General features: G+C 41.4%; 2 protein-coding genes across 2 annotated transcripts; both read left to right on the top strand.

Moving 5' to 3' along the window:
- Window positions 1–41,405: 41,405 nt before the first annotated feature.
- On the top strand, window positions 41,406–55,845 carry LOC311187013 (calcium homeostasis modulator protein 6-like; the record flags this gene model as incomplete). The annotated part of the gene is made up of 4 exons (XM_084258211.1): window positions 41,406–41,957; window positions 43,595–43,765; window positions 55,089–55,172; window positions 55,816–55,845. 4 exons carry the CDS (start codon window positions 41,406–41,408, stop codon window positions 55,843–55,845), a joined length of 837 nt encoding a protein of 278 aa, XP_084114337.1.
- Window positions 55,846–64,417: 8,572 nt separating this feature from the next.
- On the top strand, window positions 64,418–66,353 carry LOC311187003 (calcium homeostasis modulator protein 6-like; the record flags this gene model as incomplete). Its single annotated transcript, XM_084258201.1, has 2 exons — window positions 64,418–64,999; window positions 65,982–66,353. The coding sequence occupies 2 exons, from the start codon at window positions 64,418–64,420 to the stop codon at window positions 66,351–66,353; spliced, it is 954 nt and encodes a 317-aa protein (XP_084114327.1).
- Between the last annotated feature and the right edge of the window lie 5,736 nt (window positions 66,354–72,089).

Genomic DNA, 72,089 nt, shown 5'->3' with positions numbered 1-72,089 from the left:
TTAGGACTCTTTTTTTTTTTTTAAAGATTTATTTATTCATTTATACAAGCACTGGGTACAGTGAGAAGCACGGGAGTGTGCGAGAATTCACCAGAGCGGGGAGCAGAACAGGCAGAAGGACGGAAGTACACTGTGAGGGGAGCAGCGGGCAGCAGGAGAGTTCTGCGCACCATGCGGGACCCTCCTCCAATGGCCAGGGAGCAGCCAGGGTTTGAACCAGCGCTGCAGAGGTTGCGGGCAGATTCACAACCCAGCGCTCAACCGCTGCGCCACCGGGGAGGCCCTGGACTCTTGATAAATTATTTTCCTTATAGGAAAATGCTCAAACACATTTGACCAATCTAGAAAGGTTAAAACTTCATAAAAAAAAAATTGTCATTGAGTGAAAAAGTTATACCTTTTCAGCATATATAAAAATTGATTAAAGTGTTCTTAAATATATGCAATTTTTAAAACCTAGTATGTTCTGGTATAATATTATTGGATGATTCTGATTATACTGAAATATATATGTGTATGTATGTCACAAAATTGAGCAAACATCCTTGTCTTTTACCTTAAACCATGATTTTAGGTATGGTCATTTTCAAGTTTTTTTTCTTTCTAAAGTTTATTTGCTGAGCTTTGTCTTTAGAAAACCCACAAAAAGCTCACAAAAAGAGATTGACAATATAGATATGTTTTGCAACTGAAAAGACCTACTGAGGGTATAACAAATTGGATTTATGAAAATTACCAACAGAAGATGGAGACTTAATAAATGGAAAAGTACACTGAGGAAGATTTGTATAACATTTCATGACTTTAAAAAAAATATTAGTTTTTAATGTTTTTTTCTTTTTTGTCTCTAGAAACGTGTCTTTAAGGTGGGCTATGATCTTAGCAGTGGCAATTTGCATCTTTTTAAGAGCAAACTGAAACATTTGCTTTTCTCTTGTCTCATCCCAAAAATTTATAGGCAATATTTGTACTTCTCAGGACAATGTATATCTTTGCATAATCTCAATAGGGAATTTTATTTATTTCTCCTTTAAGCTGGTAAATTAAACATGTTTTGTTACAAGGCTTTGATTGAAATTCTTCTGGGAGTAAAATTTGAGCTGAGCTGAAAAGAGCGAGCCAAGAAGAGCCTGTCACCTTGCTAACTGGGTTCCAGAGACCTCCGTGAAAGGCGAGGAAGCTTGCTTCCATTGGCAGGACTGAGGAAAACCCTGGAAAAAGTCCTGGGAACCTTGAGAAGAGGAAATCTCAGGTGACTGTGACTTTGACAAAGCCTGCACTGACTGGATGTTAAAAAGCTCACTCTAAGGCCTGTGGAATTTTCAACAAAGCCAACAACACTCTACTTGTTTACTCTGCCCAATGAGTTTATGCAAATATAGGGAAAATTGTTAAAATTAGATTTGGTTTACTATTTTACAGAATTGGGATGAGGGTAGAGAAAAATTATGTCTCAGTAATTATTTATTTTAGTCTCTAGTCCTCTCCAGTGAGGGCTGTAGCCTAAATGTCATCATCTTGAGGAAGAGAAAAAGTAATCCCTCTTACATTTAGGACTACGCTATGTTGTATATCTTGTTGCTGCCACACCACCACCAAGACCTTAACATCATGTCGGGAACTGTGGCACCAGCAAGTGCAGGCCTTCCATAGTAAATCCCCAGCACAAGAACCCTGTTCAGCAGGAAGCAGCCAGACCATACTACGCCCCTTTTCCCCATAGACATGGAAGGTCATAACTGAGAGTGGGATTATGATACAGTTAACAAGTTTGTCTTTTCTCCGTTTCTTGCAATTCCCCCTTATCTAGCATTGACAGGGTTAATAGCTTGTCTTTCCCATTTGTTGCAGCTTCCCCTTCCCCTTGAGAAGAAAAACAAGCTGGCACCCACTGGTTTCCCTGTAGACCCGTCCCCCTTCCCCTAATGAAAACAAGCTGGCGATCACCCATCTCTGCTGACACTTTCCCCTTCCCTTAAGATGAATGAGTTGACACCCATCAGACCTCCGTGAAGACCCCTTACCCTTACCCTACTCTTTGCTGACATGTTCCCCCTCCCCTTAATGAAAATCAGCTGGTACCCATGCATCTCCGTGTTGAGCTGGCGCCCACTTGTCTCCGTGTGGACCCCTTCCCCTCCCCTTGGTGAGCCCCTACCCATCTCCCCCCAGTATAAATACCCCTGCCCACTGCCAAAGAGCAGGACGGTGGTCTTTCAGACATGAGTCTGCTGCCCTCCTCATTTGTCGACAAATAAAATCGCTTTCCTTTTCCTCAAACTCTGTTTCCTTTTATTGGTTGAGGGAAACTGAGGCCGGCATTTGATAACACGGGGAGGTTAAAAGTGGAAGATTTTATCTTAATTTTGATTTGTTTTCGTTTCCTCTCAGACTTGTCTGATTGGTTCTGACCCTTTTCTATGGGTGCCTGCCAGAGGTGCTTTATACTTGTGCACGGTTTTCAGGTCTTGCTTTGGACCAAACCTATTTGGGGAGTACATTTACCCACAAGTGGATGGGTGACTTTGGATGCTTGATTTGGAAACTATATTCTTTGTATTTTCTGTATTGCACACTAATTGTATTAAAATTCCCTTCTGCTGGAGTCCAGCTCCGACCGGGGCTGGGTTTCCGCAAGGACTAGACAGCACCGGCAAAGTGGAGGGATGAGGGGAGAGGGGAGATGAGGTAGATGAAATAGTGAGGAGACACTGACACTTGATCAGGGTTGCAGACATCTCCCGCTGAGGGTCTCAGTGGGTCTTTATTTATACATCAGAAATTGTTATTAGATCATTACATCATGCAATCATGATTGATTTTACTTTTACATTATTTCTGAATTTATTAATGATCATTAATAGTGCACAGTCCTTTTTTTTTTTTATTTTCCCAGTCTATGATTAACTTGGTTACTTGGTTACATTAACTTGGTTACATTATTTTCCTAGGTGATGTATGTTATCCAGAAAATAGAAACAGGTGCTCTGCGAAATGTGATAAATACAGTCAAGTTAGGTAACTAAAACAAGGCTAAGCAGGCATTGTAAAATCGAGGGCAGCTTCCTATTTTCTATATAGAACCAAGGGTCCCAGTACCATAGGAAAGTATGTGGTGTGTTTCTTTCGGACCATTTTGCTTCCCCGGCGCCTCAGGGCCTTCTCTTGTGGGGACTTTTACCGGGCTCAGTTCCACCAGTTCTGTCAAGTGTGGTTTGTTAGAAAACTCCAGTTACTCATGGTAACTGAATTACAACTTGGAGGATGTGGAGAATTATTGGAAACCATTTCATTATCAATCATGTTGGAAGGTACATTTTTTCAAACTACTGAGGTGTGCATTACTGAAACTGACATTGATGCCAACACTCATTGTGTTATTCTAAAACTTATAGAAAATTCCCATGGTTTCAATAACTGCCACATACAAATGAAAGAAAGTAGCAGGAGCCAGCTATGGAGCTTTCTGACTTTTCAGAAATTTCCCCCATGCCCGGACCTTGTCAGACAGCATGGGTAGCATGGCCTGTGCCACCTTTCCATTAAAGGTCTATATGTTTTGTCTTGATGCAGCAGATGGCAGAACCTATTTTAGGGTTTGGGGGCTCTGGGGTTCCCCTCTCCCTGCCCTGTAACTCAAGGTTGAAACGTTTGGTGCCGTAAAGAAAAGGAAACCAGGCTAAGTTTCTCACAGGCAAGAAATTTATTGTGCTCCAGGGCCAGGTTTGGCAACCCCCATGGGGGTTGGAGGATTCGTACCCACTGGGGGATAAGGGCAAGCTTTTATAGGGTGGGGTCCAGCCTTGGAGGGAGGTGGAGAATGCAGAATCAAAGTTGCTTTTCAAAGAAGTTTTTTCTCTCAGAACGGAACTCAGAACTCTGTTGTTCCTTCAATGGTGCTTATCAGTGCCCTTGAAAACCAGGCAGAGCTGGCGGCTCCTGGGATGCAAGTGGCAGGAATTTCAAGTTCCCCCCCTCTCCCCATCTCTGCCCTGGCCTGGACCGTACAAGGTCACCTGTGTTATCTTCTTCTAAGAATGGGTGGCAAATTGGGAAGTCAAGGGTGTGTGCTTGCTTATTCTGTTTGTCTGCCAGAGTTGATATGGTTGCCTAAGGAAATCGAAACCTTGTGAAGACCTCTTCTCTTTAGAAAGTTGCTTTTAAGGGGGCCTCCTGGTGGCTCAGCGGCAACCTCTGCAGTCCAGGTTCAATTCCTGGCCGGCCAGGGAGAAGCCCACAAGGCGAGGCAGACCTCTCGCACGCTGCTTCCCTCAGCAGTACCTTCAGTCCGTCTGCCTGTTCTACTCCCCACTCTGTCTCTGGTGAATTCTCTCATCCCTGCCCCCCCCCCACCCCGCAACTCTGGCCTGTATCCCTGCTGTTGTATAAATAAAAATAAATCTTTTAAAAAAGAAAGTTGCTATTTTGCTAAGAACAGGAAGTACCAGAGTCCAGTCCATCCAAACCACTGCTGAAGCAGAAGAGAGACAGAAGCACCCAGGTCTGACTTGAAATGGCAACCTACCAGCATCCTGCAGATGTTTCCCACATTGCTGGACCTACAGCTCAAGCATGACAGCAAGCTGGAATATGGCTTGGTGACCCTGCAGACCGCAGACAGAGAGAGCATCCTCTCCACTGCAATATTCTAGTGCCCCTGCCACCCCACCTGGAACCTGCCCTACGGCATGGTCTTCCTGCTGGTCCCTGTGCTGGCGCTGAACACACACACACCTGGCACCTGACGACCGGCTGCTGCAGGCACGACTTTAGCCAGTGGTGCACCTGTGGGAGCCAGAGCTTGAAGGTGTTCATGGGGGTCAGTGCCACCCCTTGGTTGCCCCCTCACCTGGGTGGCTGTTGCACTGCTCAGGGGCACTTTCTACGAGTGCTCCGCCAGTGGGATCTCCTCCTTAGCTCTGCGCGTGTGCTGTGGCAGCAAAGACAACTGCTCCATGTTGATGCCCAAGTTGCCCTGTCTGTGGGACCAAGAGTGGCACCTGCAGGACCTCTTGCAGGAACTCCAGGCCCAACCGCAGGTTGGGAGCTGGCACTGAAGCGGGCAGGAGTGGAGGGGGCGGGCTTCAGGGGATGGGGTGCGAGGCTGACCGGTGAGGCAGAATCAGTACCTTTTCTCCAGGTATAAGACACCTGAAGACAAACCCGGACAGTTACTTGCTTCTACTGAGTCGAAAGGCGAACATTTAAATGAAATGAAGGAAAAGGAGGAAAGGTACCTGTGTAGTGAGGCTGTGCCAGAGAGCCCGTTAAGTCCTTTTCTTATCGACCTGAGCTGGATGGTGGCTAGCGGCTCAGAAAGCCAAAGACTGAACCACTGGGTGTTTTTGCAAAAGAAGTTTTATTCCAGGTAGCTGGGAGCACAGCAGAGCAAGGCGTTCTTAGAAAGCTTCAAATGCCCTTTGAGAGAGTATGTAAAGTAGGCATTAGGGGCTTCTGGTGCAGGGGATGCAACAACTGGTCTAGTTAGTTGTTGACATTTTCTCTCTGGAAGGCTTCTTTGTTCTTTAACTGGCCTTAAGGATAGATGGTTCTGTGAGCTTAGGAGTGTTATAGATTACCTCTTCCAAGGGGCAGAGCTTGGGGGTGGGGAGTGTGAGCAGCCCTACTCGTTGCCTCCTGTATCTTCTCACAGCCACCCTTTAGAGAGAATACAAGGAGTCATCCAGAAGGCAGAATTATTACAGTAAAGTGGGTCTGCATGTAAAGCCACAGTCCCTCACTGCTTGTGGGATTTTGAAGCGCAATGCTTGTTTTACTGCATTTGCCAAAATTGCATTTTTTGAGTTCCAGGTCTCCCTGGGGTTTTGCAATGACTTGGAATAGAATTGATTCATCCAGCAAGCAGCTGTACAAAGAAAGGGGTTCTGGAGGTCATGCCACTCCTTTTTCTTAAGGGATTAAGACATAATTAGCTGGGGACTAACTCAAACTTTATATAGATATAGATATAACTAAACTGCTCTTCTGTTTTGTTTTCCTAACGTAGCTGGCTGGATCCTGATAACTGTGGTTAGCCTCAGTCCAATGATTGGTGCATCTATCACCTATTGCAGATCTCCAGTTAATTTTATGCAGCTGAAATTTAGGAACATCTGTGTGATTGAGGAGAAGAGACTTAGAAAAGAATTCAAAAAGAATGTAACTGAACTGGCAAACAAGAATGTTAAATGTTTCTTTGAGGGCTCTCTTCCAGATCACAACAGTCCAAGTGCTGAAGACTGGCAGCAGATTTCTCCACTCTGTACTTTGAATTCAGAGGAACAGTACTATAGCATGTTGCACAAATATGTTAACACGAGAAAGGAGGGTGAAGTGGCTTCTACTTCTAATGTTGTAGAGGCACAGGTTTAAGACAACACTATATGACCTTATGAATGAATGGGGAAAAGTTCTTTTGCATTTCATTACAAAAAAATTCTATTTTGTGGATGACTGCTTTTTTTTTTTTTTAACATCTTCCTAACTGTGGAAACATAAGTTTGTTTGAAATCAAAATTTAGAATTTTACCTGGCATTTTGTGGTTCCAAAGTGGTTGTTAGGGCCTCCCCGTGGCGCAGCGGTTGCATGTTGGGCTGCGAAGCTGCCCACAGCCTCTGCAGCACCCATTCTATCCTCGGCCACCAGTGAGGGTCCCACATGGTGCGCAGACCTCTCCTGCAGTGCCCGCTGCTCCCCTCAGCAGTGTACTTCATCAGTCTGCCTGTTCTGTTTCTCAGTTTGGCTCTGGTGAATTCTCTCACCCTCCTGCACTTCTGACTGTACCCAGTGCTTGTATAAATAAATAAATAAATCTTTTAAAAAAACAGAAAATAAAGTGGTTATTAAACAAAGCTAGGAAAATTAATCATGAAAATTTAAAAAAAATTGAAAAACCAATTTAAAATAATTACAGGCAAAACCTATTATTTTTAGTTTGTAGGATCAAGGGAAAATTTAAAGATGTTTATTGTGGTAAATTTCAAATATGCCCCCAAAGAGAAAGAATACTCATGGATTCCCATGTTGTCATTACACAGCATCACTTGAGGTTGTCAGATAAAACCTATGCTGTACAAATAAATATAGAAATAAAAATTGTGACCTGATTCACATCAGGGTAGAAGGAGGTTGGGGAAGTCTGAAAAGTTGATCTCTGTAGAATAGAGCATTTTTAGGGAGTATGTGTGACTGAGTGGGAAGCTTTAAAGGTGATGGAAAACGGAGCAAGAGACAAATGGTCATGCACAGGATATTGGTTTTCATCCTATGAACATTTTAGGAAGATTGATCTGCTTTTCCTGTGGGGAAGGGATGGTGGGGGAAGAGAGAAATCCAAGGCACAATGGAGAGACTAACCAGGAGGCCACTGTACTGGAAATAAGTAAGAGTGAAACTTGAACTGGGTTGAAGGTGATGAAAATGGAAAAAGTAGAGATATTCAAGTTAGCTTTTGAAGTTAGTCATTATGCAATTTGTTGATGGAAAGGATGCAATTATTTTAATGAGAACAATGATTTCTGTAGAAAAAATTCTGTTGCTTGATAATTTGAGGATATCAGGGGATATTAGATGGTGATTCTTGTTCATTCCCTAAGTTTATGGCACTTTTTGTGAATTTTTAAAAATACAATATACCTCATGTTATCATGGTACTTGGCTGAATTACCAGGTATAACTTAACTCCCCTTGCCTGTCTCTCTTAGTCCCTTTGTTACAGGGTAGGGGGAGTGGCAGCCCAGACCCCGCAAACCTGCTTACTCTAAATGGGTTCTACCTTCTGCTGCATCAACACAAAACATATGAGACTTTAGTGGGAATGAACTTTAATACAGTTAGGAAACAATACAGGAAAGGCAATGAATATAGTGTCTAAATCAAGCACCCAAAGTTACCTGTCCCCTCATGGGTAAAAGTCCACCCAAGCAGGACTGGCCCAGAGCAAGGCCCCAAAGCCTGCCACAAGTCTAAAGCATCCTCCAGTGGGGACCCACAGAAAAGGATCAGAAACAACCAGACAAGTCTGAAAGGAAAAGAGCAAAATCAAAATCAAGACAAAAACCGCCGTTGTCACCTCCCCAAGGGTCTCTCACCCACATCTGTTCCAACCAGTCCAGGACCAAAAGGCAAGCGTAGTTTCTTCACGTGTCTCTCTGCTCCATGAGCCTCCTCCAGGTCTCCTTCTGGCTCTCTATTCTGCTTCCTTTCTTCCTCAGTCTCCTCTGCAGCTTCCTCTCTCCCTGCTCAGCTCCAGCCTCCCTTGGGTGAGGCAGGAAACCTGGAAACCCCCCCCCACACACACTTCCTGGGAACCACCGTATTACACCTTCAGGGAACTAAGCAATAATGAAATGCCATAGACTAGGTGGTTTATAAAGAGCAGAAATTTATTTCTCACCACTTTGGAAGCTGGGAAGACCAAGGACAAGTCATATGGGTGATGTCGGCCAAGGCCCTGCTTCCTAGATGATTGTCTTTTCATTGTAATTACAGAAGGTGGCAGTGGTGAGAGATCTCCATGGAGCCTCTTTTACAAGGCACTATTCCCATTTATGAGGGCTCTCTCCTCATGACCTAAAATAAACACTTCCCAAAGGCCCCATCCCCGAATATCATCACATTGGGATTAGGTTTAAACATTAAGAATTTGGAGGGGACACAAATATTAGTCCATAGCACTGTCACTCAAAGTCCTTAACCTCTACCTGCTCCCCATTCCATCCTGTCTAGCCTTAATTTTCAGTATTTTCCAATATATAATTTCTAATTTAATCAAGCTTTGTAGCCTCTCTCCCATACCAATTAAGCATGAAAATTTCAGTCACAAGTTTTCTATGAACTGATTCTCTTTTCTGTTATTATCCCAGTGTTTATTTTGGGATTTGGTTTTGCCCTACTTACACTTTTTTTTTTTCATTTATTTATTTATGCATACAAGAGCTGCGGTACAGGCCAGAGATTTAGGGGGATGAGAGGATTCACCAGAGACAGAGCAGGGAACAGAACAGGCAGATTAACTGAAATCCACTGCTGAGGCGAGTAGTGGGCAAGACAGGAGAGGTCTGCCTCACCATGTGGATATCTCCCCAGCCAGCCGGGATCCATCCCACGCTGAAGAGGCTGCAGACAGACTCACAATGCTGTGCTTTAACCCCTTGCAACACCAGGGAGGCCCCTTACTTACACTTTAATAGTTAACTTGTAACTGTGTCTTGGAAGATGTCAGAAGAGGTGACATTTCTGGACCAATAACGAAACTATTAATCACTGCAGAGTGAACAGCAAGAGCAGCATGTTTGCTCTGGTTCCCTTTACCCTCTAATCCTACAGGATATGTACTTACTGGGTAGGCTGCATTATTGGAGAGAACACAGAGCATCATAACTACCATTTTATAGGCAATAGCAATCAAGCTTATGCGTTGTCCAAGAAGATTATTTTACCTATCAAGATTGCTGGCTGCAAACACATCCCTGAGAAATGCCCTGGGTTAAGAGCAGTCATGGTATTGCATTCTTGGCCCACTATTAAGACATATAAAAGCATGAGAGACCCGTGGAAGATATTCTCTCACACATATTTTCCAACTTTCAAGTCACATTTCAAACCATCTTTCCTCCTCGATATCTCTCCCAAGTATATCAATCCACAGCAACTTCTTCCTTCTCTCAACCCTTATGACTTGATTATCTCAAATTCACTATAGCACTACACCATGTCTCTCTGTAATTAAAACTATGAATTTTTTCTTCCTAGCATGATTTTATGCCTTCTAGAGACTTTTAAAAACATTTTATAATTGCCACAAAGCAAACAATAAAAATCATGAAACAAATGAGGAAGATTAAATATTTACTTTATAATTTATTAAGAAGAAAAATTTTAAAAGTATGACAAATGTTTTTCCAAATTTTAATTACAAGGTATGTAAATAATATAATAAATCCATAATCAGAGGCTCCATTTTGGCCAATGTATTATCATTGAGAACTGAGATTTGAGGCCATATTTTATAAGTCCAGTGATTTGTTACTTGTGCAACTTTGGTAATGGCCTCCATTCCTTAAAGGCAGATCATGGCATAAGAAAAACAATTATAAAAATATATTCAATATTTTTCCTACATAAATAAAAAAAAACAAAATTTAAAGGGCCAAGGTGATTTCTTTATTCGTGGAGTACTAACCAACATCTTGGGATATCAATTTTCTAGAGAATGGTTTGGGAAACAGTATTTAGATAATCAGAGGCAGATGGGAAATCAACTGTTGTCTGGCTTACTTCTCAATATTCTTAAATCACAATGTCTATTGAAAAAAGGTAATAGACTCCAGTCTAAAACATACTCAAGCTGTGGGGCAACTTACTTCAATGACTGAGCAAGTAAATGGATTCATAGGGGATTCATTAAACCATGGTTTATTTCATGGAGACCAGATTATCGTGTGTAGGTGTCTTTAAAGATACTTAAAAGTGCTTGTAGAGAGGGCAGTGCATTACATCAAAAACAAATGTTTTTTCCAATAAAAAATCAAAGTAATTCTGATTCCTTCCACAGTTCCCAGAGCTGTTCAAGATTTCTTGATGAGACAGCTGGTCCTATTAAATTCATAGGCAATCTAAGACTAATGAGTCCACATTTTTTAAACTTTAAATCTGCTTGTCTCTATTCTTAACAATAGAATGCCTCAACTTTTCCAATAGTGTAAGCACACTTATCCCAACAAAAGGTCAACTCTCAAAGATGTTTGATGAAACTCTTTGTAATAAATTTTATTTCCTTAAATCTAATCCTTCATTCCAGGTCTTCTGTATTTCCACTCTACTTAGCACTCTAACACAATTTGTGCTTATTAAAAATACTGCTTGGTAAATATGATTGTTGTTGGTGAGAGACCACTGGAAAAGATACCTCTGGCTAAAATTATTGGTTTGAAAGTATATATTCAACCACAATGAAAACAAAAACAAAGGGAACTTTTTTAGTGGTATAAAACGACTAGAAAACAGGAGAGAAGGAAAAGGCAGCACAAGTTTTGAAAGTTGGAAAGCAGATGGTAAATGATAATTTTCCTGATATATCTGAGAAACACGAATCTCAAGCTAGAAGGAGAAAGATAAGTAATATGATTTGGATCTTGAAATCTATAAAAGATTGAGGAATTAGTGGCACTAGTGTCTTCTGGAAATGAGACTGGAGGTGGAGCTCAAAACAGGTTTGGTTGAAAACTTGTTTAAGAACTGGTCCCTGAAAACTCTGTCCCTATTCCAAATAATTGGGCAATAGCTTCTTCCTACCCAGTAAACAGATAAATAAATTTTTAAATGGGAATTTTAAACTCTAGATGTAATTTTCCAAAAAGGTTTCTGAATGAAAGGACATTAGGCATAGTTGAAGGCAGGCACACTATGTTAAACAAATGTGAATTAGTTGACATATACGTAGTGAATTTTCATTTCTCCAGTCTTCTTACCCAATCTGACTTCCAGAATTCTACAATCAGACTATATTCTCCAAGCAGGATGTCAGAAGAGCTAACAAATCTGACTGCCCAAGAAAAGAACTTACAAAAAGAAACTGAAATAGAAATTTAATAAACTGGCATGTATTTATTTCAGTATGTGTTCTGTATGTACTCTATTTTGTACTCTATGGGATTATTCCTTCATTTATATACTGATAAATCTATAATAAATTATCAATAAAATTTTATCCATATCATTTATCCATTCATGTAGGTAAATTTAGATAATGCACATATTTTCAATTAAATAAATGTTAATCATAATTTAGCAATGGTTTGTGACTCCAGTTGAAAAAACAAGAACTTGGAGTAAATCCTTCCACAGTACGAGAAAATCCTCACTGGATCACCAATACTTGTTACCTTCCAAAGAGGCACCTGCTGTTCTGCCTGCAGAACATAAATGTCCAGGGTTAGGGTAAGTGTTCTTACATGTTCTTATTGCTTCACTTTGTATTCTCAGGTCTTTTTCCAACTTTTAAAACTACTTGTGTTCTTTGCTTTCCAGTGAGAGAACTAAGATGTAGGCAATTGTAAACTGTTTACACCAATATTCTTTAGCTTGCCAAATTAATGAATATATTTCATTATTTTTAGAAACATGCATTTCCTCATAGCACAATTTGTCAATGTTTCAAAGTTATGTGAACAAATAGACTCAGCCCGCGACTGTTCTGTCATGGTTGCCAAAATCATAGGGTATAAATACTTTCATCTTCTTTTTTAATCTTCACCGAGGTCCTTTGACTGCTCTGATAAAAAAAAGATTAATAGAAGAAAAAAAAACTAATTTCTTCCATATGAAGGCCCCATGTGTACAGGACCTATAAAAGTGACCAGAGCGATAGTTTTATACCTTTTTTTTTAAGGGATGTCTCTTTTGTTTGTTTATTTTTTTAATATTTTTTTTACATCATTGCTCATTTTTAAACAATATTTGCTTCCCGCCACACCTTCAGGTGTAGACCCCATAGAGTTTCCTTCACCAATGCACCCGTGCACCATCACCTCAGTCCATTGTGCTACTCCCTCCCTCCCTCTGATCCCTCTCCCTCCTCTTTACTTGCAGTATGTCTCTGATTTATAATTGTCCATTTTTGCTTTATTGTGTTTTGTATTGTTATTTTTTTACACTGATGTCTTATTTTGTTCTCCTATATTCCTGCTATAAGTGAAACAATCTGATATTTTTTCTTTTTTTTTGTGGCTTATTTCACTGAGCATAATTCTTTCTAGTTCCATCCATGTTGCTGCGAATTGCATAAGTTAATCTTTTTTGATTGCTGAATAATATTCCATTGTGTATATATGCCACATACTCTTGATCCAGTCATCTATTTTTGGGCATTGGGGTAGTATTCAGGTTTTACCTATTATAAATAGTGCTGCAATAAACATAGGGAGAGGTGTTGTTTTGAATCAAAGTTTTTGTGTCATTTGGGTAGATCCCTGCTAGTGGAATTGCTGGGTAGCTGCATTTTTAGTAGACTGAGGAACCTCTGCACAGCTTTCCATGGTGGTTGGACCAGTTTGCACTCCCACCAGCAGTGTAGGAGAGTTCCTTTTTCACCACATCCTCGCCAACATTTGCTGTTGCTTGTTTTTGATATGTGCCATTCTTACTGGTGTAAGGTGGAATCTCAATGTGGTTTTAATTTGCATTTCCCTGATGATAAGGGATGTTGAACATTTTTTCATATGCCTGTTGGCCATTTGCATTTCCTCTTTGGAGAAATGTCTTCTAAGTTCTTCTGCCCATTTCTTGACTGGATTGTTTATTTTGTTTTTGTTGAGTCCAGGGAGTTCTTTGTGATCAGTCCCTTACCAGTTGACTGGGGTGCAGAGATTTTTTCCCAATCAGTGGGGTGTCACTCTGTTTTGGTTAATGTCTCTTTTGCTGTGCAGAAGCTTTTCAGTTTGATATATACCAAGTGTTTATCTTTGCCTTGACTATCTTCAATTTGGGTGAAGGGTCTTTAAAAATGTTATTGCATTGTATGTCTTGTAGTGTTTTTACCTATATTTTCTATATATATATTTTAGGTTTCAGGTCTTATGTCCAGTTCTTTTATCCATTTTGAGTGATTTTTGTGCATGGTGAAAGGTAGTGGTCTAGTTTTATTTTTTTGAATGTGGCGGTCCAGTTTTCCCAGCACTATTTATTGAACAAACTGTCCGTGTTCCATTGTATAGCCTTTGGTCCTTTGTCAAAGATCAGTTGTCCATATAAGTGTGATTTTATTTCTGGGCTCTCTATTCGGTTCCATTGGTCTGTGTGTCTGTTTTTGTTCCAATACCAAACTGCTTTAATTATTATGGCTTTGTAGTATAACTTGAAGTTTGGAAGTGTGATACCTCCTTTCTCCTTTGTTTTCATCAGTAGGGCTTTGGCTACTCATGGTTTTTTGTAGTTCCATATGAATTTCATCAGTATTTGTTCTATTTCTTTGAAGAATGTCATTGAGATTTTTACTGGAATAGCGTTGAATCTGTATATTGCTTTTGGTGGGATGGATATTTTAATAATGTTGATTCTTCCAATCCATGAGCAGGGGATGTCTTTCCATTTCTCTGTATCTTCTTCTATTTCTTTTAACAGTGTTTTATAAGTTTAATAATGTTAATGATGTTAATTCTTTTTTTTTGCATTGAAATTCATTTTTTTATATATTTTTATTTTTTTAATAATAAATTTTATTTTTATATTCCCCATACAATTGCAACCCCCTTATTTTGACCCCAATCCCTCCCCTTCCGCCCTCTACCCCCCATAGAGTGTCTCTGGTTCATAGTTTTTTGTTGATTTTGATTTTCACTTTCTTATAGTTATTCATTTTCCTGGTCCCTTATTTAAGTTTTCTAGATTCCTGCTATGAGTGAGACCATCCGGTATTTTTCTTTTTCTTTCTGGCTTATTTCGCTGAGCATGATCCCTTCCAGGGCCATCCATGTTGCTGTAAATTGCATGTGTTTATCTTTTTTGAATACTGAGTAATATTCCATGGTATATATGTACCACATCTTCTTGATCCAGTCATCTATTTTTGGGCATTTGGGTTGTTTCCAAAGCTTAGCTATTGTAAATAGTGCTGCTATAAACATAGGGGTGCAGGTACTCTTTGGAATTGATGTTTCTGTGTCCTTTGGGTAAATACCTAGGAGTGGAATTGCTGGATCATATGGAAGCTCTATGTTTAGTAGGTCCAGAAATCTCCACACAGCTCTCCATAGTGGTTGGACCAGTTTGCACTCCCACCAACAGTGCAGGAGAGTTCCTTTTTCTCCACACCCTCGCCAACATTTGTTGTTGCTAGTTTTTTTAATATGTGCCATTCTCACTGGTGTAAGATGGTATCTCATGGTAGTTTTGATTTACATTTCCCTGATGACAAGTGATGTTGAACATTTTTTTCATGTGCCTGTTGGCCATTTGCATTTCCTCTTCAGAGAATTTTTTTTTTAGCTCTTCTGCCCATTTTTGACTGGATTATTTTCTTTGTTGTTGTTGAGTCTCATCAGCTCTTTGCAGATTTTTGTGATCAGTCCTTATCATTAGTGTTGTGTGCAAAAATGTTCTCCCAGTTGCGGGGTTTCTCTTTGTTTTTGTTATTATCTCTTTTGCTGTGCAGAAGCTCTTTAATTTGATGTAGTCCCAGCTGTTTATCTTTGCCTTCACTATCACTGCTTTGGGTGATGTGTCTGTAAAGATGTCTTTGATGTGCAAATCACATAGTGTTTCGCCTATATTTCCTTCTATGTATTTTATGGTCTCAGGTTTTATGTCTAGTTCTTTAATCCATTTTGAGTTGATTTTTGTGTATGGTGTGAGGTAGTGATCAAGCTTCATTCTTTTGCATGTAGCAACCCAGTTTTCCCAGCACCATTTATTGAACAAACTCTCTTTGCTCCAATGCATAGTCTTTGCTTCTTTGTCAAAGATTAGTTGACCATAAATCTGTGGGTTTATTTCTGGATTTTCTATTCAATTCCATTGGTCTGTATGTCTGTTCTTGTTCCAATACCATGCAGTTTTGATGATTATGGCTTTGTAGTATAGTTTGAAGTCTGGGAGTCTGATGCCTCCATTCCCTTCTTTTTTTTTTTTTCAGGAGAGCTTTGGCTATTTGGGGTTTTTGGTGAGTCCATATGAATTTCATCAATAATTGTTCTATTTCTTTGAAGAATGACATTGAAATTTTTATTGGAATAGCATTGAATCAGTATATTGCTTTTGGTAGCATGGCCATTTTAATAATGTTTATTTATCCAATCCATGAGCAGGGAATGTCTTTCCATTTCTTTGTGTCTTCTTCTATTTCTTTTAACAGTGTTTTATAGTTTTCTTTGTATAGGTCCTTTTTTTTGTTAGATTTATTTATTCCCAAGTATTTGTTAGATTTATTCCCAAGTATTTTTGTTAGATTTATTCCCAAGTATTTGATTTTTTTTGTTTCCATAATAAAAGGGATTTTTTTTTTATTTCTTCTTCTTCAGATTTATTGTTTGTGTATAGGAAGGCTACTGACTTTTGTGTGTTGATTTTGTATACTGCCACTATACTGAACTTATTGATGAGTTGAATTAGTTTTTCTGTGGAGTATTTGGGGTTCTCTATGTATATTATCATATCATCTGCAAATAGTGATAGTTTGACTTCTTCTTTTCGTATTTGGATTCCTTGTATGTCTTTCTCTTGTCTTATTGCTCTGGCTAGGACTTCCAGTATTATATTGAAAAGCAGTGGTGAGAGTGAACATCCTTGTCTTGTTCCAGATCTTAATGGAATTGCTTTCAGCTTTTCACCATTGAGAATGATACTGGCTTTCGGCTTGTCATATATGGCCTTTATGATGTTGAGGTATGTTCCTTCTATCCCAAGAATTTCAAGGGCCTTCATTCATAAAGGGATGTTGGAGTTTGTCAAATGCTTTCTCAGCATCTATTGATATGATCATATGGTTTTTATTTTTCTTTTTGTTGATGTGTTGGATTACACTGATCAATTTTTATATGTTGAATCCTCTTGTGCCCCTGGGATTAAACCCACTTGATTATGGTGTGCTATCCCTATGATGCATTGTTGGATTCTGTTGGCAAGGATTTTGTTGAAGATTTTTGCATTAGTGTTCATTAGGGAGATTGGCCTGTAATTTTCTTTTTTGTGCTGTCTTTGTTTGGTTTTGGTGTTAGTGTAATGTTGGCTTCGTAGAACATATTTGGTAGTATTCCTTCTTTTTCTATTTTTTGAAAGAGTTTGTGTAGGATAGGCACTAATTCGCTGCGGAAAGTTTGGTAGAATTCATCCGTGAAACCCTCTGGGCCTGCGCTTTTGTTTTTGGGGAGTGCTTTGCTTACTGCCTCAAGTTCGCTGATTGTAATTGGTCTGTTTAGGTGTTCTATTTCTTCTTTGTCCAGCTTTGGATGATTATATCATTCTAGGAATTTGTCCATCTCTTCTAGGTTGTTGAATTTGTTTGTGTATAAGTGTTCATAGTAATCTCTGATTATTCTTTTGATTTCTACTGAGTCTGTTGTGATTTCTCCTCTTTCATTTATAATCCTATTTATACGTGCTTTCTCCCATTTTTATTTTGTGAGCCTGACTAGAGGTTTGAGGTTTGTCTATTTTGTTTATTTTTTCAAAGAACTAACTTTTGGTTTCATTGATCTTTTGGATTGTTTTTTTAAATTTCCATTTCATTTACTTCTGTTTTGATTTTTATTATTTCCTTTCTTCTGCTGGCTTTAGGGGTTTTTGTTGTTTTTCTATCTCTTTGAGACATGAGAGTAGTTTGTTTCTTCGCGTTCTTTCTTGTTTCTTGATGTGGGCCTGTATTGCTATATATTTTCCTCTTATTACTGCTTTTGCAGCATCCCATACATTCTGGAAAGTGGTGTCCTCCTTGTTGTTCAACTCAAGTATTTTTTAATTTCTTCTTTGATCTCCTCATTAGTCCAGTGTTCTTCCTGTAGTGTGGATTTCAATCTCCATGAAGTGGGAGGGTTCCTTGTTTTCTTTTCATGATTTATTTCTAGCATGATGCCTTTATGATCAGAGAAGCTAGTTGGAATGATTTTGATTTTCATGTATCTGTTGATGTTTGTCTTGTGGCCCAGTATGTGATTGATTCTGGAGAATAATCCATGCCCACTTGAGAAAAATGTGTACTCAGATTTTTTTGGGTGCAGTGTCCTATAGATGTCTGTTAAGTCCATGAGTTCTATGTCTTTATTTAGGGCTCTGGTGTCTTTGTTTATTTTTTGTCTCGTTGATCTGTCCATTGGTGAGAGTGGGGTGTTGAAGTCTCCCATTATGTATGTATTTTCTTTAATGTCTGTTTTCAGAGCTGATAATAATTGTCTAATATATTTTGGTGCTCCTTTATTTGGTGAGTATATGTTAATGAGTGTAATATCTTCCTGATGTATTGTCCCCTTGATCATAATGTAGTGTCCATCTATGTCTCTTTTTACCCTTTTCTATTTGAAGTCTATTTCATCTGATAGAAGTATGGCTGTTCCTGCCTTCTTTTTTGGTCCATTTGCTTGTAGGATTGTTTTCCAATCCTTTACTTTCAGTCTATGTTTATCTTTTGTGGTTAAATGTGTTTCCTGCAGACAGCAGAAGGTTGGATTTTGTTTTTTAATCCAGCCTGCTACTCTGTGTCTTTTTATGGATGAGTTTAATCCATTTGCATTTAGAGTTAATATTAATATGTGGCATCTGTATTTGCCATTTTTTGTCTTTTTTTGTGATTTTATTCCTTGCTTTATTCTGTTCTGTGTCTTTTTATTGAAGAGTTTAGTCCATTTACATTTAGAGTTAATATTGATATGTTAACATCTGTATTTGCCATTGTGTTTGTCTTTCCTTTGATTTTATTTATTTATTCTTTTAATAACTTTTTTTTTTTTTGGCCTTCTTTCATTGTTATTCGTCGCTCTGAGGTTCTGGCTTTAGGACTCCTTGTAGTATTTTTTGGAGTGGGGGTTTAGTTGCAATGAAATTCCGGAGTTTCTGTTTGTCTGGGAAGGTCCATATTCTTTCTTCAAAGAGGAAGGAGAGCTTTGCGGGATAGAGTATTCTTGGTTGGCATCTGTTTTCTTGGAGTCTGTTGACTATGTCCCTCCACTCTCTCCTTGCCCGTAGTGTTTCTTCGGAGAAGTCTGATGTCAGCCTGATTGGTTTTCCTTTGAATGTTATCTGTTTCTTCCCTCTTGCCAGCTTCATTATTTTTTCCTTGTCCTGGATTCTTGGGAGCTTTACTATTATGTGTCTTGCTGTATTTTTTCTTTCGTCGTGGAAGTTTGGTGTTCTTCTTGCTTCTTGTATATCAATTTTCAGCTCCTTCTTCACATTTGGGAAGTTCTCTTCAATTATCTCTTTGAATATTTTCTCTGTTCCTACATCTCTCTCCTCTCCTTCTGGTATTCCTATAACTCTTATATTTCCTTTCCTCATGGAGTCAGATAGTTCCCGAAGTCTTTCTTCGTTCTTTTTCCTTCGTACTTCTCTTTCCTTTTCTGTTTTGGTTCTTTTTATTTCTGTGTCTTCAAGATTACTTATTCGTTCTTCCATTTCATCTATTCTGCTTTCATTGCTTTTCCCAGAATTCTTTAGTTCTTCCATTAATTCTTTGATCTCCTGCATTTCTTTTACTTCCCTCTTTAGGGACTCAATTTCTTTCTTCTGACCATTGTTTTCCCTCTCTAGGGACTCAATTGCATTCTTCTGATCGTTGATTATTTTTCCCTTATCATTGTTTTCCTTTATGACTTCTGTCAGTTTTTTAATCACGGCAATTTTAAATTCTCTTTCTGGAAGGCTCAGAAATTCTTCCAAGTTATTGTCGTTGCAATCTGGGGGCTGGCTTTCTTTTTGTGGTGTGCTTTTTCTCTGGAGAGTTGCTAGGTTGCGTGTGGTTCTTCTCCTCCCTACTGTCTGTTTTCTAATTTGCCGTATGCGTTGGGACACTGTGTTGTTGGGACTTGCCGGCATCTTGGGTGGGCTTCTCTGTTCCCCTCTGGTTCTTCCAGGAGTCATCTGTCAGTTTCAAGCAGCCTTTACTGGAGAAAGGTCCCTGTTCTAAAATGCCGATGTGGGGACACACTCCCCTGTGCGCCTGGTCTGCCCCAGCGGTGGGTTCCTGCTCCCCTCTGGGCTTGGACTGCAGGCCAGAGGGGGTCTGGCGTGGGCGAACTTCCCCCGCTCACCTCTGGCTCCTGAGGAAGCCTTCTGCAGGTAGTCTTTACTGAAGAAATGTCCCTGTTCTAAAATGGTGATGTGGGACACACTCCCTGCGCTTCTGGTCTCAGGCACACTCTTCTGCGCGCCTGGTCTGCCCCGGCTGTGGGTGCTCGCTCTCCCTGTGGGCTCAGACTACTTGTTCAGAAGGGGCCCGGTGTGGGCTAACTCCCCAGCTGGCCACTAGCTCCTTCAGGAGCCTGTGCTGGGGTCAAGTCGCTAGGTGGCGCCAGAGATCTCTCCTAGAGCCCTTGGGGAGCTGATTTTCCACCCCGTGGGACAGGGAGCAGAGCGGGGATGGTAGGGTACACCTCAACGGCTTTGGGGTGCTGTGTCTGCCTTGTGCCCCACCGTCGTGGGGAACCCACGCCCCTAATTTCGTGCCCCGGGTCTCAGTTCCAAAGCCCTCAGTTCCAGGACGCGGGCTGTAGCCCAGATCAGTGGCGCCGGAATGGCGCCTTTTGAATCCCGCTCCCCTTCCTGGGCGCCTTGTTCCTGCTCACTCAGGGAGGGCCTCCGCCCGGGTCTCAGTTCCAAAGCCCTCAGTTCCAGGACGCGGGCTGTAGCCCAGATCAGTGGCGCGGGAATGGCGCCTTTTGAATCCCGCTCCCCTTCCTGGGCGCCTTGTTCCTGCTCACTCAGGGAGGGCCTCCGCCCGGGTCTCAGTTCCAAAGCCCTCAGTTCCAGGATGCGGGCTGTAGCCCAGATCAGTGGCGCGGGAATGGCGCCTTTTGAATCCCGCTCCCCTGCCTGGGCGCCTTGTTCCTGCTCACTCAGGGAGGGCCTCGCCCGGGTCTCAGTTCCAAAGCCCTGAGTTCCAGGACGCGGGCTGTAGCCCAGATCAGTGGCGCGGGAATGGCGCCTTTTGAATCCCGCTCCCCTGCCTGGGCACCTTGTTCCTGCTCACTCAGGGAGGGCCTCCGCAGTCTCCCCGCAAGCCTAGGTCGCAGGCACAGGGGCCTGGGCAGCTGCAATCCGAGCGCCGCTTTCGCGCAAGCTTACCGGGCGGCAGGGGCTGTGTGCTGGTGCTGGTCTCCTCCTGGGGGGCGGTGTCTCTGTTTAATGGCGCCTGGAGCTCACCTCCGCGGCGGATCCTGCAGGGTTCGCCTCAGCTCCCGTTCACGGGGTGTGGTGGCTGAAATAGTTCCTTTCCACTCACAGTCCCGCTTGCTGCATCCGTTTTTCTTGTTGGGCGTTTTGGTTTGTTGTTTCCCTGGTCTCTGCCGGTCGGAGAGTGCCGCCTCTGTGGGCGGGGGAGGGGAGCAGGGTTCTGCGCTTCCCTCCCTTCTAGTCCTCTTTTATGGCAACTTTCTTCTTCGGGCAGTTTGCTGGAGTCGTCCGTTTATCTTCCGTGTCCCAGTTCTCACTGGGACCTGCCGCTTTTCCTCCCTATTAACTTTTTTTAATGGGAGATCTTACTCGCAGCGTCTCCTCGCCGCCATGTTGCTCCGCCCCCCCGCTTTATTCTGTTCTTCTTGTTCATTTTTCTGTTGATTTTGGCTTTAGGACTTCTTGTAGAAATTTTTTGAGTGGGGGTTTAGTTGTAATGAATTTCTGGAATTTCTGTTTGTCTGAGAAGGTTCATATTTTTTCTTTATAGAGAAAGTAGAGCTTTTCAGGGTAAAGTATTCTTGGTTGGCATTTGCTGTCTTGAAGTTTGCTGAATATGTTACTCAATTCTCTTCTTGCTCATAATGTTTCCTCGGAGAAGTCTGGAGTTGACCCGATTGGTTTTCCCTTATATAAGTTATCTGTTTCTTCCCCCTTGCCAGTTTCATTATTTTTTCCTGTCTTGGACTCTTGCAAGCTTTTCTATTAGGTGTCTTGCTATAGTTTTCTTTTCATTGTGGTAATTGAGAGTTCTTCTCACTTCTTGTATGTCTATATTCACCTCTTTTTTCATGCTTGGGAAGTTTTCTTCAATTATCTCCTTGAATAATTTCTCAGTTTCTTTGTCTCTCTCCTCACCTTCTGGAATGCCTATAACTCTTATATTTCCTCGTTTCATGGAATGTGATGATTGTCTAACAGTATCCTCATACTTTTTCATTTGCATTTCTTTCTCCTTGTTTCTTTTGGCTCTTTATTTCTGTATCTTAGATAGTAGAGATCCATTCTTATATTTCATTGATTCTGTTTTCATTGCTTTTCCCAGAGTTCTTTGTTTCCTCTAGTAATCTTTTAATCTCCTGCATTTCTTTTCTTTTCTTTCTTATGGTCTCAATTTCCTTCTTCAGTTCAGTGATTATTTGTCTCAAATCATTTTTTTCTTTTCATTTCCTTTCTGCTTTTTAATCATGATGATCATTAATTCTCTATCTGATAGGCCAAGAAGTTCTTCCATGTCATTCTTGAGCTCTGGTGACTGTATTTCTTCTTGTGGTGTGTCCTTTTCCTGTGGGCTTGCTTGGTTATTTGTATTTTTTCTTCTCCCTGTTGTTTGCTTTCCAAATAGTTCTATGTGTTGGGATGTTGTGCCACTCGTGTTGGCAGGCATCTCTTTGGAGTGCTCCTTTAGGGGTGTCAGAAACTGTTTACCAGACTGAGACCAGCACTGGTAGACCAAAACTCCACCAGAGTGTTGATGCTGTGTTGCTGGGCACTGTCTCTTACAGTTCCCTCCCTCTGTATTTTCTCAGTTCCCACAGGGAATCAGCTAGTTGGTGATTTTGATCTGGTCACGAGGTGGCGCCAGAGACCTGTACTTGCTGACGTGTGCTTTTTCCCAGTGGTTCTCTGAGAAATGGAGGTGGGGAGGCAGAGGGGAGCATCTCAACAAAGGGGCTCTTTTTCAAGCTGGGTGCTGTGTCTGCCCCATGTTCATCCGGTGCTATGCCCACGGCTGTATGGATCCCGTGCCCTGAATTCTGCACTCTAGGTCTCAGTTCCAGGGCTATCAGATCCAAAACGCTGGCTGTCACCCTGTGCAGTGCCACTGCTATGGCACGTCCCATGCCCCATATACTACGCCTGGCTCTCGGTTCCAGAATTGGGTCTTGCTCCACCCCTTATTTCCCTTCTTACCCCCATTTGTGTGGCCCACCCTCTCTCAGATCCTGAGGGTGTTTTTGGGATCCCTGGTTTCCAACTATCAGGATGTTGGTGATTTTGTTCTGGTCACCAGGTAGCGCCAGAGATCTTTCCTAGTGTCTTTCCAGACTGTTTTTTTTCCCCCCCCCATGGGTCCAGGGAACAGAGTGGGGGTGGTGCAGAGTGCCATCACTAGTTTTCTTTCCAGTGACAGAATACTAACTTCCTTGGCACCCCAGAGTCTTTGTCATTCAGATTTTGGCTTAAATGTCATCTCTTCATGGAGACTTTTTCAGAACACTCTCTACCACATGATTCCATTTTAGTTATCTGCAGAAGCTTTAGAGCTTTGGCCTCATTGTCTGTACCCTCTCCACTACAATCTAAACTTAGTGAAAGTGGGATGTCTGTTTGTGTGGTTCCTTGTAGTATCCAATGTCAGGTCCTTGCATGTTCTAAGTGCTTATTAAACATTTAAATGAATGAATAAACAGACTAATTAATAAATTAAAAATGACTTATTCTAATTGAGGGAGGCAATTAAAAAGGTAAAAGTATCTATAATGAAAAATATTTGAAACCAAATCCTTAACTAAAATCAATTTTGGGCTGATGAGAAGGCAGTCACCAGATGCAAATGTTTTAATAAATGAAGAGCATGAACACAAATGGCAGGAGTGGAGTGGGGGAGAAAGTGATGGTCAATAGCTTGAGCCTTACAGGAGAATGAACTGTTAGAGGGTGGTGAAAAAGCAAGGTTTGAATGAGTGTTGGGGAAATGCCAGTCCTCCCTCCTGTTTTGAGAACTAGGGAGACTAAATAAAACTTATCAGGAGGCTTCAGTTAAAGGAGATTTGAATACAGGTGTCTGCACAAAAGTTGTAGATACAGTGGGATTTGTTTGTGATGGTATATAGACAATATGGGGGGAGGCAATGATCTAGAGGAGTGGATGGAGTAAAGAAGGACCCAGCAGTAAGAGGAGAGTATCTTGAAGGACAGGGAAGGAAAGTTTGGGGTTTTTTGTTTTTGGAGATGTAGCATCACAGCAATGATCGTCATAGAAATGATTTGCCTCAAACATGCAATTTTGTCCCAAGTCTTAGAGGTGTATCTTGTGAAACACACAGAGACACATGCACACAGGCACAAAGCACTGGTCGCCAAAGCCTTTATTCTTTCAAGTGCAGGGAACCACAGAGTGAGTTTCGGTTTATGTTAGCCAGATGTAGCTGCAGTTAATGTTTATTGATTCAACAAGTGAACCATCATGTTTTCCCCCCACCCCTCAATAATTTATTAGTCACTGGGTAAGGATTTAACTCTCCTCCAGGTACTAACAGTGTTATAACATACCTGAGAGGCAAAAGGCAGAAGTCTATGTGATATATTCAGTCCAATGTCTGTGGGATATCAGGAAGAGGATAAATCAGTGTAAATTAGTTTTGTGGTACTCTCCAGGTGGGGGACAAGGAGAGAACTGGTCATTGAGGCATGAGAATTTGAGCTGGACTGTGATGCAATTTAGCTATGAAAGAGAAATGAAGTTTGTCATTGAATATTTCCCATAAATGCTCAGTTTTTTTAAAAAAAAAATATTTGGTCTTCCTGGACTTGGCTTAGGAAGCAGCGTGGCTGGATAAGAGGAAACTGGAATTGTTCCCAACTTGCACAAGTAAAAAGCATTGTTTCCATTGGATTGTTGCACTGGGTCAGGAAGAGTCGGAAAGACATCTGTTTTCAGTTTGGTGGACACAAATGAAACAATGGAGCAAGGTCAGAATTCCTAAATCCAGAGTACAAGTTTAACAGAGGGGTCCCCAGGAAAAGGGGAGGTTCCAGGTTCCCTGCCAGACCCAAAGGAGGGTGGAACTGAGTAGGGAGGAGAAGATGCTGGACAGGAGACTGAATGGGAAGCAGGATGGAGAGCCAGAAGGTGGTCTGAAGAAGGCACAAGGAGCAGAAAAACATGTGGAAAAACTGCTTGCTTGCTTGGTCCTGGATTGGGTGAAAGAGATTTCGGTAAGAGACCTGTGGGGTGGTCAAAACTGGAAGCTTTTATCTTAATTTTGATTTTGTTGTCTTCCTCCTAGTCTTGTCTGACTGCTTCTGACCCTTTTCTATGGGTTCCTGCCAGAAGGTGCTTTAGACCTGTGCACAGCTTTCAGGCCTTGCTTTGGACCAAACCTATTTGGGGGGACATTTACCCACAGGGGATGGGTGACTTTGGTTGCTTGATTTGGAAATTATATTATTTGTCTTTTTTTGTGATGCACACTAATTGCATTAAAATTCCTTTCCATTAAAGGTCTATATGTTTTGTCTTGATGCAGCAGATGGCAGAACCTATTTTAGGGCAGACAGGTTTGGGGGCTCTGGGGTGTCCCTCTCCCTGCCCTGTAACTCAAGTTCGAAAGGATTGGCGTGGTAAAGAAAAGGAAAGCTAGGCTAAGTTTCTCACAGGCAAGAAGTTTATTGTGTTCCCGGGCGAAGTTCGCCGACCCCCGGACAAGCTTTTATAGGGCAGGGTCTGTCCTTAGAGGGAGGTGGAGAATGTGGAGTGGAAGTTGCTTTTCAAAGAAGTTTTTTTCTCCCGGAACTGGTTGTTCTTTCAATGCTGCTTATCAGGGCCTGCGCAAACCATCAGAGCTGGAACAGGATGCAGGTGGCAGCAATTTCAAGTTCTTCTCCCTACCCCATCTCTGTCCAGGCCTCAACCTTACATTCCGACCACAAGTATTTGCAGGATAAAGAGCTAAGTATTCTTTTTTTTTTTTTTTTTTATAAATTTTATTGTTATATTCCCCATACAATTGCAGCCCCCCATTCTGACCCCAATCCCTCCCCTCCTGCCCCGCCCCCCTAAAAGTGTCTCTGGTTCATAGTTTTTTGTTGATTTTGATTTTCACTTTCTTATAGTTATTCATTTTCCTGGTCCCTTATTTAAGTTTTCTAGATTCCTGCTATGAGTGAGACCATCCGGTATTTTTCTTTTTCTTTTTGGCTTATTTCGCTGAGCATGATCCCTTCCAGCGCCATCCATGTTGCAGCAAATTGCATGTGTTTATCTTTTTTGAATGCTGAGTAATATTCCATGGTATATATGTACCACATCTTCTTGATCCAGTCATCTATTTTTGGGCATTTGGGTTGTTTCCAAAGCTTAGCTATTGTAAACAGTGCTGCTATAAACATAGGGGTGCAGGTGTTCTTTGGAATTGATGTTTCTGTGTCCTTTGGGTAAATACCTAGGAGTGGAATTGCTGGGTCATATGGAAGCTCTATGTTTAGTAGGTCCAGAAATCTCCACACAGCTTTCCACAGTGGTTGGACCAGTTTGCACTCCCACCAACAGTGCAGAATAGTTCCTTTTTCTCCACACCCTCGCCAACATTTGTTGTTGCTAGTTTTTTTAATATGTGCCATTCTCACTGGTGTAAGATGGTATCTCATGGTAGTTTTGATTTGCATTTCCCTGATGACAAGTGATGTTGAACATTTTTTCATATGCCTGTTGGCCATTTGCATTTCCTCTTCAGAGAAGTTTCTTTTAAGCTCTTCTGCCCATTTTTTGACTGGATTATTTTCTTTGTTGTTGTTGAGTCTCATCAGCTCTTTGCAGATTTTTGTGATCAGTCCTTTATCATTAGTGTTGGGTGCAAAAATGTTCTCCCAGTTGGTGGGGTTTCTCTTTGTTTTTGTTATTGTCTCTTTTGCTGTGCAAAAGCTCTTTAATTTGATGTAGTCCCAGCTGTTTATCTTTGCCTTCACTATCACTGCTTTGGGTGATGTGTCTGTAAAGATGTCTTTGATGTGCAGATCACGTAGTGTTTCGCCTATATTTCCTTCTATATATTTTATGGTTTCAGGTCTTATGTCTAGTTCTTTAATCCATTTTGAGTTGATTTTTGTGTATGGTGTGAGGTGGTGGTTAAGTTTCATTCTTTTGCATGTAGCGATCCAGTTTTCCCAGCACCATTTATTGAACAAACTTTCTTTGCTCCAATGCATATTCTTTGCTCCTTTGTCAAAGATTAGTTGACCATAAATCTGTGGGTTTATTTCTGGATTTTCTATTTGATTCCATTGGTCTGTATGTCTGTTCTTGTTCCAATACCATGCAGTTTTGATGATTATGGCTTTGTAGTAGAGTTTGAAGTCTGGGAGTCTGATGCCTCCATTCCCTTCTTTTTTTTTCAGGAGAGCTTTGGCTATTCGGGGTTTTTTGTGATTCCATATGAATTTCATCAATAATTGTTCTATTTCTTTGAAGAATGACATTGAAATTTTGATTGGAATAGCATTGAATCTGTATATTGCTTTTGGAAGGATGGCCATTTTAATAATGTTTATTCTTCCAATCCATGAGCAGGGGATGTCTCTCCATTTCTTTGTGTCTTCTTCTATTTCTTTTAACAGTGTTTTATAGTTTTCTTTGTATAGGTCCTTTACCTCTTTTGTTAGATTTATTGCCAAATATTTGATTTTTTTTTGTTTCAATAACAAAAGGGATGGTCTTTTTGATTTCTTCTTCTTCAGATTTATTGTTTGTGTATAGGAAGGCTACTGACTTTTGCGTGTTGATTTTGTATCCTGCCACTTTACTGAACTGATTGATGAGTTGAATTAGCTTTTCTGTGGAGTTTTTGGGGTTCTCTATGTATAATATCATATCGTCGCAAATAGTGATAGTTTGACTTCTTCTTTTCCTATTTGGATTCCTTGGATGTCTTTCTCTTGTCTTATTGCCCTGGCTAGGACTTCCAGTATTATATTGAAAAGCAATGGTGAGAGTGGACATCCTTGTCTTGTTCCAGATCTTAATGGAATTGCTTTCAGCTTTTCACCATTGAGAATGATACTGGCTGTTGGCTTGTCATAGATGGCCTTTATGATGTTGAGGTATGTTCCTTGTATCCCAAGAATTTCAAGGGCTTTTATCATGAATGGGTGTTGCACTTTGTCGAAAGCTTTCTCAGCATCTATTGATATTATCATATGGTTTTTATATTTCTTTTTGTTGATGTGTTGGATAACGTTGATTGATTTTCGGATGTTAAACCATCCTTGTGCCCCTGGAATGAATCCAACTTGGTCGTGGTGAATTATCTTATGGATACATTGTTGGATTCTGATAGCTAAAATTTTATTGAGGATTTTTGCATCAGTGTTCATTAGGGAGATTGGCCTGTAGTTTTCCTTTTTTGTGTTGTCCTTGTTCGGTTTTGGTATTAGTGTAATGTTGGCTTCATAGAACGTGTTTGGTATTGTCCCTTCCTTCTCAATTTTTTGGAAGAGTTTGTGAAGGATAGGCACTAATTCGTCTCTGAATGTTTGGTAGAATTCATTTGTAAATCCATCAGGTCCTGGGCTTTTGTTTTTGGGGAGGTTTTTGATTACCATTTCAATTTCGCTAATTGTAATTGGTCTGTTTAGGTGTTCTATTTCTTCTTTATCTAGCTTTGGGTGATTGTAGAGTTGTAGGAATTTGTCCATCTCCTCTAGATTGTTGAACTTGTTTCCATATAACTGTTCATAGTAGTTACTGATTATTCTTTTGATTTCTGCTGTGTCCGTTGTGATTTCTCCTCTTTCATTGATGATCCTGTTTATTTGTGCTTTCTCCCTTTTTTCCTTTGTGAGCCTGGCTAGGGGTTTGTCTATTTTATTGATTTTTTCAAAGAACCAGCTCTTGGTTTCATTGATCTTTTGGATTGTTTTTTTAGTTTCAATTTCATTTATTTCTGCTTTGGTTTTTATTATTTCTTTTCTTCTACTGGTTTTGGGGTTTTTTTGTTGTTCTTTTTCTAGATCTTTGAGCTTCGAGATTAGGTTGTTTCTTTGCGTTCTTTCTTGTTTCTTGATGTGAGCTTCTATTGCTATATATTTTCCTCTTATTACTGCTTTTGCTGCATCCCATACATTTAGGATATTGGTGTCCTCCTTGTCGTTCAATTCAAAAAATTTTTTAATTTCTTCTTTGATCTCCTCATTAGTCCAATGGTCTTCCAGTAGTGTGGTTTTTAATCTCCATGAGGTAGGAAAGTTCCTTGCCTTCTTTTTATGGTTTATTTCTAGTTTGATGCCTTCATGGTCAGAAAAGATGGTTGATATGATTTCAATCTTGGTGTATCTGTTGATGTTTGTCTTGTGCCCCAGTATGTGATCGATCCTGGAGAATGATCCGTGTGCGCTTGAGAAAAATGTGTACTCCGTTTTTTTGGGGTTTAGTGTTCTATAGATGTCTGTTAAGCCCAATTGCTCTAGGTCTTTATTTAGAGCTTTGGTTTCTTTATTTATTTTTTGTCTTGTTGATCTATCCATTGTTGATAGTGGTGTGTTGAAGTCTCCCACTACGTATGTGTTTTCTCTGATGTCTGTTTTCAGAGAGGACAACAGTTGTCTGATATATTTTGGTGCTCCTTCGTTTGGTGAGTATATGTTAATGAGTGTTATTTCTTCTTGAAGTATTGTCCCCTTGATCATAATGTAGTGACCATTGGGGTCTCTTTTTATCTTTTTGAGTTTGAAATCTGTTTTATCTGATATAAGTATAGCTGTTCCTGCTTTCTTTTTTGGTCCATTTGCTTGTAGGATTGTTTTCCATCCTTTAACTTTGAACCTATTTTTATCTTTTGTAGCTAAATGTGTTTCCTGGAGACAGCAAAAGGTTGGGTTTTGTTTCTTAATCCAGGCTGCAACTCTGTGTCTTTTTATTGAAGAGTTTAGTCCATTTACATTTAGAGTTAATATTGATATGTTAACATCTGTATTTGCCATTGTGTTTGTCTTTCCTTTGATTTTATTTATTTATTCTTTTAATAACTTTTTTTTTTTTTTGGTCTTCTTTCATTGTTATTCGTCGCTCTGAGGTTCTGGCTTTAGGACTCCTTGTAGTATTTTTTGGAGTGGGGGTTTAGCTGCAATGAAATTCCGGAGTTTCTGTTTGTCTGGGAAGGTCCATATTCTTTCTTCAAAGAGGAAGGAGAGCTTTGCGGGATAGAGTATTCTTGGTTGGCATCTGTTTTCTTGGAGTCTGTTGACTATGTCCCTCCACTCTCTCCTTGCCCGTAGTGTTTCTTCGGAGAAGTCTGATGTCAGCCTGATTGGCTTTCCTTTGAATGTTATCTGTTTCTTCCCTCTTGCCAGCTTCTTTATTTTTTCCTTGTCCTGGATTCTTGGGAGCTTTACTATTATGTGTCTTGGTGTATTTTTCCTTTCGTCGTGGAAGTTTGGTGTTCTTCTTGCTTCTTGTATATCAATTTTCAGCTCCTTCTTCACATTTGGGAAGTTCTCTTCAATTATCTCTTTGAATATTTTCTCTGTTCCTACATCTCTCTCCTCTCCTTCTGGTATTCCTATAACTCTTATATTTCCTTTCCTCATGGAGTCAGATAGTTCCCGAAGTCTTTCTTCGTTCTTTTTCCTTCGTACTTCTCTTTCCTTTTCTGTTTTGGTTCTTTTTATTTCTGTGTCTTCAAGATTACTTATTCGTTCTTCCATTTCATCTATTCTGCTTTCATTGCTTTTCCCAGAATTCTTTAGTTCTTCCATTAATTCTTTGATCTCCTGCATTTCTTTTACTTCCCTCTTTAGGGACTCAATTTCTTTCTTCTGACCATTGTTTTCCCTCTCTAGGGACTCAATTGCATTCTTCTGATCGTTGATTATTTTTCCCTTATCATTGTTTTCCTTTATGACTTCTGTCAGTTTTTTAATCACGGCAATTTTAAATTCTCTTTCTGGAAGGCTCAGAAATTCTTCCAAGTTATTGTCGTTGCAATCTGGGGGCTGGCTTTCTTTTTGTGGTGTGCTTTTTCTCTGGAGAGTTGCTAGGTTGCGTGTGGTTCTTCTCCTCCCTACTGTCTGTTTTCTAATTTGCCGTATGCGTTGGGACACTGTGTTGTTGGGACTGGCCGGCATCTTGGGTGGGCTTCTCTGTTCCCCTCTGGTTCTTCCAGGAGTCATCTGTCAGTTTCAAGCAGCCTTTACTGGAGAAAGGTCCCTGTTCTAAAATGCCGATGTGGGGACACACTCCCCTGTGCGCCTAGTCTGCCCCGGCGGTGGGTTCCTGCTCCCCTCTGGGCTTGGACTGCAGGCCAGAGGGGGTCTGGCGTGGGCGAACTTCCCCCGCTCACCTCTGGCTCCTGAGGAAGCCTTCTGCAGGTAGTCTTTACTGAAGAAATGTCCCTGTTCTAAAATGGTGATGTGGGACACACTCCCTGCGCTTCTGGTCTCAGGCACACTATTCTGCGCACCTGGTCTGCCCCGGCTGTGGGTGCTCGCTCTCCCTGTGGGCTCAGACTACTTGTTCAGAAGGGGCCCGGTGTGGGCTAAGTCCCCAGCTGGCCACTAGCTCCTTCAGTAGCCTGTGCTGGGGTCAAGTCGCTAGGTGGCACCAGAGATCTCTCCTAGAGCCCTTGGGGAGCTGATTTTCCACCCCGTGGGACAGGGAGCAGAGCGGGGATGGTAGGGTACACCTCAACGGCTTTGGGGTGCTGTGTCTGCCTTGTGCCCCACCGTCGTGGGGAACCCACGCCCCTAATTTCGTGCCCCGGGTCTCAGTTCCAAAGCCCTCAGTTCCAGGACGCGGGCTGTAGCCCAGATCAGTGGCGCGGGAATGGCGCCTTTTGAATCCCGCTCCCCTGCCTGGGCACCTTGTTCCTGCTCACTCAGGGAGGGCCTCCGCCGTCTCCCCGCAAGCCTAGGTTGCAGGCGCAGGGCCCTGGGCAGCTGCAATCCGAGTCCGCTTTCGCGCAAGCTTACCGGGCGGCCGGGGCTGTGTGCTGGTGCTGGTCTCCTCCTGGTGGGCGGGGCTCTCTTTAATGGCGCCTGGAGCTCACCTCCGCGGCGGATCCTGCAGGGTTCGCCTCAGCTCCCGTTCACGGGGTGTGGTGGCTGAAATAGTTCCTTTCCACTCACAGTCCCACTTGCTGCATCCGTTTTTCTTGTTGGGCGTTTTGGTTTGTTGTTTCCCTCGTCTCTGCCGTGGGAGAGTGCCGCCTCTGTGGGCGGGGGAGGGGAGCAGGGTTCTGCGCTTCCCTCCCTTCTCGTCCTCTTTTATGGCAACTTTCTTCTTCGGGCAGTTTGCTGGAGTCGTCCGTTTATCTTCCGTGTCCCAGTTCTCACTGGGACCTGCCGCTTTTCCTCCCTATTAACTTTTTTTAATGGGAGATCTTACTCGCAGTGTCTCCTCGCCGCCATGTTGCTCCGCCCCTTAAGAGCTAAGTATTCTTTCTGGCTACTTTCTGCTGAGGTGGGGCAGTGTGGAGAGGCGATGTTTAGAAGTAAGTTCAACGGCCAGGTTTGCCAGTAGGGAGGTGGGAGTAGGGGTGTAGCACAAGTTGATTGAAGACAGTGCAGGTCATCTCTCGAATACGGTGGTGGATGAATTAGAGGATACAAGTGGCAAGGAGAAAAAATAACAAAATTAGAATTAGTCGTCTGTAAAGGCAGGAACTGGTCACGGTGCAGGTTTTCTGATCCCATGCAGACCGGGTAAAGGAGGAGTCAGAGTCCTCAGTGGTTTTGCAGGTTTTTTATTTGGGTTCACCAGGCATATGGCAGGCAGGGGTGCTGTCTGAGGCTGGCAGACCTCCCAGCCCCCAGCAAGTCTTCACTCTATCTGAGCTCTCCGGAGTTCGTTCTGCTGCTTCTCGGCTTCTCTTTCGGCTTCGGCTTCGGCTTCTACTGCTGCTGCTGCTGGCGTCCCCATGACGCCGCCCTTAAAAAGCACAGTCTTAGCCCAGGTGAATCCCATCTACCTATGCCCACACCCTATTCCAGGTGCCCGCCATCAGGCATGCATTCAGGACAATGATCCATCATCTATCCTGATGGCGGAAGGTCAGAAAAGCCTGACATTTTCTTTACCCTACAGTCCACCCCCTCAGGGTTTTCTGCCATACAGTCTATACATATATATACAGTTTTGTCTCTTAGCAAACATAAACAATGCAGCTATGGCCCATAAAAGCAAATACATCACAATAACAACAAAATACAACAGAACACAAATAAGTCCAGGCAGGGCACCAACCTAGTGCAAAAGACAATTATTGGTACCAGCGGATAAGCCACCAAATCTGCTGCCGAAGGCACTGCTCATACAAGGGAGGAGAATCACTCACGGCATCTATTGCAACATGCCAGTAGCCGTCAGGCTTCCTGGCCTTCTCTGGCTGTAGTCTCGGCTACAAGCACACACAGCATCCACCCCCAGGATGCACTAGCTCTGGGACTGGCAATTTTATTCTGTTGGGGGTAATCGCCAAACCTCAGGGTTTCTATCTGCAGTCGCTCCAACACTCGGCCTTCACAGCCACCAATGCGACTCACAGACCCCTGCATTCAAGCCAACCCATGCACAAGCACATGGGTCAGGGATCAAAACGCTACATTTGGCTTGGGCTCCACCCCAAGCCACGTTCCCCACCCGTCCCCCAAGGACGGGATCCTCAGCTCCTCACCCTCACTCAAGAATGAGCAGGGCATCACCCACAGGTGATTTTATGAGACTCACAGTTCTTCAGCATACTCAGGCTGCTTAACAGCCACTCAAGGCTTCTCAACTTAGCATCAGCACCAGCTTTTGCCTTCTTAGTTGGCTGTTCTCCACCTGGCTGCTGGGCATGCACAGGCTGCTTTTGGCCATCTAGGCCCGCTGGCCACCCCCAGATTCTCATCTCCTGGGGTGTACAAACAAAACTTCCACCCCCAGGGTCCCAAAACATATCAACCTGCAAGGTCCTCCACTTTCTGGTGGGATTGTCAGTCCAAGTTCAATTGTCAGTCCATCAGTCCAAGTCTCTTGGCCTCTCCCTGAATCAACACTGGCGAGCTCTGAATCATGGTCCACTTTTCACCGATGATTCTGCTGTCTCAGGGGTCATTGGCTGGTTCTCTTGGGCTTCTCCTTCTCCTCCGGGCGAGGTCTTATCCCATAGATCCTGGACATTGTCCATCTCCTGGGTCGCCATGATGCCTCCGGTGTCGTCACAGGCAGTCTTTTACTCCTTCTTCCCTCCAGGTCTTCGGAGGGCTCCAATACCCGTCTGCATGGATCCTACCAACTACGCCAATTGTAAAGGCAGGACAGGACACAGGAGGAGGAGTCAGAGTCCTCAGTGGTTTTGCAGGTTTTTTATTTGGGTTCACCAGGCATATGGCAGGCAGGGGTGCTGTCTGGGGGGCTGGGAGGCTGGCAGGCCTCCCAGCCCCCAGCAAGTCTTCATTCTATCTGAGCTCTCTGGAGTTCTTTCTGCTGCTTCTCGGCTTCTCTTTTGGCTTCGGCTTCGGCTTCTACTGCTGCTGCTGCTGGCGTCCCCGTGACGCCGCCCTTAAAAGCACAGTCTTCACCCAGGTGAATCCCATCTACCTATGCCCACACCCTATTCCAGGTGCCTGCCATCAGGCATGTATTCAGGACAAGGATCCATCATCTATCCCAATGGCGGAAGGGCAGAAAAGCCTGACATTTTCTTTACCCTACATGGCCCTACCAGTGGGAATACCCCTGTAGCCAGAGGGCTACTCAGCCAGGACAAGGGGGAGCTACGTCTCTCACCTGATGCTCAGTTGTTTCCTGGCATAGACGGGTTGCATTTGTAGGAACTGCTGCTAGGAGTGGGCATTGAAGAGATACGCACAGAAAATAGTGAGTGGCATTGAAAATAAAAAAATCAAAGAAGCAAGCAGGCAAATGGGGAATGCACAAGTGTGAGGGGGATGTGTAACCAGCTGCACCAGCCACGACTGAGAAACAGGAGAAAGCCAAGAAAAGTGTCAGTGTTATGCTACTCTAGCCATGACACCTATTGCTATTTCTGCACATGCTGTTTTCAGCATGTATAGATCCTCACACCAGGACTTTTGCCCTGAGAGGTTCCCTATTAACTTTCCCTGTTTCTGCACACTGAGAGGTACAGAACAGTCAAAGCAAAGGATAATCAAGGCAAAGACACGGAATAGTTGAGGCACACAATAATACAAGCACCCACATTTCCCCCCCTTTTTTTTAAATAACGGGTCAAAATCAGGAAAATCAGGAGAATCCGGAGATGGCACATGAAGGGGTTGATATTGTGATTGTTGTGGAAGGGTCAGTATGGCCTCAGATATTACAGTTCCGGAGTAAGTGACAGAGCTCCTTTAGCAATAGAGCAGGACTCTGCAACACCACTGAGTTTGGTGCTAGTGCAGAGGGCTTTTTGATGTTCTGCAAGCCAGGACACTGTGGCTTCAAGGGCATCTAATCACTGTAAGATTTCCTGATCAATGGTGGTTTGAGTCCAGAGTTCAGAAGTAACATTTTGAAAATACTGATTCACCTGGTGTGCAGTTTTAATGGAATGAGATAGTGCAACTATAGCAACAGCAGCAGTTGTGGCCATAGCAGTGGCAGCAATAATAGCAGGTATGAGGACACCCAAAGTCTTTTCGAGCGAGCATGTTTTAAAGCATTGTTAATTTGTTCAAGAGCAGATTTTCCAATTTACTCATGGGCAAGATTAACTGGCAGGCAGACTTTAGTTTTTTGTTTCGGAGTGAGCACATGAGTAATGTTAAGGTTAGTGATGTTGTAGGGTAAAGAAAATATCAGGCTTTTCTGCCCTTCCGCCATCAGGATAGATGATGGATCCTTGTCCTGAATGCATGCCTGATGGCGGGCACCTGGAATAGGGTGTGGGCATAGGTAGATGGGATTCAGCTGAGCTATGACTGTGCTTTTTAAGGGCGGCATCACGGGGGCGCCAGCAGCAGCAGTGGGTGCCGAAGCCGAAGCCGAAAGAGAAGCCGAGAAGCAGCAGAAAGAACTCCAGAGAGCTCAAATAGAGTGAAGACTTGTTGGGGGCTGGGAGGCCTGCCAGCCTCCCAGCCCCCCAGCCAGCACCCCTGCCTGCCATATGCCTGGTGAACCCCAAATAAAAAACCTGCAAAACCACTGAGGACTCTGACTCCTCCTTTACCCGGTCTGCATGGGATCAGAAAACCTGCACTGTGGTCAGTCCTGGCCTTTACAGATGTGATGATGAGTGATGCAAGGGGTTAACCATGTGGCATTGGCATGAAAGGTGGTGTGAAAACTTTTAACCTTTTGTTGGCTAGAATGAGACTCAGTTGTCACTATAATGTTACCTTAAGGCCTTTAGAATTTATGGTGATATAAGCTAACATTGATAAGAAACAAATTTTCTGGCGTCTCAGGTGTCCATGTGACCTTTAAAGTATTTTTGTGTTTTGCTTGTTAACTTTTTAGATCACCCCAGGTTGGTCCAGCAGGGTGTTTTGTTGAGTCCAAAAGATCCGTCTTTTTTCTTTTCTGTCCCCTCATGGGAGGTGGGTGTACGGCAAGCGTTTGAATCTCTCGAACAGGGTTTTTTCCTGTTTGATGTCAACTCATGATAAGGGCATGCAGCCTTTTATGGTATCCAAAGAGGTCCTGTAGGAGACAGAACAGAAGCATACCCTCTTCCCTGTGTTAGTAATTTAACAGGTTTTAGCCAATTTGGTCCTTGTAATGGTGTAGGGTAAGGAAAAATGTCAGGCTTTTCTGCCCTCCCGCCATCAGGATAGATGACGGAACCCTGTGGTCCCGAATGCATGCCTGATGGCGGGCACCTGGAGTAGGGTGTGGGCATAGGTAGATAGGATTCACCTGGGCTGAGACTGGGCTTTTAAGGGCGGTGTCACAGGGATGTCAGCAGAAGCCGAGAGAGAAGCAAGAGCAGCGGAAGCTGAAAGAGAAACCAAGAGCAGAGAAGCAGAGAGAAGGCTGGAGAGCCCAGATAGAGTGAAGACTTGCTGGGGGCTGGGAGGCCTGCCAGCCTCCCAGCCCTCCAGTGCCCCTGCCTGCCATTTACCTGGTAATCCCAATTAAAAAAACCTGCAAAAACCACTGAGGACTCTGACTCCTCCTTCACCCGGTCTGCTGGATCAGAAAACAGCACTGTGTCTGTTCCTGCCCTCTAAAAATGGGTATTGGTACAAAACCATATGTATATGGTCATGGGGCACCACTGACATTTAAGTTCACCAAACTATTCCATAGTAAGTCATTTAAGCACACAAAATTTTCTACCAAAAATCCCTCTCTTCCTACCGAAAATCTCTCAGACCTTTAACACTTTCTTTTGCTTTCTCACTTTTTAATACCATATCCTTTTACACCATCTTAAATCATTTCAAGGACCTTCAGATTATCCATTTTTAATGTATTTCTTTCCTTTTAAACACACATACCTCACTTTATTTGTATTTGGGATTACCACACCTTAGTTTCCAGTTTTTGTTTTTTTACATTTGTAAGACACTGTAATAGCTGTGATACTATTATTTTTAGACTAGACAACTTACACAAACACATCCTTTACACTAAGGAGCAAAACGTAAACATAAAAGTTCAGTTAAATGATTAACAATTTTTTATAAACATTGAATAGATTGATTTAAAAAAAAAAAGAAAAATCAGAAGACTTAATATCATATACATGTTTGTTTTTTGCGGCTGAGTGGCCACAACTGGGGTAGAGACATCCCAGACCACAGGGTCAACAGTGGAAGGAGACAGAAGGTCCTGAGAAGGGTTAGGAAATGTTTGGATCAGTGGGAGGATGAGAGCAGTGCTAGGGACTTGGAACCATGAGAGAGTAGCCCCAAGTTTGGTTCGGAGGTCATGATCCAGGAGTGGTATGAGGCAAGAAGTCATGACTAATAAAGAGTGAACTGAGGGCTTGTTGTCTATTTGGCAAGGGATAGGTTCAGCAACCTGTAGCCGAGAGGGTTTACCGTCAACTCCCATAACCGAGATCTGAGAAGGATAAGTCTGACCCAAGTAGGAGGGGAGGACAGAGAAGGTAACCCCCTGTCAACCAAAAAGGAGATGGACTTACCTGTTACCTTGACCATTACCCTGGGCTCCTCGAAGGTTATCAGGGGTGATGAGTGTGGGGAGGTGAGGCCTCTTCAGTCCTCATCTGCCAAAACCAAGACTATCAGTGGCAGAGTTGCAGGGGCTGAAGGACTGGCCCACCACATCCAGGTGAGGAGGGATAGTCACTTTTCCAGTGACCCTAGATACTGCAGATGGGACATGGACCTGGTGGAAGGTGGGGTTTGGGGCAATGTTTGGACCAGTGGCCCTCCTGCCACACTTGAAGGAAGGTCCCAGTGGCTGTGGGGCCCATTGTTGTTCTCTGTCAGGTAGCAGGTGCTGTGTTGGAGGAGCAGGGCAAGATGGCCTCAATGCAGGCACTAGGGCCTGAGCTTGAAGCTCAGCCTTTTGGAGACTATGGGTCTCTCTATCCATCTTGTCCTGTTTCTCCCAGTTGTTAAAAACCTTAAAGGCCATGTTCAACCAGGCCAGGTCTGGTCTGATTCAGGCCAGGTCTCAGATATTGGGGGCTGACTGGGGATATGAAATGGATAGCCAGGACTGTGGTGCCTCCAGGTGAATGAGGGTTGAGCCTGGTATATTAGTGGAGAGCCTCAGTGAGGCAGCTAAGAAAGGCTGCTGGGTTTTCTGAGACAGACTGGGAGAGTTTCCTAAGGTTATCAAAGTTTACAGCCTTGTGTGCTGTTACTTGGAGACCAGTCAGGAGGCAGGTAATAAAATGGTCTTGGTGAGAGCAGGTGTGGCAGCTAGGAGGTGAAAGAGTGGGGCTGGATTGTGTGGGGGCTGTGGATGGAGGGTGGTTGGAGGCAGGACCTGGGTAAGGTGGGAGTCCCTGAGGAGCAGAAGGAGGTGAAGAAAGAGAATCTTAAGATTCTGAGAAAGTTGACTACTGGTCATTAGGCATTTTTTTTTTTCTAGTGTTGGAAACAGCTCCTGGAGGGTGGGGAGTGAGAGGAATCTCCAGCAAGGAGGACTTGGAAAGTGTGCAGGTTTTTTGGAGGGAGGGACTGGAGGGAAGGATCGGAGTGCAAGAGAAAGAAAGCCTGGCCATAAGGGATCTTTGACCATTTTCCATCGCAGTGACAGAAATTATTTAGGTCTGTAAGGACCGTGAAATGGAAAGTGTCATGTTCCGGCCAATGAGAGCCTTTATCCAAGTGGTATTGAGGCCAGGCAGTGTTGCAGAGAAAAAATGTGTCGTTTAGGGTATATATCTGGCCTTAGTCCCAAAAGACCGAGGTTTGAGAGAAGGCATACCAGTGGAGTAGCCAGATCAGGCTTATAATTTGAAGACCCCATGGCTAACCCAGCTCCTTCTCCCAACCAACAGGGGACACAGTGTCAGGATGCACTGTCCCATAAGCCTGACCTGACCTACAAGGGGCATAGACCCAGGATCACAGCATCCCACAATTAGGTTCTAGCCAACAGACAGGGGGCAAACAAGTGAGGGGGATGTCTCCACCTCTCAGTTGTTGCCTACAGGACAGGAGACAGACAGATGAGGGGGACATCACCACTGCTCGCCTTGCCTTAAACTGGGCACCTAGTCTGGATGGGCATCCCAAATACACATCTAGGTATAACAGGGGGCCAGCTGATGTGGGCCCACAGTTTACAGGCCAGCCAACCAAAACAGGGAATTAGGAGGGGAGCCGGATAGCCAGAGGCGAGGGGCTACTAGGAAGGAGGGTCAGACAGAGGAGTTACCCAAGAATCAAGGCCGCTGGTGGATGTGAGGCGTCTGCAATGAAAAGGAGAGGTCCCAGGGACTGGAAGGAGGTCCTGGCACCAGGGGACACAGCCTTCCCAGGTTTTGGCACCAAGAAGAAAGGATTGGTATTGTAAAGAAAAGGAAAGCTTGGCTAAGTTTCTCATGGGCAAGAAATTTATTGGGCTCCTGGGAGAGGTTCACCAACCCTCGTGGGGGTCGGAGAAGTTGCACCTGTTGGGAGATAAGGGCCAGGGGTCTGGCCTTGGAGGGAGGTGGAGATTGCGGAGTTAAAGGTGCTTTTTGAAGAAGTTTTTTTCTCCCAGAACTGGTTATTCTTTCAACGCTGCTTGTCGGGGCCTGTGCAAACCATCAGAACTGGAACAGGATGTAGGTGGCAGCAGTTTCAAGTTCCCCGCCTCTACCCCATCTCTGCTCTGGTCTTGACCTTACATTCTGACCACTTAGTTACAGGATAAAGAGGGAAGTATTGTTTCTGGCTACTTTCTGCTGAGTTGGGGCAGTGTGGGGAGGTGAGGTCAAGAAGTAAGGTCAATGGTCAGGTTTGCCGGTAGGGAAGCGGGAGTAGGGGTGTAGCAGTGATTGAAGACAGTGCAGGTCATCTCTCAAATGCGGTGTTGGATGACCCAGAGCATACAAGTGGCAAGGAGAAAAAAAATAATGAAATTAGAATTAGTGGTCCCACCAGTGGGAATACCCCTGCAGCCAGAGGGCTACTCAGCCAGGTCAAGGGGGAGCTACATCCCTCACCTGATGCTCAGTTGTTTCCTGGCATAGACGGGTTGCATTTGTGGGAACTGCTGCTAGGAGTGGGCATTGAAGAGATGCGCACAGAAAATAGTGAGTGGCACTGAAAATAAAAAAATCAAAGAAGCAAGCAGGCAAATGGGGAATGCACAAGTGTGAGGGGGACATGTAACCAGCTGCACCAGCCACGACTGAGAAACAGGAGAAAGCCAAGAAAAGTGTCAGTGTTATGCTACTCTAGCCATGACACCTATTGCTGTTTCTGCACATGCTGTTTCCAGCATGTATAGATCCTCACACCAGGACTTTTGCCCTTAGAGGTTTCCTATTACTTTCCCTGTTTCTGCACACTGAGAGGCACAGAACAGTCAAAGCAAAGGATAATCAAGGCAAAGACACAGAATAGTTGAGGCACACAATAATACAAGCTCCCACATTTTCCCTTTTTTTTTTAATAACGGGTCAAAATCAGGAAAATAAGGAGAATCCAGAGATGGCACAGGAAGGGTTTGATATTGTGATTGTTGTGGGAATGAAGGCTGCTGGTGGATGTGAGGCATCTGCAATGGAGAGGAGAGGCTCCAGAGACAGGAAGGTGGCCCTGGCGCCAGGGGATACAGGCTTTCCGGGTTTTGGCACTAATATGAAAGTATTGGCGTGTTAAAGAAAAGGAAAGCCAGGCTAAGTTTCTCACAGGCAAGAAATTTATTGCACTCCTGGGTGAGGTTTTCCACCCCCATGGGGGTTGGACAAGTTGCACCCATTGGGGGATAAGAGGAAGCTTTTATAGGGTGGGGTCTGGCCTTGGAGGGAGGTGGAAAATGGGGAGTTGAAGTTGCTTTTCAAAGAAGTTTTTTTCTCTCAGAACTGGTTGTTCTTTCAATGCTGCTTATCAGGCCCCTGCAAACCATCAGAGCCATCTCCTGGGATGCAGGTGGCAGAAGTTTCAAGTTCGCCCCCCATACCCCATCTGTGCCCTGGCCTCCACTTTACAAAGGACACCTGTGTTATTTTCTTCTAAGAATGGGTGGCTACTTGGAAAGCCAAGGGTGTGTCCTTGATTCTGTTTGTCTGCCAGAGCTGATTTGTTTGCAAAAAAGAAATCGAAACATTGTGAAGCCCTCTTCTCTTTTAGAAAATTGCTTTTTTGCTAAGAATAGGAAGTCCCAGACTCCAGTCCATCCAAACTACTGCTGAAGCAGCAAAGAGGCAGAAGCACCCAGGGCTGACTTGAAATGGCAACCTTGTTTGAGACCATCCTGGAGAAGTTTCCCACATTGCTGGACCTACAGCTCAAGCACGGCAGCAAGCTGGGCTATGGCTTGGTGACCCTGCTGACCGCAGGCGGAGAGCGCATCTTCTCCACTGCAGTGTTCCAGTGCCCCTGCCACCCCACCTGGAACCTGCCCTATGGAATGGTTTTCCTTTTGGTGCCTGGACTGGCGCTCTTCCTCCTGGGCTACGTGCTGAACACAAGCACCTGGCGCCTGACGACCGGCTGCTGCAGGCAGGACTGCAGCCAGAGGTACACCTGTGGGAGCCAGAGCTGGAAGGAGTTCCTGTGGATCAGTGCCACCGCCTTGGTGGCCCCCCTTACGTGGGTGGCTGTGGGGCTGCTCTGGGGCAGTTTCTACGAGTGCTCTGCCAGCGGGATCCCCTCCTTAGCAAGGCGCTTGTGCCTTGACCGCTATGAAAACTGCTCCATGTTGATGCCAAAGTTGCCCTGTCTGCAGAAGCCAGAGCCGGACCAGGAGGACCTCATGAAGATGCTCCGGGCCCAATCGCAGGTCGGGAGCTGGCGCTGAGCTGGCGAGAGGAGTGGAGGGGTCGGGCTTCAGGAGATGGGGTGCGAGGCTGACCGGTGAGGCAGAATCCGTGCCTTTTCTCCAGATATAAGACACCTGAAGACAAACTCGGACAGTAACTTGCTTCTACTGAGTTGAAAGGGGAATATTTAAATGAAATGAAGGAAAAGGAGGAAAGGCACCTGTGGTGTGAGGCTGTGCCAGAGAGCCCGTTAAGTCCTTTTCTTATCGACCTGAGCTGGGTAGTGGCTAGGGGCTCAGAAAACCAAAGACTGAACCACTGGGTGGTTTTTGCAAAAGAAGTTTTATTCCGGGTAGCTGGGAGCACAGCAGAGCAAGGCATTCTTAGAAAGCCTTCCCCTCTGCTGCAGTTTGAAAGAGTATGTAAAGTAGGCATAAGGTGTTTCTGGTGCAGGGGATATAACTGGTCTAGTTAGCAGTTGACATTTTTGCTCTAGAAGGCTTCTTTGTTCTTTAACTGGCCTTAAGGACCCCTAAATGGTTTCTGTGAGCTTAAAAGTGTTGTAGATTACCTCTTCCAAGCGGCAGAGCTTGGGGGATGGGGGGTGTGAGCAGCCTACAATTTGTCTCCAGTATCTTCTCACAGCCACCCTTTAGAGAGAATACAAGGAGTCATCCAGAAGGCAGAATTATTACAGTAAAGTGGGTCTGCGTGTAAAGCCACCGTCCCTCACTGCTTGTGGGATTTTTATTATTTGTTTGTTTATTTATTTATTTATTTATTTTTTAGACAATGTTTGCTTCCCCACAACCCCTCATGTTGAGTCCCCATAGAATTTCCTTCCCCAAGGCACCCGCATCACCAGTCTCCTATGCTCCTCTCTCCCTCCCTCTGAGACCTCTCCCTCTTCATCCTCTGAAGTATGTGTCTGATTTATAATTGTCTCTTTTTGCTTTGTTGTGTTTTGTACTGTTAATTATTTTTTTTTACACTGATGTCTTATTTGGTTCCCCTGTATTCCTCTTATAAGTGAAACCATCTAATATTTTTCTTTTTCCTTCTGGCTTATTTCACTGAGCATAATTCCTTCTAATTCCATCTATGTTGCTGGGAATGACATGAGTTTATTTGTTTTGACTGCTGATAATATTCCATTGTGTATATGTACCACATCTTCTTGATCCAGTCATCTATTTTTGGGCATTTGGGTTGTTTCCAGGTTTTACCTATTGTAAATAGTGCTGCAATAAACAGGTGTACAGGTGTTCTTTTGAATCAATGTTTTGTGTCCTTTGGGTGGATCCCATGTAGTGGAATTGCCGGGTCATATGATACCTCCATTTTTAGTAGGCTGAGGAAACTCCAGACAGCTTTCCATAGTGGTTGGACCAGTTTGCACTCCATGCTTGTGAACTGCAATGCTTGTTTCACTGGGTTTGCCAAATGTGCACATTTTGAGTTCCAGGTCTCTCTGGGGTTTTGCAATGACTTGGAATAGAATTGATTCATCCAGCAAGCAGCTGTACAAAGAAAGGGGTTCTGGAGGTCATGCCACTCCTTTTTCTTAAGGGATTAAGACACAATTAACTGTGGACTAACTCAAACTTTATACTGATATAGATGTAACTAAACTGCTATTCTGTTTTGTTTTCCTAAGGTGGCTGGTTGGATTCTGATAGCTGTGGTTTGCATCATTCTTATGATTGGTACATCTATTACCTATTGCAGATCTCCAGTTAGTTTTATGCAGCTGAAATTTAGCACCAAGTATGTGATTGAGGAGCAGAAGAGCCTTACAAAAGAAGCCAGAGAGAATGCAGCTGATTTGGCAAATGAGAATGTTAAATGTTTCTTTAAGGGCTCACGTCCACATCACCAGACCCCAAGTGCTGAAGACTGGGCGAATATTTCACCACTCTATACTTTAAATTCAGAGGAACCATTCTATAGCAGGTTGTACAAACATGTTAACACGAGAAAGAAGGGTGAAGTGGCTTCTGTTTTTAATGTTGGAGAGGCAAAATTTTAAGACAACACTGTATGACCTTATGAATGAATGGGAAAAAAGTTCTTTTTTCTTCATTTGAAAAAAATTCTGTTTTGTTGATGACTGCTTTTTTTTTTTAAGGCTTCCAAATTATGGAAACATAAGTTTATATTTGAAATAAAAATTTAGAATTTTACCTGGCATTTTGTGGCTCCAAAGTTGTTACTAAACAAAAATAGGAAAATTAATCATGAAAATTTTTTAAACATTGAAAATCTAATTTGATATAATTACAGGCAAAACCTATTATTTTTAGTTTGTAGGATCAAGGGAAAATTTAAATATTTTTATTATGGTAAATTTCAAGTATGCCCCCAAAGAGAAAGGATACTATTATGAATTCCCATGTAGTCATCACACAGCATAACGTGGGAATGTCAGATAAAACCCATGATGTACAAATAAATATAGAAATAGAAATTGTGACCTTGTTGACATTAGTGTAGGAGGCGGTTCGGGAAGACTCTGAGTAGCTGATCTCTGTAGAGTAGAGCGTATTAGGGACAGTATGTGTGACTTAGTAGGAAGCTTTAAAGGTGACTAGAAATGGAGCAAGAGACAAATGGTCATGCACGGGATATTGGTTTTCATCCTATGACCATTTTAGAAAGATTGATCTGCTTTTCCTGTGGGGAAGGGATGATGGGGGAAGAGAGAAAACCAAGGCACAATGAAGAGACTAACCAGGAGGCCACGGCAGTGGAAATAGGTGAGAGTGAAACTTGAACTGGATTGATGGTGATGAAAATGGAAAAAGTAGAGATATTCAAGGTAGCTTTTGAAGTTAGTCCTTATGCAATTTATTGCTGGAAAGGATGCAATTAATATAATGAGAACGACAATTTCTGTAAAAAAAATTCTGTTGCTTGATAATTTGAGGATATCAGGGGATATTAGATTGTCATTCTTCTCATCCCCCAAGTTTATGGCACTATTTGTAAATTTTTAAAAAACAATATACCTCATGCTTATCATGGTACTTGGCTTAATTACCAGGTATAACTCCCCTTGCCTGTCTCTCTTAGTCCCTACAGAGAACTAAGCAATAATGAAATGCCATAGACTGGGTGGTTTATAAAGAGCAGAAATTTATTTCTCACCACTTTGGTGGCTGGGAACTCCAAGGTCAAGTCATTAGGGTGATGTCTGCCAAGGCCCCGCTTCCTAGATGATTGTCTTTTCATTATAATTACAGAAGGTGGCAGGGGTTGAGATCTCCTTGGAGCCTCTTTTACAAGGCACTATTCCCATTTATGAGGGCTCTGTCCTCATGACCTAAACACTTCCCAAAGGCCCCATCCCCAAATATCATCACATTGGGATTCGGTTGGAGGAGACACAAATATTAATCCATAGCACTGTCACTCAAAGTTCTTAACTTCTATCTGCTCCCCATTCCATCCTATCTAGCCTTAATTTTCAGTATTATCCAATATATAACTTCTAATTTAATCAAGCTTTGTAGCCTCTCTACCATACCAATTAAACATGAAAGTTCAGTCACAAGTTTTCTATCAACTTATTCTCTTTTCTGTTATTATTCCAGTGTCTGGCTAAAATTATTGGTTTGAAAGTATATTCAACCACAATAAAAACAAAAATAAAGGGATCTTTTTTTAGTGGTATAAAGCAACTAGAACGTAGGAGAGAAGGAAAGGCAGCACAAGTTTTGGGAATTGGAAATCAGATGGTAAATGATAATTTTCCTGATATATCTGAGAAATACGAATCTCAAGGTAGAAGGAGAAAGATAAGTAATATGATTAGGATCATGAAATCTATAAAAGACTCAGGAATTAGAAGCACTAGTGTCTTCTGGAAATGAGATTGGAGGTGGAGCGCAGAACAGGATTGGTTGAAAGCTTGTTTAAGAATTGGTATCTCAGAACTCTGTCCCTATTCCAAGTAATTGGGCAATAGCGTCTTCCTACCCAGTACGTAGATAAATAAACAAATTTTTAAATTGGAGTTTTAAACTCTAAATGTAATTTTCCAAAAAGTTTTCTGAATGAAAGGACATTAGGTATAGTTGAAGGCAGGCACACTATATTAAACAAAGGTGAATTAGTTGACATATATTAGTGAATTTTCATTTCTCCAGTCTTCTTACCCAATCTGACTTCCAAAATTCTACAATCAGACTATATTCTCCAAGCAGGATGTCAGAAGAGCCACAGCTAACAAATCTGACTGCCCAAGAAAAGTGCTTTCAAAGAGAAACTGAAGTAGCGCTTCTGACTCGCCGTTTTAGAATAGGGACCTTCACCTCAACAAAAACTGCTTGATACTGGGAGAGGGCTGCCCCCATACCCAGAGGTGAGCTGGGAAGTCCCCCCCATGCCAGGCCCCTTCTGGCCAGCAGTCAGAACCCAGAAGGGGAGCAGTAGCCACAGTTGGGACACACAGCGCAGGCGCAGGAAAGTGCGCTTTCCATTCGCCATTTTAGAATAGGGAGTTTTGCCTCAACAAAAACTGCTTGAAATTGGGAGAGGGCAGGCCCCCCAGCCAGAGGTGAACTGGGAAGCACCCCCCACCAAGCCTGGCCCCTTCCAGCCAGCATTCGGAGCCCAGATGGGGAGCAGGCAGCCATAGCCGGGGCAGACCACAGGTGCAAGAAAGTGAGCTTCTGACTCGCCGTTTTAGAATAGGTACCTTTGCCTCAACAAAAACTGCTTGGATCTGGGAGAGGGCTGCCCCAACAGCCAGAGGTGAGAGAAGGCCCCCACAAGCCACATCCTGCCTGGGAGTGAGTTGGACCCCAGAGGGGAATCCAGCAATTTGCAGCCCAGCGAGCAATCTAGCCACACCACCTCCAGGGCAGTCTGTGGGACTTCAAGACACACCTTTGGAATTAAACAAATACAGAAAGAGGAGATATTCTGTGACAGTGACCATTAACATATTCATAGTACCACTGCCCCACGGGACTTCTGGCATACCAGTATTTGACATGATTGGACTACCAGTTTCCAACATTCCAGAAAGAGCATACCAAAAAGATGCTGGCCAGTACCAGCAACACAGTGTCCTATAGGACAAATGCATAGGACAAATTAGAAAACAAGCAGCAGGGAGAAGAAAAACCACAAGCAACCAAGCAAGTCCTCAGGGAGAAGACACACCACAAAATAAAAATCACCCACCAGAATGCAACAACAGTGACTTGGAAGAACTTCTGAGCCTTCCAGAAAGAGAATTTAAAATTGCCATGATTAAAAAACTGACAGAAGTCTTAAGAAAAACTACATTAAGGGAAAAATAATCACAAGAATGAAATTGAGTCCCTAAAGAGGGAAGTGAAAGAAATGCAGGAGATCAAAGGATTAATGGAAGAGCTAAAGAACTCGGGGAAAAGCAGTGATCAGAATAGATGAAATGGAAGAACGAATAAGCACTCTCAAAGACACAGAAATAAAAAGAACCAAAACAGAAAAGGAAAGAGAAATATGAATGAAAAAGAATGAAGAAAGACTTCAGGAACTATATGACTCCATGAGGAAAGGACATATAAGAGTTATAGGAATCCAGAGGAGAGGAGAGAGACATAAGAACAGAGAAATATTCAAGGAAATAATTGAACAGAACTTCCCAAACATGAAGAAGGAGCTGAAAATAGACATACAAGAAGCAAGAAGAACACCAAATTTCCATGATGAAAGGAAAAATACACAAGACACATAATAGTAAAGCTCCCAAGAACTCAAGACAAGGAAAAAATAATGAAGATGGCAAGAGGGAAGAAACAGATAACATACAAAGGAAAACCAATCAGGTTGACATCAGACTTCTCTGAAGAAACACTATGGGCAAGGAGAGAGTGGAGAGACATAGTCAACAGACTCCATGAAAACAAATGCCAACCAAGAATACTCTATCTTGCAAAACTTTCCTTCCTCTATGAAAAAAAAAATAAGGACCTTCCCAGACAAACAGAAACAGCAGGATTTTTTTACAACTAAACTCCCACATCAAAAAATACTACAAGGAGTCTTAAAGCCAGAACTAACAGAGGGATGAATAAGAATGAAACAAGACCCCCCCCCAAAAAAAGTAAATAAATAAATAAGTAAAACCAGAGAAAAGACGAACAAAATGGCAAATATACAGATTCTAACATATCAATATTAACTCTAAATGTAAACGGAATAAACTCTTCAATAAAAAGACACACAGTCGCAGGCTGGATTAAGAAACAAAACCCAACCTTTTGCTGTCTCCAGGAAACTCACTTAAATACAAAAAATAAAAATGGACTGAAAGTAAAAGGATGGAAAACAATCCTACAAGCAAATGGACCAAAAAAGAAGGCAGGAACAGCCATACTTATATCAGATAAAACAGATTTCAAACTCAAAAAGATAAAAGAGACCCAGAGGGCCTCCCTCTTGGTGGCGCAGCAGTTGAACACTGGGTTGCGAAGCTGCCCGCAGCCTCTGCATCGCCAATTCAATCCCCGGCCATCAGGTGTGGGTCCCATATTGTGCGCAGACCTCTCCTGCCGCACGCTGCTACCCTCAGCAGTGTACTTCATCAGTCTGCCTGCTCTGCTCTCCACTCTTACTCTGGTGAACTCTCTCACCCTCCTGCGCTTCTGACTCTACCCAGTGCTTGTATAAATAAATCTTTAAAATTTTTTTTTCTTTAAAAAAAAAAAGAGATCCCGATGGTCACTGCCTTATGATAAGGGGACAACACTTCAAGAAGAAATAGCACTCATTAACATATACTCACCAAATGAAGGAGCACCAAAATATATCGGACAACTATTATCATCTCTTAAAACAGACATCAGAGAAAACACATATGTAGTAGGAGACTTCAACACACCACTATCAACAATGAATCAATGTGACAAAATAGATCAATAGATCAATGTGACAAAAAATAAGTAAGGACACTAAAGCTCTAAATAAGGATCTAGAGCTCATGGGCTTAACAGACATCTGTAGAACACTAAACCCCAAAAAAATTTGAGTAATATTGTTCTCAAGTGCACACGGATCATTCTCCAGGATTGAGCACATACTGGGACACAAGACAAACATCAACAGATACACCAAGATTGAAATCATACCACCATCTTCTCTGATGATGAAGGCATCAAACTAGAAATAAACCATAAAAGGAAGGAAAGGAACTCTCCTAATTCATGGAAATTGAAACCCACTCTATTAGAAGACCATTGGACTAATGAGGAGATCAAAGAAGAAATTAAAAAGTACTTTGAGTTGAATGACAAGGAGGACACCAATTTCCTAAATGTATGGGATGCAGCAAAAGTAGTAATAAGAGGAAAATATATAACAATACAGGTTCACATCAAGAAAAAAGAAAGAACTCAAAGAAACAACCTAATATCAATGTGCAAAGAACTAGAAAAAGCACAACAACAAAACCCTGAAACCAGTAGAAGAAAAGAAATAATAAAAATCAAAGCAGAAATAAATGAAATGGAAACTGGAAAAAAATCCAAAAGATCAACGAAACCAAAAGTTGGTTCTTCAAAAAAATAAATAAAATAGACAAACCCCTAGCCAGGACACAAAGGGAAAATGGGAGAAAACACAAATAGGATCACAAATGAAAGAGGAGAAATCACAACAGAAAAGGCTAGATAAAGAAGACATTGAACACCTAAACAGACCTATTACAAGTAGTGAAATTGAAATGGTAATCAAAACCCTTCCCAAAAACAAAGCTCAGGACCAGATGGATTTACAAATGAATTCTACCAAACATTCAGAAACCAATTAGTGCCTATACTTCACACATTCTTTCAAAAAATTGAGAAGGAAGGGAAAATAAAAACACGTTCTAACCACAAGCCAACATTTCACAGGAACTCCTTACAGCACTGTTTCCCACAGGTGCACAACTGGCTGTCTCTTCCATTTCAGCATCCAGTCGTCAGGTGCCAGGTGCGTGTGTTCAGCACATAGCCCAGTGGTATACATGAGCTATCAGAGGCTGCCTTACACACAGCCTCCATCCTAACTAACCAAATGGGCAAAACTTCCACCCCTTGTTTTTTCTACAATGACATTATAAGGGTCAGGTTAATACATGTTGTGTAAATTTAGCCTTGAGAGGCATGTATAAACACAGGAACTAATACCAAAACCAAACAAGAACAACAACAACAAAAAGAAAACTATAGGCCAAACTCTCTAATGAACACTGATGCAAAAAACCTCAATAAAATTTTAGCTATCAGAATCCAACAATGTATTCATAAGATAATTCACCATGAGCAAGTAGGATTTATTCCAGGGACACAAGGATGGCTCAACATCCAAAAATCAATCAATGTAATACAACACATTAACAAAAAGAAATGTAAAAAACATATGATAATATTGATAGATGCAGAGAAAGCTTTCAACAAAGTACAACACCCATTTATGTTAAAGGCCCTTCAAATTCTTGGGATACAAGGAACATACCTCAACATCATAAAGACCATATATGATGAGCCCACAGCCCATATCATTCTTAATGGTGAAAAGCTAAAAGCATTTCCATTAAGATCTGGAACAAGACAAGGATGTCCACTCTTACCACTGCTTTTCAATATACTACTGGCAGTCCTAGCCAGAGCAATAAGACAAGAGAAAGACATACAAGGAATCAGGGAAATGCAAATCAAAACTACCATGAGATACCATCTCACACCAGTGAGAATGGCACATATTAAAAAAACTAGCAACAACAAATGTTGGTGAGGGTGTGGAGAAAAAGGAACTCTTCTGCACTGTTGGTGGGAGTGCAAACTGGTCCAACCACTGTGGATAGCTGTGTGGAGATTTCTGGACCTACTAAACATAGAGCTTCCATATGATCCAGCAATTCCACTCCTAGGTATTTACCCAAAGGACACAGAAACATCAATTCCAAAGAACACCTGCACCCCTATGTTTATAGCAGCACTGTTTACAATAGCTAAGCTTTGGAAACAACCCAAATGCCCAAAAATAGATGACTGGATCAGGAAGATGTGGTACATATACACCATGGAATATTACTCAGCATTCAAAAAAGATAAACACATGCAATTTGCTGCAACATGGATGGCGCTGGAAGGGATCATGCTCAGCGAAATAAGCCAAAAAGAAAAAGAAAAATACCGGATGGTCTCACTCATAGCAGGAATCTAGAAAACTTAAATAAGGGACCAGGAAAATGAATATAAGAAAGTGAAAATCAAAATCAACAAAAAACTATGAACCAGAGACACTTTTTGGGGGGTGGGGGGCGGGAAGGGAAGGATTGGGGTCAGAATGGGGCTTTTGCAATTGTATGGGGGAATATAAAAATAAAATTCATTATTTAAAAAAAAAAAAAAGAAAGACATACAAGGAATCCAAATAGGCAAGGAAGAAGTCAAACTATCACTATTCACAGATGGTATGATAATATATATAGAGAACCCCAAAAACTCCACAGAAAAACTAATTCAACAATCAGTTTAGTGAAGTGGCAGGATACAAAATCAACACACAAAAATCAGTAGCCTATACACAAACAATAAATCTGAAGAAGAAATCAAGAAAACCATCACTTTTATTATTGAAACAAAAAAATCAATACTTGGGAATAAACCTAACAAAAGAGGTAAAGGACCTATACAAAGAAAACTATAAAACACTGTTAAAAGAAATAGAAGAAGACAAAAAGAAATGAAAAGACATCCCCTGCTCATGGATTGGAAGAATTAACATTATCAAAATTGCCATCCTACCAAAAGCAATTTACAGATTCAATGCTATTCCAATAAAAATTTCAATGACATTCTTCAAAGAAATAGAACAAATATTTATGAAATTCACATGGAGCCACCAAAAACCCTGACTAGCCAAAGCTCGCCTGAAAAAAAAAAAGAAGGAAATGGAGGCATCACACCCCCAGATTCAAACTATATTACAAAGCCATAATCATCAAAAGTGCATGGTATTGTAACAAGAACAGACACATGGACCAATGGAACTGAATAGAAAATCCAGAAATAAACCCACAGATTTACAGTCAACTAATCTTTGACAAAGGAGAAAAGAATATGCACTGGAGCAAAGAAAGTTTGTTCAATAAATGGTGCTGGGAAAACTGTGTCACTACATGCCATAGAATGAAGCTTGACCACTACCTCACACCATGCACAAAAACCAACTCAAAATGGATTAAAGAACTAGACTTAAGACCTGAAACCATAAAATATATAGAAGGAAATATAGGCGAAACACTACATGACATACACCTCATTAGCATCTTTAAAGACTCATTGCCCAAAGCAGTGATAGTGAAGGCAAAGACAAACATCTGGGACTACATCAAATTAAAGAGCTTCTGCACAGCAAAAGAGACAATAGCCAAAACAAAGAGAAACATTACTGACTGGAAGAATATTTTTGCACCCAACACTAATGATAAAGGACTGATCACAAAAATCTACAAAGAGCTGATGAGACTCAAAAAAACAAAGAAAATAATCTGGTCAAAAAATGGGCAGAAGAGCTAAAAAGAAACTTCTCCAAAGAGGAAATTCAAATGGCCAACAAGCATATGAAAAAAAGTTCAACATCACTTGTAATCAGGGAAATGCAAATTAAAACTACAATGAGATACAACTTATACCAGTGAGAATGGCACATATTTAAAAAAATAGCAACAACAAATGTTGGTGAAGATGTGGAGAAAACGGAACTCTCCTGCGCTGCTGGTGGGAGTGCAAACTGGTCCAACCACTGTGGAGAGCTGTGTAGAGATTCCTCAACCTACTAAAGATAGAGCTTCCATATGATCCAGCAATTCCACTCCTAGGTATTTACCTAAAGGACACAGAAACATTAATTCAAAAGGGCACCTGCACCCCTATGTTTATAGCAGCACTATTTACAATATCTAAACTAAGGAAACAACCCAAATGCCCAGAAATAGATATTGGATCAAGAAGATGTGGTATATATACACAATGGAATATTACTCAGCAATCAAAAAACATAAACTCATGCCATTCGCAGCAACATGGATGGAGCTGGAAGGGATCATGCTCAGTGAAATAAGCCAGAAAGAAAAAGGAAAGTACCGGATAGTCTCACTCATAGCAGGAATTTAGAAAACCTAAATAAGGGTCCAGGACAGACTAATTATAATAAAGAAAAAATCAAAATCAACAAGCAACTATAAACCAGAGACATACTACGGGGGAGGGGCGGGGGGGTAGAAGGATTAGGGTCAAAATAAGGGGGGTGAAATTGTATGGGGAATATAACCAAAATGAAAACACACACATTGTGCAAAAATGAAAAACGATGTAAGAATTATATAAAATAAAATATTAAAAAAAGAAACTGAAATAGAAGTTTAATAAATCGACATGCATTTATTTCAGTATGTGTTCTGTATGTACTCTATTTTGTACTCTATGGATTAGTCTTTCATTTATATATTGATAAATCTATAATAAATTATCAATAAAATGGAATCCATATCATTTATCCATTCACATAGGTAAATTTAGATAATGCACATAGTTTCAATTAAATAAATGTTAATCATAATTTAGCAATGGCTTGTGACTCCAGTTGACAAAATAAGAACTTAGAGCAATTCTTTCCAGATGTGTTCTTACTGCTTCACTTTGTAATCTCAGCTCTTTTCCAACTTTTAAAATTACTTGTGTTCTTTGCTTTCCAGTGAGAGAACTAAGATGCAGGCAATTTTGAACTGTTTACACCAATATTCTTTGTATTGCTAAATTAATTAATATATTCCATTATTTCTAGAAACATACATTTCCTCATAGTATAATTTTTCAATGTTGCAAAGTTATGTTAACTAATAGACTCAGCAGTGACTATTCCTTCATGGTTACCAAATCATAGGGTAGAAATACTTTTATCTTCTTTTTAAATCTTCTTCAAGGTCCTTTGACTCCTCTGATAAAAAAGATTAATAGAAGAAAAAAACAATTTTAATTTCTTTTATATGAACACCCCATATATACAGGACCTATAAAAGTGACCAGAGCATTTAGTTTAATACCTTTTAAGGTATTTTTTAAGACAAAAAATAATTGAGAGGGAAAGAAAGTTTGAAGATTACTCAGAAGCAACAAAGTTTGCTTATACATGCTCTCAAGGCTAAATTTGCACAAGGAGTATTGACCTGACCCTTATAATGTCATTGTAGAAGAAACAAGGAGGGGAAGTTTTGCCCATTTGATTAGTTTGGTGGAGACTGTGTGTAATGCAGCCTCACATAGATCACGTCCACCACCGAGAGTGAATCTGAATTTGCACTATGAGCTCCTCCAGGTGATTATTGTGAGAACTTTGCATTAAGCCTTGTTTTTGTGCTTCACCTCTCAGTTTGTGGAAAGATAGCATTTTGTTCATTGTTGATGGTTCTTTCCCACTGATTTTCCTTACTTTTTGTCTTCTCATCCCATCTTCTCTTTCCTTTTCTGTGACCCTAGATCCTTTGTATTATTTTTTCATGTTCAGGATGAAGAAGACCCAATAAATTTTTGACTTTGGGAATTACAGAACAGTGTTGTATATTAGAGTATCCACTAGCCACATATGACTATTGAATACTTATAATGTGGAAGGTGTGGCTGAAGAAATAAAATTTAAATTAATTTTAATTTTAATTTAGAATCAAAAACTGAAGCCATTAAAAACTTTAAACATTTTATTATTTTACCATGACACATTTTATTATTTTGATAGGACTACATACATTACACTGTAATCATTGAAAATTTAACATTGTATTGGGGAAAAGTATAAAGCACACATTAGTGTTCAAAGGTAAAGTTAAGAAAAGAATCTTAATAATTTTTATGCTAAATAAATGTTGAAATATATTTCAGATAATTAGTCTAAATGAAATATATTATTAAAGTTAATGTCACCTGTTTTTCCTTTTGTAATGTGACTGATAGATAATCTATAATTATGGATATCATAATTCTATGCATAGCTCTTTCTAGACTCTCACATTCAGGAAGGAATGCCTATTGAATACAAACAAGTCAGTCTCTGGGTTATACAGGTCATCTTTCATAGTATAAATTCAATGACAGGAATGTTGCTTCCCTCTCCAGAATGAGGGAGAAAATGGGGTGGAGAACAAACCTCACCTGAAGCTGTCACCAGTTCCAGCATTCAACATCACTGAGAGTATCAAGGTATGTTGTTTTCAGTAGATGGAAAACAAGGCACTGGACCAAGGGAGATTGGTGGCTTGGTGGGAAGGGAAAGGAGAGAAGACAGGTTGTAGGATACTCCAGGACATGAACATTTTTTTAAAGATTAATTTATTTATGAATACAAGAGCTGGGTTGTAGGCCAGAGGTGTGTGGGGTGGGGGGGGTGGAGGAGTATTGTGGTGAGAGGATTCACCAGAGATGGAGTGGGGAACAGAACAGGTGGAACTACTGAAATACACTGCTGAAGGGAGCTGCAGATGAGACAGTACAGGTCTTCTGTGCCATGTGGGTCAGCATCCTGGCTGGAGATCTACTCATGCTGCAGTGGCTGCAGGTAGCTTCATAGTGCTGAGACTTACCCCCTTGCACACCAGCGATGAAGCCAGATATGTACATTCTTAAGAGGGCAAGTTAGCTGTTGAGTTAAGGCTCTTCGACATGAATATTTCAGATTCCTGAGGGGTGAATATGTTGTAAAAGAGAAAGAGAAACCTGATCAGAAGATAGAAACATCTTAAAAAGAAGCTTTGAAATGGATTTTATACAAATATTCTTCTGAAGGCATCAGTTTAAGATACATGGTTTCATGATATCACTTCTGTTGTCAAATATTTTCTTCCAGATTCTACTTCTGATCTTGGAACCGGATTGAAAGTCCTTCCACTGATGTTGCAGCTGCCTCAGTGACCCTGTATGGTCCTTAATATCTACCTCAACATTCTTTTAAAGAGATAAGTGGATAGATAGGGAAAAGGAGTTTTCTAAAGTCCCAAAGCATGAAATTTCAGTAGTTAATTCTGTCATTTAAATTAATGATTTAATTTTAGATACTTATCATGTCCAATCTTATTATTTTGCATATGAGGGGTGTGTGTGTGTGTGTGAGAGAGAGAGAGAGAGAGAGATTATATGCCTATTATGTATCTTGCCCAAGATCATAGTCAGGATCAGCTGAAGCCACTAGAAACAGAACAAATAAATCCCATAAAAAGGCATCTTAGGATGAACTATGAAACATGTAGAATTCATTCTTGCTATCTTACAAGGAATTATTAGCACATGAAATCTCATGGACATATGAGATTGCAAATGTGATTTATAAGCAAAGGGAAAAAAAGAGTTTTGAACCCTAGTGCCCTGCTGGATTTCTGACAGGTTTATAGGCTTAACTTAGCAATTCAAAATGTGGCTGTATATGTTTAGAGAGTATTAATTCCTCAACAAGTTGTGGCATCCAACATGCTATTCTTCACTTTTTCCACCTGTATTTTTCTCATCTAATTTTTTCAGAAATGTTATTCCTCTTTTTGTCACACTGTCACCTTTTAGTCTGTCTTGTAAGAATGTAACATCGGCAGCCAAATGGACCTAGAACAGAAAAAAAGAAAATGAGAGGAAAACAGGTTAGCATTGTTCAGATTTTCAAAAAAAAATCTGAAAATTCTTCTGCATCTTTTTTAAGTTTGATTTGTCCTAAAAGCAGTTGACTATCCTGATGGAATAATCAGAAAAAAAACTTGTTGTGGATGAGGGGCGCTTTATATGTGTGCTCCAGAGATGCTCTGTTTGGGGGTCAGCACTTGGTGTGAGTCTGCAGAGAAGGACAGTCAGGTCAGTCCCAACTTGGGGCAAGTACAAAGATGTGGACCTATTTTTGTTCACTTTGCATTCCTCTCAAGAACACAGATTCCCAGTTCAAGGAGAGACATGACACTGTGTGCCTCGCCAAGCAGAACTTCCAAGGAAAAATGGATCCTCACTAATGCTGTTCAAAGTTACTTGCTATAAATCATCCTGTCATTACCTAAATAACATCATCATGCATCTTAACAACATCTAGCAATCACTTAAGGCTTTGAGAGCTTGCCACAAGTATCAACTAAATAAATTTAAATGTACAATCAAAGATTGAAATAATAGGTAGGAATGTTTGTTATCCAGACTTTTCCTCTCTAAAGCCGTTCGCATTTCCCAGATATTGAAGTGCTCTTAGGGCTTATTCTCTATTCATGAAAATGTGTTCACATGAGAGCAGCGCGATATTGCTAACTGACCCTCCACAGAATATTTGTTCATCTACTTGGAGGCTTTTGGATCAAAAAGATAAAAAAGCAAAAGAACCTAGTAAAAGCAAATAAATGAAATGCCTCGATTTAGTAGTCAATCAACTAGTGTTTACTGACTCTTACCTGACTCACTCCTCTCTCCCACTAAGAATTCCTTCACTAACCAGTCTGGATATGTGAAATCATAGATCTTCCTATGCCAAATTGACTGACTCACACAAGGTGCAAACATCATGCCTTGGTGATGCCCACCCAACAATGGAAAGGATGTAGACTGAGTTTTGAAATACAAAAGCTAACTTTGTCCTCACTTCCTCCTCTCCCCCCAGAAGATCTTGTCTTCCTTAATATTTAACAGAAATCAAATAATAAGGAGGCTACTTTGAAGTTATTTGGGTCCTTGGGGTCTACATGAGGTCTGAATCCTATTTATCATTCTATATATTTATAAATTGTTATCCATGAAATCTACATATTTTCTTATCCTATTTTTGACTTAGTTTTATGATTCAGCCCATGAAACCCATAAGACCAGAACTTTCTCCTTTCCCTTTCTTGATTTCATTACCACTGATTGTAGGGCAAGTCTAAAAAAATGTAGTAGGTTAAAAGCATGGAAGATCCATGTGAATAATACATTATTTCCATTGTTTTACTCTTTTGGATTGTCTGTTGCTATATCCTTCTCCTGATTGTCACAAATAATTGAAAATTAAAACAGATCCCTCATTATTGAGTAGGTCAACTCATATCTAGTGTTTGGCTACCACCTGGTCCACCATTTTTTTAAAAAATTTGTTTATTTTTACAAGAACCGGGATATAGGCCAGATGTGCGGGAGGGTGAGAGGATTCACCAGAGACAGACCGGTGAACAGAACAGGGAGACTGACGAAACACACTCTTGAGGGGAGCAGCGGGTGAGACAGGAGAGGTGTGCTTCATCATGTGGGATTCTCACCGGCTGCCTGGGATTGAACCCGCGCTGCATAGGCTGCAGACAGCTTCACGGTGTGGCACTCAGCTTCCTGCGCCACCAGGGAGGCCCTAGTCCACCATTTTTCATAGTAAAGTTTCTGGAAAAATGAGACTTTGCTGACTTTGACCTTTCCTTTGACAGATTGTTTTCTTCTTCCTCCCTCTCACTTTGCCAAAACAGTTTTAACCAAGGTCCTTCCAGACCTTTTGGTTTTTTTCTTTTTACTGTAACTGTAGACAGCAACAACAGGAAATAACAATTTCTCTGTATTTTAGTAGGATCCTTAAAAAGCTTCATTTCCTTCTTAAAATATGAGCCATCAGCTTAGAAATCTAGTAGTGGAAAGCCTGATAATAGAGGCTAAAGACATGGCAAAGCTTCTTCCATGATTATTGGTAAAATAAACAAAAAGGACTAGGAAATGCACTGGACAAGCAGGGTCATACCATTAGTTTGAATTCTCATGAAATTTACAGACAATATTAGAGAACTCAATATTTCATTTGAAGATGACCATGAGGACTTTCAGTTTCACAGTGTGTGAATATGTATTTCCTTCATATATATATATATATATATATATATATATATATATATATATATATATATATATATATGCTCATATGGACAAGAAGCCCTTAAGGAGGGAAGAGTTACTTTCTGAAGAATCAGGATATGGAGAACTCAGCTGGAGCAAGGTCAGGGTGGGATTCCTAGGCAGACTAGGACTCCATCTAGAAGACAGTGATGTCCTTCCAGCTCAGTTCTCCAATAGCCATTGTCATTACTTCTCTGTGTTTGTAGAGGAGAATCCATTTCCCTTCTATATAAACTCCCTCCCAACATACTGCCAAATATCTGCCCCTACTCCTTCCTCCTTGCATGGGAAAAGAATAAAACTGAAAGTCATTCCCTTTACTTGTTTTTACTGTTCTTGCAACTTTATAACCGCAGACCCCAAGAAGTGTTCTTTGAATAAATTGAAATTCTAACAGGAACTAGTTGTTTCCTTGTCCCTAACTCCCTGCTGCTCATAGTCAGGAGCGCTTCTCAATCTCTTTTAAACAGTGACTTAACTCACCAAAACCCTATTGCTTTACTAGAACTTCCTCCCAAAATGGATGTTTTTTAATGAAGCAAGACTGAAATACCTAAGCCCAAATTGAAGAAAAACCTGCCTGGATACATTGAAAAGCAGTGGTGGTGATCCCTAAATTGCCAGAAGCTGAATTCCCTGTGATCTTTTTCAGGGGCTCTCTTAGCCAGATACCCACCCACTTCCTTTTTTCTCCACCAACCTTTCTCCTCTGCCTTGCTTCTGTGCCTCAAAAGTGGGCACACAGAAGATGTGATAGAACACAGCCAGTCTATCCAAAGCAGGCAGGTGGATCTTTCCATTTTGTTTCCCTCCAGGCATGGAAAAACCACCCACACTACCTTTCAACCTTGCCTTTTCTTAGTTTACTGCTTTTTCTCCTCTTTGGTTCACACTCAGTTGTTCTGTATTCTTCAGTCACAGTAGTTTCTCACTATGATTTATTACTTCTGGCAAGACAAAGAGTTATTAGCATTCCAGTTTCAGGAAGTAGTCTTTGATATAACAACTATATATAAAGGAGGAAAGAAAAAGAAGAGATTGTGAAAAAACTGTTTCCCGACTAGTTTCTTAGAGCCTCTCCATTAAGTCAAGATATTTTATGTTAGTATTTTCAGCTTCAAAAGTAGCGTAGGCATGTTTTAAACCGGCCAGCCAGGGAGAAACCCACATGTCACAGCAGACCTCTCCTGCCTTGCCTGCTGCTCCCCTCAGCAGTGTCTTCAGTTTGTCTGCCTGCTCTGCTCTCTGCTCTGTCTCTGGTGAATTCTCTCACCCTCCCACGCCTCTAACTGTACCCCAGTTCTTATATAAATAAATCTTAAAAAAATATCAAATCCAAAGGAAAGACATACAACAGATCTCTCCCTGCATTTCCAACCAGATCTCCCACATCTCAGAAGTAAATACTTGACAATATTTTTGGATTAAAGAGTATGTTACATGCATCTACAAGGGAGGCATACACACACACACAAACACATACACACACACACATACACACACACATATTTACATTCTCATTTATTCACTCATTCATGGATTGATTTACTCATTATTGCCACAGATATTTACCGAGCACCTGGGCACTAGGCTATAATGCCCATACGTATTTTTTAACCTGTCTTTTTCTAAGTTTACTTGTTAATTTTATTATCTAAAATTGTGTCTTACACATGGTAGATACTTAAAAGACATATGAATCTTAATTTGATTTTTCTCTCATGGGCGGGTCTTGGGGCTAGTGTAGATATTTTGCAAGAATCTAGAACAGTATTTCAAGCAGGGTCATACCATTAGTTTGAATTCTCATGAAGTTTACAGACAATATTAGAGAACTCAATATTTCATTTGAAGATGACCATGAGGACTTTCAGTTTCACAGTGTGTGAATATGTATTTCCTTCAAGAATATTTCCTGTTTTTGGTTTTGTTTTTTTTTTTCAGGAAATGTTTATGGTTTCTGAGACCCATATCTGAAGCTGAAAATGATTGTAAGCAGAAATCAAGTATTAAAATAAAACAAACCACATAATCATTGTTTCTTCAATGTGCTTAACATGAGGATCTCTAACTTATTACTTGAAAGCTACAATAGTAAATTGGTGTAAAATTATAGATTTCCTGAAGTATAAAGATCTTCCAAAGGCTGTCTAGTCTGTTCTCAGAGAAAATTCTCAAATTCTGTTGACACCATTAGTGCATTATTCTATTTCCACTAAAGGCTAAAGTTCTGAGCAATGTCTTTTCAGAAAGAGTGGGTAAAAAGGACTGGGCAACCTCCAGAATGGCTCTAGACATGATGGATGTGGATGGCAAGGTATTAGACTCAAATGAAGGTTCTAGGAGAAAATCCATGCTGGCAGGCAGAACTCAAACTCTCACAGTTATGGAAAAACTGGTAGTAAGTAGAGAATAATGATCCATTTCCGGGAGATCCATGACTGAGGAGCACGTGGTAGCAAATCCAAGATGTCCTGTTTGGAGATATAAGTTGATAGGAAAATAGATCAGGATAGAACTCAGTCTGTAATGAGCTTCAGAGTTAGAATTGTAAACTACATAGCCTGGTCTACAAATTCCCTAAAACTGACCTTCACCAGCAGCTCTGTGCTCACGATATGCCTGCCATCTTCCTTCTCGCCCTCAATTCTCCCATCACTAGTTTTCTTTCCAGTGACAGAAGACCAACTTCCTTGGCACCCCAGAGTCTCTGTCATTCAGATTTTGGCTTAAATGTCATCTGTTCATGGAGACTTTTTCAGAACACTCTCTACTACATGATTCCATTTTAGTTATCTACAGAAGCTTCAGAGTGTTGGCCTCATTATCTGTATCCTCTCCACTACACTCTAAACTCAGTGAGAGTGGGACGTCTATGTGGTTCCTTGTAGTATCCAATATCAGGTCCTAGCATGTTCTAAGTGCTTATTAAACATTTAAATAAATGAATAAACAGACTAATTAATACATTAAAAAATGAATTATTCTAATTGAGGGAGGCAATTAACAAGGTAAAAGTATCTATAATTAATATTTAAAACCAAATACTTAACTAAAATCAATAACAGGGGCTGATGAGAAGGCAGTCACCAGATGCAAATGTTTTAATAAATGAAGAGCATGAACACAAATGGCAGGAGTAGAGTGGGGGAGAAAGTGATACTGAATAGCTGGAGCCTTAGTGGAGGATGAACTGTTAGAGGATGGTGAAAAGGCAAGGTTTGAATGAGTGTTGGGGAAATGCCAGTCCTCCGTCCTGTTTTGAGAACTAGGGAGACTAAATAAAACTTATCAGGAGGCTTCAGTCAAAGGAGATTTGAATAAAGCAGTCTGCAGAAAGTTTGTAGATACAGTGGGATTTGTTTGTGATGGTATATGGACAGTGTGGAGGGGAGACAATGATATAGAGGAGTGGGATGGGGTGAAGAAGGACCCACTGGTAAGAGGAAAAGTCTCCTGAAGGACAGGGAATGAAAGTTTTGGTTTTTTATGGAGATGTAGGATCACAGCGATGATAGTCACAGAAATGATTTGCCTCAAACATGCAATTTTGTCCCAAGTCTTAGAGGAGTATCTTGTTAAACACACAGAGACACATGCACACAGGCACAATGCATCTGATGCCAAAGTCTTTGTTCTTTCAAGTGCATGGGACCAAAGAGTCAGTTTCAGTTTATGTTAACCAGATGTAGCTGCAGTTAATTTTTATTCATTCAACAAGTGAACGATCATGTATTCCCCCCATCCAGCCCAAAATAACTTATTAGTCACTGGGTAAGAATTTAACTCTCCTCCAGGTACTGACAGTGTTATAACATACCTGAGAGGCAAAAGGCAGAAGTCTATGTGATATATTCAGTCCAATGTCTGTGGGATATCAGGAAGAGGATAAATCAATGTGAATTTGTTTAGTGGTACTCTCCAGGTAGGGGACAAGGAGAGAACAGGTCATTGAGTCATGAGAATTTGAGCTGGACTGAGATGTGATTTTGCTTATGAAAGGAAAACAAAGTTTGTCATTGAATATTTCCCATAAATGCTCAGTGTTTTTTAAAAAAATATTTGGTCTTCCTGGACTTGGCTTAGGAAGCAGGGTGGCTTCAATAGAGGAAATAGAATTGTTCCCAACTTGCACAAGTGAAAAGCATTGTTTCCATTGGATTGTTGCACTGGGTCAGGAACAGTAAGGAAAGACCCAGTTTGCAGTTTGGTGGACACAAATGAATCAATGGAGCAAGGTCAGAATTCCTAAATCCAGAGTGCAAGTATAACAGAGGGGTCCCCAGGAAAAGGGGAGGTTCCAGGTTTCCTGCCCTACCCAAAGGAGGGTGGAGCTGAGTAGGGAGGCGAAGAAGCTGGAGAGGACACTGAGTGGGAAGCAGGATGGAGAGCTAGAAGGTGGCCTGAAGAAGGTACAAGAAGCAGAGAGACATGTGAAAAAACTGTGCTTGCTTCTTGGTCCTGGATTTGTTAGTGGGAAAGGTTGTCCTGAGCAAATTCCATACTGCTTTGTGGACTCCACCCCACTCCATCAAGACACTGCGAACTACAAATCCCATGATTACCAAAGGGAAGGTTGTGAGAATCTGAGGGTGGAGTTAAGCAACTACATTCTCTGTTTGAGTACTGAACCAGCTGATGTGACCGGGGTCTCTCTCTTGGCCACGAGGCATGTTCAGCTTTTCACCAGCTCAGCAGATCATTGGGATTCCAGGTCAACGGAACGGGTAGGACGCATTTATGAAGTTATCTCCCTCTTTTTCTCCCTGAGTCATTCATTTCCCCATTTTTCCTTCCCTTATAAATAGACCTTTTATCAATCTTTTGTGTGTGTTTGCAGTTTAGCTGTCAACTCCCTTTAAGCATGCAGGTGAGGACCCACATTCAGGCAACCCATTTTATACTGGGGTTGCTCTGTAACAGATTGGACAGATTGGGTGAAAGATACATGGGTGAGAGACCCATGGGGAGGTTAACACTGGCAGCTTTTATCTTAATTTTGATTTTGCTCTTTTCCTCCCAGACTTGTCTGACTGCTTCTGACCCTTTTCTGTGGGTCCCTCCCAGAAGGTGCTTTAGACTTGTGCATGGCTTTCAGGCCTTGCTTTGGACTCAACCTGTTTGGTGGTACAATTACCCACAAAGGGGTAGGTGACTTTGGATACTTGGTTTGGAAACTATCTTCTTTGACTTTTCTGTGTTGCACACTAATTGTATAAAAGTTCCTTTCCATTAAAGGTCTATGCGTTTGTCTTAAAGCAGTGGATGGCAGAACCTATTTTAGGGCAGGCAGGTTTGGGCTTCTGGCTATCCCTCTCCCTGCCCTATAACTCAAGGTCACCTGTGGTATATTCTTCTAAAAATGGGTGGCTAGTGGAGAAGTCAACAGTATGTGCTTGATTCTGATTGTCTGCCAGAGCTGATTTTGCTTGCAAAAAAAAAAAAAAAAATTGAAACCGTGTAAAGCCCTCTTCTCTTTCACAAAGTTGCTTTTTTGCTAAGAGCAGGAAGTCCCAGACTCCAGTCCACCCAAACCACTGTTGAAGCAGCAAAGAGGCAGAAGCACCCAGTTTTGACTTGAAATGAAAACCTGGGCTAAGAACATCCTGGAGAAGTTTCCCAAATGGCTCAAGCATGGCAGCAAGCTGGAATATGGCTTGGTGAGCCTGCTGACCGCAGGCGGAGAGCGCATCTTCTCCACTGCAATATTCCAGTGCCCCTGCCACCCCACCTGGAACCTGCCCTATGGCATGGTCTTCCTGCTGGTGCCCGCGCTGGCGCTTTTCCTCCTGGGCTACGTGCTGAACACACGCACCTGGCGCCTGATGACCGGCTGCTGCAGGTGGGACCGCAGCCAGTCGTGCACCTGTGGGTGCCAGAACTGCAAGAAGTTCCTGTGGATCAGTGCCAACGCTTTGGTTGCCCCTCTCACCTGGGTGGCTGTGGGGCTGCTCGGGGGCACTTTCTATGAGTGCTCCGCCAGCGGGATCCCCTCCTTAGCAAGGCGCTTGTGCCTTGGCCGCAGAGACAACTGCTCCACGTTAATGCCCAAGTTGCCCTGTCTGGAAGGCAACTGCTCCACGTTGATGCCCAAGATACACTGTCTGCGGAACAAAGATTGGGACCTGCAGGACCTCCTGAAGGTGCTCAAGGCCCAGTCACAGGTGGGGATCTGGCACTGAAGTGGGCAGGAGGAGTGGAGGGGATGGACTTCAGGAGATGGGGTGCTAGGCTGACCTGTGAGGCAGAATCGGTGCCTTTTCTCCAGGTATAAGACTCTGAAGACAAACCCGGACACTTACTTGCTTCTACTGAGTTGAAAGGAGAATATTTAAATAAAATGAAGGAAAAGGAGGAAAGGTACCTGTGTAGTGAGGCTGTGCCAGAGAGCCCGTTAAGTCCTTTTCTTATCGACCTAAGCTGGATAGTGGCTAGGAGCTCAGAAAGCCAAAGACTGAACCACTGGGTGTTTTTGCAAAGGAAGTTTTATTCCGGGTCCCTGGGAGCACAGCAGAGCAAGGCGTTCTTAGAAAGCCCTCCCCTCTGCTGCCATTTGAGAGTATGTAAAGAAGGCATGAGGGGCTTCTGGTGCAGGGGATGCAACAAGTGGTCTAGTTAGCTGTTGACAATTTTGCTCTGGAAGGCTTCTTTGTTTTTTAACTGGCCTTAAGGACCCTTAGATGGTTTCTGTGAGTTTAATAAAAGTGTTGTAGATTACCTCATCCAAGGGGCAGAGCATGGGGGTTGGGGGGTGTGAGCAGCCTTACACTTTGCCTCCTGAATCTTCTCACAGCCACCCTTTAGAGAGAATACAAGGAGTCATCCAGAAGGCAGAATTATTACAGTGAAGTGGGTCTGCATGTAAAGCCACTGTCCCTCACTGCTTGTGGGATTTTGAAGCGCAATGCTTGTTTCACTGGATTTGCCAAAATTGCATATTTTGAGTTTCAGGTCTCCCTGGGTTTTTGCAATGACTTGAAATAGAATTGATTCATCTAGCAATCAGCTGTACAAAGAAAGGGGTTCTGGAGGTCATGCCACTCCTATTTCTTAAGGGATTAAGACATAATTAGCTGGGGATTAACAAACTTTATATAGATATCGATATAGATATAACTAAACTGCTATTCTGTTTGTTTTCCTAAGGTGGCTGGCTGGATCCTGATAGCTGTGGTTATCATCAGTCTAATGATTGGTACATCTATACACTATTGCAGATCTCCAGTTAGTTTTTGGCAGTTGAAATTTAAGAACATCTATGTGATTGAGGAGAAGAAGAGCCTTACAAAAGAATCCAGAAAGAATGCAACTGAATTGGCAAATGAGAATGTTAAATGTTTCTTTGAGGGCTCACATCCACATCACAAGACTCCAAGTGGTCAAGACTGGAAAACTATTTCACCACTCTATACTTTGAATTCAGAGGAGCCATACTATAGCATGTTGCAGAAATATGTTAATACGAGAAAGATGGGCGATGTGGCTTCTACTTTTAATGTAGAAGAGGCACAAGTTTAAGACAACACTGTATGACTTTATGAATGAATGGGAAAAAAGTTCTTTTGAGTTTCATTTGAAAAAAATTCTGTTTTGTTGATGACTGCTTTTTTTTAAGGCTTCCAAACTGTGGAAACATAATTTTATATTTGAAATAAAAATTTAGAGTTTCACCTGGCATTTTGTGGCTCCAGAGTGGTTGCTAATCAAAAATAGGAAAATTAATCATGAAAATTTTTTAAAATTGAAAAACTAGTTTAAGATAATTACAGGCAAAGCCTATTATTTTTAGTTTGTAGGATCAAGGGAAAAGTTAAAGTTTTTTTTTTTAAACTTTTATGGTTTTTATCTTTTTTTTATTTTAGATTTATTTATTAATTTATACAAGCATTGGGTACAGTCAGAAGTGCTGGAGGGTGAGAGAAATCAACAGAGCCAGAGCGGGGAGCAGAGCAGGCAGAAGGACCGAAGTACACTGCTGAGGGGAGCAGTGGGCGGCAGGAGAGGTCTGTGCGCCATGCGGGACCCTCCTATGGTGGCCGAAGAGCAGCCGGGGATTGAACCGGCGCCGCAGAGGCTGCAGGCAGCTTCGCAACCCAGCGCTCAACCGCTGCGCCATCGGGGAGGCCCTAAAGATGTTTTTTATGGTAAATTTCAAATTTGCCCCCAAAGAGAAAGGATACTGTTATGAATTCCTGTGTAGTCATTACACAGCATCATGTGGGGATGTCAGATAAAACCCATGCTGTACAAATAAATAAAGAAATAGAAATTGTGACCTGATTCACATAAGGGTGGAAAGAGGTTGGGGAAGTCTGTGAGTAGCTGATCTCTGTAGAGTAGAGCATTTTAGGGAGAGTATATGTGACAGTATGTGAGTGGGAAACTTTGACGGTGACTGGAAACGGAGCAAGAGACAAATTGTCGTGCACGGGATATTGGTTTTCATCCTATGACCATTTTAGGAAGATTGATCTGCTTTTCCTGTAGGGAAGGGATGATGTGGGAAGAGAGAAAACCAAGACACAATGGAGAGACTAACCAGGAGGCCAAGGCAGTGTAAATAGGTAAGAGTGAAACTTGAACTGGGTTGATGGTGAAGAAAATGGAAAAAGTAGAGATACTCAAGGTAGCTTTTGAAGTTAGTCATTATGCAATTTGCTAATGGAAAGGATGCAATTAATTTAATGAGAATGACAATTTCTGTAGAAAAAATTTTGTTGCTTGATAATTTGAGGATATCAGGGGATATTAGATTGTGGTTCATTTTTATCCCCCAAGTTTTTGGCACTTTTTGTGAATTTTTTAAAAAAAAACGATATACCTCATGCTTATGGTACTTGGCTGAAATACCAGGTATAACTTAACTCCCCTTGCCTGTCTCTCTTAGTCCCATCGGGGAACTAAGCAATGATAAAATCCCATAGACTGGGTGGTTTATAAACAGCAGAAATTTATTTCTTACCACTTTGGAGGCTGGGAAGTCCAAGGTCAAGTCATCAGGGTGATGTCTGCCAAGGCCCTGCTTCCTACATGATTGTCTTTTCGTTGTAATTACAGAAGGTGGCAAGGGTGACAGATCTCCATGGAGTCTTTTTTACTAGGCACTATTCCCATTTATGAGGGCTCTGTCCTCATGACCTAAACACTTCCCAAAGGCCCATCCCCGAATATCATCACATTGGGATTAGGTTTTAACATTAAGAATTTGGAGGGGACACAAATATTAGTCCATAGCACTGTCACTCAAAGTTCTTAACCTCTACCTGCTCCCCATTCCATCCTGTCTAGCCTTAATTTTCAGTATTATCCTATATATAATTTCTAATTTAATCAAGCTTTGTAGCCTCTCTACCATAGCAATTAAACATGAAAGTCTCAGTCACAAGTTTTCTATGAACTGATTCTCTTTTCTGTTATTATCCCAGTGTCTTTTTTGGGATTTGGTTTTGCCCTACTAACACTTTATTTTTTTTAAAGATTTCTTTATTTATGCATACAAGGGCTGGGGTACAGGTGAGAGGATTCACCAGAGCCAGAGCAGAAACAGAACAGGCAGACTGACTGAATTACACTGATGAGGGGAGCAGCAGGCAAGACAGGAGAGGTCTGCCACGCCGTGGATATCTCCTCAGTCAGCTGGGATCCACCTGGCTGTGAGGAGAGGCTGTGTCTGAAGAGGCTGTGTCTTGGAAGAAGTCAGAAGATATGAAATTTCTGGACCAATGACAAAACTGTATTAATTACAGCAGAGTAAACAGTAAGAGCAACATGTTTACTCTGATTCCCTTTGCTCTCTAATCCTACAAGATATCTACTTACAGGGTGGGTGCATTATTGGAGAGAACACAGAGCATCATAACTACCATTATAAAGGCAATAGTAATCAAGCTTATGCTTTGTCCAAGAAGATTATTTTACCTATCAAGGTTGCTGGCTGCAAATACATCCTTGAGAAATGCCCTGGGTTAAAAGCTGTCATGGTATTACATTCTTTGCCCACTATTAAGACATATAAAAGCATGAGAGACCCATGGAAGATATTCTCTCAGCACATATTTTCCATCTTTCAAGCCACATTTCAAACCATCTTTCCTCCTCAATATCTTTCCCAACTACATCAACCCACCGCAACTTCTTCCTTCTCTCAACCCTTACGACTTGATTATCTCAAATGCACTATAGCACTACATCATGTATCTCTTTGTAATTAAAACTATGTCTTTTCTCTTCCTAGCCTGATTTTATGCTTTCTGGAGGCTTGGGGAAAAAAATCTCATATTTGCCACAAAGCAAACAATAAAAATCATGAAACAAATGAAGATTAAATATTTTCTATATAGTTTATTAAGAAGAAAAATTTTAAAAGTATGACCAATGTTTTTCAAAATTTTAATTACAAGGTATGTAAACATAGATAATAAATCCATAATTTGGTGGCACAGACTGTTGAGCGCCGCACTGCAAAGCTGTCCTCAGCCTTTGCAGCGCAAGTTCTATCCTGGCCAGTTGGCGAGAATCCCACTTGGCCAGGCAGACCTCTCCTGTCTCACCCGCTGCTCCCCTCAGTAGTGTATTTCATCAGTCTGCCTGTTTGGTTCCCAGCTCTGTTGCTGGTGAATCCTCTCACCCTCCCACGCATCTGGCTTCAACCCCGGTTTTGAATAAAAATAAATCTCTAAAAAAAATAAATAAATCCATAGTCAGTGGCTCCATTTTGGCCAATGATATATCATTGAGAACTGAGACTTGAGGCCATATTTTATAAGTCAAGTGATTTGTTTTGTTATTTGTGCAATTTTTGTGTATGGCGCTCCATTTCAAAAAGGCAGATCATGCTATAAGAAAAACAATTATAAAAATATATTCATTTTTTCCCTATATACATAAAGAAACAAAATTTAAAGGACCAAAGTGATTTCTTTATCGTGCAGTACTAACCAACATCTTATGATATCAGTTTTCTAGAGAATTGTTTTGGAAAACAGTATTTACATTATCAGAGGCAGATGGAAAATCAACTGTTGTCTAGCTTACTTCTCAATATTCTTAAATCATGCTGTCTATTGAAAAAAAAGTAATAGACTCCAGTCTGAAACATGCTTAAGCTGTGGGGCAACTTGCTTCAATGACTGCAAGTAGATGGATTCATAGGGGATTCATTAAACCATAGTTAATTTCATGGAGACTAGATTATCATGTGTCTAGGTATCTTTAAAGATACTTGAAAGTGCTTGGAGAGAGGGCAGTGCATTACATCAAAAACAAATGTTTTTCCTCTAAAAATTCAAAGCAGTTCTAACTCTTTTCTCTGTTCCCAGTGCTGTTCAAGATTTCTTGATGAGACAACTGTTCCTATTATATTCATAGGCAATCTAAGACTAATGAGTCCACATTTTTTAAACTTTAAATCTGCTTGCCTCTATTCTTAAAAATAGAATGCCACAACTTTTCCAATTCTGTAAGCACATTAATTCCAACAAGAGGTCAACTTTCCTCATACATGTTTGATGAAACTCTCTGTAATAAATTTTATATTCTTAAATCTAATCCTTCATTCCAGGCACTCTGTATTTCCATTCTAATTAGAGCTCTAACACAATTTGTGCTTATTAAAAATACTGCTTGGTAAATATGATTGTTGTTGGTGAGAGACCACTAGAAAAGATACCTCTGGCCAAAATTATTGATTTGAAAGTATGTATTCAACCACACTAAAAACAAAAACAAAGGGATCTTTTTTAGTGGTATAAAGCAACTAGAAAGCAGGAGAGAGAGAAAAGGCAGCACAAGTTTTGGAAGTTGGAAAGCAGATGGTAAATGATAATTTTCCTGATATATCTGAGAAATATGAATCTCAAGCTAGAAGGAGGAAGAAGTAATATGATTTGAATCATGAAATCTATAAAAGATTCAGGATTAGTAGCACTAGTGTCTTCTGAAAAGGAGACTGGAGGATTGGTTGAAAACTTGTTTAAGAATTGGTTCCTCAAAACTCTATCCTTATTCCAAGTAATTGGCAATAGCTTCTTCCTACCCAGTACATAGATAAATAAATAAATATTTAAATGGGAGTTTTAAAATCTAAATGTAATTTTCCAAAAAGTTTTTGAATGAAAGGACATTAGGCATAGTTGAAGGCACGAAAAAATGTGAATTAGTTGACATATAAATAGTGAATTTTCATTTCTCCAGTCTTCTTACCCAATCTGACTTCTAGAATTCTACATTCAGACTATATCCTCTGAGCAGAATGTCAGAAGAGCCACAGCTAACAAATCTGACTGCCCAAGATAAGAGCTTTCAAAAAGAAACTGAAATAGAAGTTTAATAAATTGACATGTATTTATTTCAGTAAGTGTTCTGTATGTACTCTATTTTGTACTCTATGGGATTATTCTTTCATTTATGTATAGATAAATCTATAATAAATTATCAATAAAACTGAATCCATATCATTTATCCATTCATGTAGGTAAATTTAGATAATGCACATATTTTCAATTAAATAAATGTTAATCATAATTTAAGCAATGGTTTGTGACTCCAGTTGAAAAAATAAGAAGTTACAATAAATCCTTCCAAGTAGGAGAAAATCCTCACCGGATCGCCAATACTTGTCACCTTCCAAAGAGGCGCCTGCTGTTCTGCCTGCATCTGTTACATCAATGTACAGGGTTAGGGTAAGTGTTCTGCCGTGTTCTTACTGCTTCACTTTGTATTCTCAGCTTTTATTCCAACTTTTAAAACTACTTGTGTTCTTTGCTTTCCAGTGAGAGAACTGAGATGCAGGCAATTGTGAACTGTTTACACCAATATTCTTTAGATTGCCAAATTAATGAATATATTTTGTTATTTCTAGAAACATGCATTTCCTCATAGCACAATTTGTCAATGTTTCAAAGTTATATTGACTAATAGACTCAGCAGTGACTGTCCCTTCATGGTTTCCAAAATCTTAGGGTAGAAATACTTTTATCTTCTTTTTTTTTTTTAATCTTCTTCGAGGTCCTTGTTCTGCTCTGATAAAACAGATTAATAGAAGAAAAAAACAAATTTAATTTCTTCCATATGAAGGCCCCATATGTACAGGACCTAGAAAAGTGACCAGAGCATTTAATTTTGTACCTTTTAAGACAAAAAAATAATTGAGAGGGAAAGAAAGGTTGAAGATTACTGAGAAGCAGCAAAGTTTGTTCATACATGCTCTCAAGGCTAAATTTACACAACAAGTGTAAATAACCACTAGAAACAGAA

This window comes from Talpa europaea (assembly GCF_964194135.1).
Source record: "Talpa europaea genome assembly, chromosome: 2".
Classification (NCBI taxonomy): domain Eukaryota; kingdom Metazoa; phylum Chordata; class Mammalia; order Eulipotyphla; family Talpidae; genus Talpa; species Talpa europaea.
Note: the sequence above shows the minus strand (reverse complement) of the source record. Positions and strands in the feature narration are given on the sequence as shown.